The 61,173-nt window shown below is 38.8% G+C and overlaps 3 protein-coding genes across 5 annotated transcripts; 2 read left to right on the top strand and 1 right to left on the bottom strand.

Annotated features, from left to right (window-relative positions):
* Nucleotides 1-3,900: 3,900 nt before the first annotated feature.
* On the top strand, nucleotides 3,901-11,654 carry pigq (phosphatidylinositol glycan anchor biosynthesis, class Q). Of its 2 annotated transcripts, none has more exons than XM_052545077.1 (11): nucleotides 3,901-4,147; nucleotides 4,485-5,209; nucleotides 5,289-5,420; nucleotides 7,520-7,640; nucleotides 8,505-8,631; nucleotides 8,717-8,870; nucleotides 9,446-9,557; nucleotides 9,636-9,716; nucleotides 10,439-10,553; nucleotides 10,756-10,817; nucleotides 11,049-11,654. In XM_052545077.1, exons 2-11 carry the CDS (start codon nucleotides 4,527-4,529, stop codon nucleotides 11,199-11,201), a joined length of 1,740 nt encoding a protein of 579 aa, XP_052401037.1. In that variant the 5' UTR covers nucleotides 3,901-4,147; nucleotides 4,485-4,526; the 3' UTR covers nucleotides 11,202-11,654. The 2 variants fall into 2 exon arrangements, with proteins under 2 accessions (XP_052401037.1, XP_052401042.1); XM_052545082.1 differs by lacking the exon at nucleotides 3,901-4,147 and adding an exon at nucleotides 4,269-4,404.
* Nucleotides 11,655-13,479: 1,825 nt separating this feature from the next.
* Nucleotides 13,480-31,517, top strand: rab40c (RAB40c, member RAS oncogene family). Its single transcript, XM_052545153.1, has 6 exons — nucleotides 13,480-14,751; nucleotides 23,045-23,105; nucleotides 25,194-25,254; nucleotides 25,551-25,628; nucleotides 27,625-27,847; nucleotides 29,022-31,517. The coding sequence occupies exons 1-6, from the start codon at nucleotides 14,610-14,612 to the stop codon at nucleotides 29,294-29,296; spliced, it is 840 nt and encodes a 279-aa protein (XP_052401113.1). The 5' UTR covers nucleotides 13,480-14,609; the 3' UTR covers nucleotides 29,297-31,517.
* A 519-nt stretch (nucleotides 31,518-32,036) lies between these two features.
* Nucleotides 32,037-39,512, bottom strand: tmc5 (transmembrane channel like 5). Of its 2 annotated transcripts, XM_052545069.1 has the most exons (17): nucleotides 39,293-39,512; nucleotides 38,458-38,560; nucleotides 38,300-38,369; nucleotides 37,940-38,194; nucleotides 36,649-36,791; nucleotides 36,171-36,318; nucleotides 35,942-36,097; nucleotides 35,697-35,866; nucleotides 35,517-35,592; nucleotides 35,330-35,427; nucleotides 34,327-34,422; nucleotides 34,158-34,233; nucleotides 33,944-34,077; nucleotides 33,153-33,326; nucleotides 32,950-33,028; nucleotides 32,744-32,827; nucleotides 32,037-32,285 (listed from the first exon to the last, which is right to left on the bottom strand). In XM_052545069.1, the coding sequence occupies exons 1-17, from the start codon at nucleotides 39,381-39,383 to the stop codon at nucleotides 32,223-32,225; spliced, it is 2,016 nt and encodes a 671-aa protein (XP_052401029.1). In that variant the 5' UTR covers nucleotides 39,384-39,512; the 3' UTR covers nucleotides 32,037-32,222. The 2 variants fall into 2 exon arrangements, with proteins under 2 accessions (XP_052401029.1, XP_052401021.1); XM_052545061.1 differs by having other exon boundaries at nucleotides 35,697-36,097.
* Nucleotides 39,513-61,173: the final 21,661 nt, after the last annotated feature.

Raw genomic sequence — 61,173 nt, 5'->3', positions numbered from 1 at the left:
ATCACATGGGGAAATGTGTCAGGTGCATGCATCATTACAATCCGCTTACTTAATTACGTGCATGAAGATGATTCTTACCTTGTTTCGTTGACGATGAAAGGCAATGTATGCTATTCAAACATTTTATCTGATTTATCTTTGCTGCATATTCCAGTGCTTTACGGGAAAACGAAAGTGAAAGCTAATGACATTAAATGTCCTGTAGATGGTGCTGTTTCTCCTAAACTGCAACTGCTCGAGTCACCTGGTGCTGTTCATTGAGAACAGGGAACAGTGCACTTCTTAAAATGGTGAATATTTATTAATTTAATGAATTAATTAAACACGTAGAAACTAGACTAAATGTTAAGATGACCTGAGCCTCACTTTCACATCTTTACCACATCTTTAGCTTGAATTGTATCAGTCATCCCGTCTCGGAAAGTACATAATCATACAATCAATTCTGTCGTAATTCAGACATCAGATAAAGAAAATAGTCTAGGGTCACTTTCATTTTGAGCTTTTCTTAAGTCACATGATCCAGACGCCACACAACTGACTTTCCAAACCACATAAACAGAGCCTCATCTGGTTTCCTTGAATAGTAGCCAATGTTTAGAAACACTTCTTCCCTTGTGTTTTTGAATGAAACCATTTGTTGTCAGGGCCCCATTTCAGTGTTAAGCTCTGCAGCAACATATTTTTGCAGTAGGCTATTATATTTGATGTTTTGTCCCCTTTTACACCCGATTTAAATTGAGTGACTTACAAATTAAGAACATGTATAACTGTGTTAAACAAAAATCTCAGCCACTTCTAAATCGTCAATGCTAGTTTATGATCTAATTCATCAAAACTAATAAAACTGTATAAATAGTAATCATAATCACAATCGTTCCATGTATGTGAAGTTGTGGAGTATTCATGAAAACTAGCAAAGAAATAAAATCCCTCGCAAGTATTCCAGTCATGTCACTGGCGCCAGCTACACAACAGACCTTTACCTGAAACCAGCATGTTTTCTGTCAGTGCTGTTCATTAAAGAGGCGTGTATGTAGGCCACAGGTGTACTGTTACATAAGCAGGAGTCGTCGGATCACTCTTAACTGTAATAATAATGTATTTTTATTGAAGACTGTGAAAGCGCATTAATCAAATTTTAAACACAATTTCTATTAGGTTCCTGAATGGCACAATTGTACTAGTAATTCAATTAGTGTTTAATGACGTGATTATATAGGTTTCGACTTAAAGCTTTTGTGTGTCTGTATTGAATTTCCTTTTATTTCAGTTCAGTAAACTCTTCCTGTCCTTCCTGTTATTCCCATTTAAATTTCATTTCAACATCCTGAATACTGAAGTTGAATACAAACCCAATTCCAAAAAAGTTGGGACACTGTACAAATTGTGAATAAAAACAGAATGCAATGATGGGGAAGTTTCAAATTTAAATATTTTATTCAGAATACAACATAGATGACATATCAAATGTTTAAACTGAGAAAATGTATAATTTTAAGGGAAAAATAAGTTGATTTTAAATTTCATGGCATTAACACATCTCAAAAAAGTTGGGACAAGGCCATGTTTAGCACTGTCTGGAATCCCCTCTTCTTTTTATAACAGTCTGCAAACGTCCGGGGACTGAGGAGACAAGTTGCTCAAGTTTAGGAATAGGAATGTTGTCCCATTGTTGTCTAATACAGGCTTCTATAGTTGCTCAACTGTCTTAGGTCTTCTTTGCCGCATCGTCCTCTTTATAATGCGCCAATGTGCCTTGGCCCAGAGAAAACACCTGCGCTTCTGGATCATGTTTAGATATGGCTCCTTTTTTGACCTATAGAGCCGGCAACAGCGAATGACACGGTGGATTGTGTTCACCGACAATGTTTTCTGGAAGTATTCCTGAGCCCATGTTGTGATTTCCATTACAGTAGCATTCCTGTATGTGATGCAGTGCCGTCTAAGAGCCTGAAGATCATGGGCATCCAGTATGGTTTTCCGGCCTTGACCCTTACACACAGAGATTGTTCCAGATTTTCTGAATCTTTGGATGATAATATGCACTGTAGATGATGATAACTTTAAACTCTTTGCAATTTTTCTCTGAGAAACTCCTTTCTGATATTGCTCCACTATTTTTCTTTGCAGCATTGGGGGAATTGGTGATCCTCTGCCCATCTTGACTTCTGAGAGACACTGAGAGGCTCTTTTTATCCCCAATCATGTTGCCTGTTGACCTAATAAGTTGCAAATTGTTCCTCCAGCTGTTCCTTATATGTACATTTAACTTTTCTGGCCTCTTATTGCTACCTGTCCCAATTTTTTTGGAATGTGTAGCTCTCATGAAATCCAAAATGAGGCAATATTTGGCATGACATTTCAAAATGTCTCACTTTCAACATTTGATGTGTTATCTATATTCTATTGTGAATAAAATATAAGTTTATGAGATTTGTAAATTATTCCATTCCTTTTTTACTCACAATTTGTACAGTGTCCCAACTTTTTTGGAATCGGGTTTGCAAATGCATGTCTAGAACAACATCACGGTTAATACATATCGACAGAATTGTCTTTTTTTTCTAATGTGAATTGTATTGAAGTTAGTTTAAATGAAAATGTCTTAACGGTTGATCTATATTACAGCTATAGGAAATAAAGGAACCGTCTTCCTGTAACTCCTTTTCTCCTCCACGGAAGTTTGTGCCTCTGGAGCCAATTAGTTGTTGAATGATGTGTTTATATATGTGTCGTCTTAAAGCTTTTGTGTGTCTGTATTGAATTTCCTTTTATTGAAGTTCAGTAAACTCTTGCTGTCATTCCCGTTTAAATTTAATTTCAACTTCCTGAATATATATATATTTTTTAACTTCCTGAATATTGAAGTTGAATATTTCGGGCATATTTTCATCATTGTTAGATATCACTGCAACTCCAGCGCCATCTTGTGGAAACTGTCTATCAGTTACACGTCATTTCAAATAAACGAGAAAAGACAAAAATGTTGCTAATAGTATCTAGTGACCAGTATAGACACATGGATTCGAGCTGTTTGTGTGTTTGTTTCAGACATGCTTTTCTCATTTATCAAGGAAAATTATTAGTGCAGATTGTATTATATGAAGTTAAATACTTTTATATATGAGGAAAATGCACACCTATGTGAAATAAATGAAAATAGAAAAAAAAAGACAGTTTACATTTGCACAGTGACTAATTAAATGCACTTTTAATAAAAGGATAATTCATCCACAGTTCTTGTTCATATCTGCTTCAGTTCCTTCAGCTCTTGAAATTCAAGTCTTATGTGTGAAGCTGTTATCAGAGAAGAAGGGATAGTTATTTAGAGGACCCTTTTGTCTTGAATGTTATGATATCTAATGTTTCATTTAGGCGAAGTCATCTTCAGACACATTCACCGGTCAGCAGTTCAAGTGACTCTTCTGGCTTCAGGCAATTTTATTTAGCACATTTCATACACAAAGAAAGGCCTAATTCAAACTGCTTTAGCATACATAATTTAAGAAATCATAAATTGATTGAAAGCAAGAATAGCTACAGAAGATGATACAGTGCAGTCAGGACTCAGTAAATGCACAGCTACACAGATGAGTTTTTAATCTGGATTTATATGTGAAACCCTTGGTATTTAACTGAACTGATAAAACAAAGACGACAGCATTAAAAAATATATTATTGTGTTTGAGTAACGTTATGTGAAAACACAAAGAAGAAAGATCAACGACAAAAAAAGGTCACAAACTGTAATAATAGTAATAATAATAATAATATATTGTGTTTACTCTTTGGGTTATACCTGCCATTATAAAATTATTCAAATACGCTAGGCTACTGAAAAATGATATGCTCGGAACTGAAAACATCCGTTGAGTTCACCCGACGGGATTTCAGTGACGGACTATCAACAACACGAACGTTATGATGGTCTTTTTACTTCTGTGGAAAACCAGTTTTCAGTTAGTTCAGTTGGTTAGAAAGAGTCAGGACTGCACTGTTATATCGAGTGCTATTTTCATATGATTTCATTTAAACATTTTACTGAGGGAGCATGCCAGCGTTGGTTAACGCACACAGAAGAGTTAACTCGGTCGTTGTCTGTTATCAGATAAGAGCCAAATCTCAGAAGTCCTTGTCCTTCAAGGTAACTCTTTTGAGCACTTCACTACTAATTACAACATACAGTAGCATGTCCCTAAATTTGGTCACGGTCAAATTGCTAATTAGATCGATATGAGGTTTGCCCCGAGCGTGTGGTTTCCATAGAAACGACCCAAATTCGTGTTCAATTGATTTGAAGGGCACGAGTACAACAGAACTCGTCTCGCGAGATCTGTGGATGCTCCTAAACAACTAACGTTACATGTTTGTGTTTGACTCGACTACTCTACATTTTGCATTGTAGGTTAATAAGATGCATATTAAAAATGTTCGTATTTCCTTGTTTTCAGCCTTTTGATCATGTTTTTTTGCCCATACAGGAGTTCATCTTTCTCTGTTGCCGTACTTTATAGAACACCGTCATGGTGCTGAAGATCTTCTTTCCCAAGTGCTGCAACACAGCCGACAGCGGCCTGCTGGTGGGGCGCTGGATCCCAGGTCACACTTCTGCTGTGGTGCTGGCCGTCGTTCACTACCCCTTCATACCGGGACAGGTGAAGAAGTACCTGAGTGAGCTGCAGAGCCAGACTCAGGTGGAGCTGACCATCCTGGGCTCCTGGAGTATGCCCAAAGAAGGCCAAGAAGGAATGGACAGCTTCCTAAAAGACCTGAGTACCATCTTTCCTCAGAAATGTTGGCTGCAGTTGAGCCGTGAGATTGGTAAAAGAGGCTTTACTTGTCAGGTGGCCCAAAACAATGGGAGACTTCACCAGGACCGGGAGCAGAAGAACGGCGATGATAAGATCATCTTCATTCATTACGACCAGAGGAAGGTTATGCTGTCCCAGCTTCACCCGGTACAGGATGTCAGCCAGAAGTCTGATGTTGAGCCCTCAGAGCTGCGCTTGGTCTTCCAGACCGTTGCTCAAAGTCAGCCCCTCTTTTTCCTCGACAAATATGACGAGGGGCCGCTCAAGCTCACCCACTGGCAGTCTGAAGGCAGGGAGGCTAGTATTATTGCAGAGCTTCTGAAACAAGCGTCAGTCCCGCTCTGCATCTTCCTGACATGGCTGCTGTCTCTGTGGCACTGGTTGTGCAGCTTCAGGTGAGTTCATGTGCCTCAGCTTGGACCTGTTCAGTGTACTGAAGAGTGATGATCAAATTCATATTCAAATCTTTTACAGGATTTTACATTTGAGTCCAGTGCTGTTCATCTCAAGCAAGCTGTCCACCTGTGTTCAGTCGGGATACAGAGCAGGTCATTTCAAGACTGTTTTCTCTCCCAAAAAAGCTGCTACACACATGGAATTCATGAGGTCAGTGACATACACGAGCATCACTGATAACAAAAAGAAAATAAGTTTAAAATACATGTGACGGCTTCATAGAAATGTACTATTTGTATATGTGTTGGTTTCATCTGTTTTGTTTTTTTGAAAAATGTTATTCTGAATTTGAGAAAATATTTAATTTAATGACCCTTTTGGTGTTACAAGTAAAAACATCTTTTCCTTACCCTTCATATACTTTGGAGTGTACACAGTACACATCATCATCCCCAAAAGGTTTTACATATATTTTGGATGGCAATAAGTAAAAAAAATAAAAAAAGTAATGAGTTATTAATTAATAAATATAATTATGTTTTTGAGGAGTCACTAACCATGCTGTGTCATGAAAAAAAAATAAGTTTTAATTTAGGTGTTTTGTTTAATGTGCATTCAAATTAAATTTAAATGTGTTTCCTTATCGTAGGAGTTTACTTTTACATTTTTGTTTATGCTCCAAAAAAATACCAAAATTACTTTACTTTTAATTCAGCAATTAAAAACATGCTATATATATATATATATATGTTAGTGCTGTCAAAATTAGCGCGTTAACGCATTCGATTAATTTGAAATATTTAACGCGTTAAAAAAAAATAACGCAATTAACGCGGTTGCAGTTTTTTTTTTTATTTCCAGTTGTGGCCTATGTGTGTTCAACGTGCCGGATTACTCTCCAGTCTGCCACAAGAAACAGCAACATTAAAATCATGAACTCAAATGTCATTGTTTAAAAAAAAAAAAAAAAAAAACAATGACTGTAACAGTGCGTAAATCAGACCTTTCTGTAACGCTAACGTTAATAAGCTTAAATGAAAATAACGAAATAATTGTGTAGCGGAGTATTTTTTGTACACAGTGCCGCGAACTGTCAATCACTCCTGTACGCGTGCATCACTGTCCTCCTCTCAGCTGCAGCAACTTGCGCTCTCTCTCTTCATCAAGCTTTAAAACAAAAAGGGGACAAAAAGATCATATTGTCTTTGTGCATAGGCTATAGATTAATTAGATAAATGAATATCTAAATTTGTGCCTTGCCGTCTACGGTATTTTTTTAGAACTTAGAAAAAAGATGCTGCAGCCAATGAACAGCCAGCGGGGGCTGCAAGACGACTCAACCTCCGCAGACAGTTTTTAATGTTTATCAGACAATAAATACTCAAGATTTTGCTTTAGTATAACTCACAACGAGTTTCACACACCTTCTCCGGCCACGTTGAGTTGTTGACACTTAACAGTGGGAAAAGCGACACATGCACTATTCACTTGTATAACTTAAGGGTGAATGGGTAATGTAGTTTCTGCTCTGGGTGGGATGAATTAGGAAGCTTGCATTATGAAGGGCGCTCTGAAAATCGGCAGTGCAGGTAAAAGATTAAAACCTCTATTAAAACAGATGTCCAAATGAGCGTACCGGTACGCTACAAGCACGTTCTGGGCACACGGAGAGGTGGCGGTACGCTCAAGAGCTATATTTGGAAGTGGCGGTACTGAAAGCACTTAAAGCACTGGCAATGACTATACTTTGGAATTTTTTTGCAGTCCACTTAGAATTCAACATGGAAATCATTTTTGTTTTTTATTGGCATTGATTGTTTTGAAATTCAAATGGTACTTACATGCCTGTGTTTTTATTTCTGTAATAAATATGGCTTTCAAGCCAACAGTTAATTTGGAGGATATTGATGGTTTATTGCAGGTATGTTGTTTACATGAGAAAATCTGTGTTACAAGTTAAACAAAAATTCCAATAAACAATCATATTTTGAATTGAAATAGTTTCTTTGTCTTGAGTTTACATTAATTATTTACATTTTACATTTACATATCCAAAAAGTTTCAGTCTTTTAATTGTGATTAATCGCGATTAATTTTAAAAAATTGTGCGATTAATTAGTTAATTTTTTTTTATCGATTGACAGCACTAATATATATATATATATATATATATATATATATATATATATATATATATATATATATATATATATAATAAAGAGCATTGTGTTTTTGATCCATGTATCATGTTGCTCCTTTGTTATTTAATAAATCTCATTCTCACACCCTTCTTTTGTCACCCTCTGCAGAAAAGCAAACATTTTTGTGTCTTTTCTTGTGGACATAGCCCTTGGTTTGCTGCTTATCTCATGGCTTTACAGGGAGAATCGGATCAGCAAATTAGCAGATACTTTGGTACCTGTGGCTGATGTAAGTATGATCCCTATTATATCACATTTGTGAAAAAGTTTGGGATTTATAAGATTATATATATATATATATATATATATATATATATTTATGTAACGATAAAATCTCCATACTCATCGGGAAGAGGGAGGCGGGAACCGGCGCACAATCAAAACACTTTAATAATTCAAAAATAAATACAAAACGGCGCACCAGCCCCTCGCGGACGACTGGTGCGCGCAAATAAAAACCAAAACATAAAATATGTCCCAGGCCTGGTCCTCTCTCGTCCTTCACTATAGTCACTCCAGTTTTATATCCTTCCATCTCCTATGTGGGACTCGATACTGGCGGTGGGGCGCAGGTGCAGCTCATCTCCAATCACTACACCTGGCCTCACTCCTCGTTCCCACGCCTCTCGGCCCCGCCCCACTCGCCACAATATACATATATATATATATATATATATATATATATATATATATATATATATATATAATTTATTTTATTTTTTTGTATGCTCAACGAGGCTGCTTTATTTGATAAAAAAGTACAGTGAAATATTATTACAATTTAAAATAACTGTTTTCTATATTAATATAGTTTAATATCATTCTAAGCTGCTGATTTTGTGCTCAAGAAAATGTATTATTAATTATTATTATCAGTTTTAAAAACAGTTATTTGACGAAAAGAAAGTTCAAACCAGTGCATTTATTTAAAACTTGAATTTCTTTCAAAAATGAAATCTTACCAACCCCAAACATTTAACGGGTAGTGTGTGTGTGTGTGTGTGTGTGTGTATATATTTATATATATATATATATATATAATTAAATGTGTAGACAGATGTAGTTTTACTGAAAGTCTTGTGTTCTCTGGCAGCGTGTGGCTAAAGAGCTGCAGGAGCTGTTAGAATGGCTGATGGGAGCTCCTGCTGGACTCAAGATGAACCGAGCTCTCGACCAGGTGCTGGGGAGATTCTTTCTCTACCACATTCATCTGTGGATCAGTAAGTAGATCTTAAGTTCAAGCACTCTGATGGTGGTTCATGCTTATTAATGAATCGCATGTATGTCTTGTGATTGTGTCCGCAGGTTACATCCATCTGATGTCTCCTTTCATTGAGAGGATCCTGTGGTATGTTGGACTTTCAGCCTGCCTGGGATTGACCTTTGCTCTTTCTGTATTGTCGGACATTGTGGCCCTCCTCACTTTCCACATCTACTGTTTTTACGTGTATGGAGCAAGGTGAGGTTCGGTTTTGTTGTTACGTACTCTCATGTTTCAGCGCTTCCAGTAGAGGGTAGTGTCAACTTTTATATTTGCACTTCTTAAAGGGATAGTTCACCCAGAAAAGAAGGTTCTGTACTCATTCAGTTTTCTCTATGTCAGTGGTTCTCAATCCTGGCCAACACTGCAGGTTTTGGTGTCTCTCTTATCTGACACACACATTTGAGGTCTTGGAGTCTTCACTGATGAGCTGATGAATTGAATCAGTGGATCGGAATCATGAACCACCAAGGTCACCATTCCCTTTCATTGTGTGAAATAAAAGTGAATTTTATGTTCCATTCAAAAAATTAAAAAAAAGAAACCGGTTTGGAAAGACATGAGAGAACATAAACCCTGACAGAATTTTAGGTGTACTATCTCTTTAAGATTCTATCTCAGATCTGTCCGGGCAGTTACTTGCCATCTATATTTACAGTCTTGCGTCTTTTATTTTCGTATTACCCTTGACTCAACATTGCAGGGCTTCACTTCTGAGATTTGCAGCCCAGTTTCTTTGTTTGTGAAGTGTACTTTCTTATCTCTGTTGTCAGACTCTACTGTCTGAAGATCTATGGGCTCTCCTCGCTGTGGCGGCTCTTCAGGGGGAAGAAATGGAATGTGTTGAGGCAGAGGGTTGACTCGTGCTCATACGACCTGGACCAGGTACATCTCTTGCACAACCTCTAGCTAGTCAGCACATCCCTACAGAACACCGCTGACACCGTTCTGTTTCTCTTGCAGTTGTTCATTGGCACTCTGCTCTTTACGATTCTGCTGTTCCTGCTTCCCACCACTGCCCTGTATTACCTGGTCTTTACCCTGGTGAGGCACTCACCCTTATTCCAACAGCCCCACTGGACCCGTTTAATGCAGTTATTTTCACACTTTGTACAGCTCATATTTTTCAAATGTTGCATCAGTCCAGAAGTCAGCTGCACTGATTTGTCACTATATTACGATTGTTTTTATTTATTTATTTTTGGGGGGTGCAGTCAGAGTGTGGTTATTATGAATTTTATAAGTCATTAAATGGTAATTACATTTTAGCTCTTTAGCAATGGCCTATATACTACTGTTCAAAAGTTTGGTGTCTGTATGTTTTTTTTAAATGATTTCGAAAGTCTTTTATACTTACCAATGCTGCATTTATTGGATATAAAATGCAGTAAAAACAGGAATATTACCAAATTTATGAATTTAGCAGACGCTTTTATCCAAAGCAAAGAAAAAAAAATTGTTACTATTAAAAATACAATATTTTAAAGTTTACTATTACAATATACTTTAAAATGCAATTTATTCCTGTGATGGCGAAGCTGAATTTTCATCATCATTACTCCAGTCTTCAGTGTCACACGATCCTTCTGAAATCATACTAATATGCTGATTTGCTGCTCATGAAACATTTCTTATCAATGTTGAAACGAGCTGTGGTGCTTAACACTATTCTGGAAACCATAATGAAGTTTTTTTTTTATACTATGGAAAACCATAAATCTGGAATTGATATATTAATAACAAGTAATTGGCTTCTCTGTGTCTAGCTGCGGCTGGTGGTGGTGCTGTTTCAGGGAGTGATTCACCTTAGTGTCGACTTCATCAACTCTTTCCCCCTGTTTGCCATCGGCATACGTATCTGCAGACCATACAGACTGGCAGGTGAGCCTTTCTTTAACACATTGAAGACATCAATAAAAACGGTCTTAACATTTTGTAACTTTCTTTTCTTACGTAACACTTGATAGAGATGAACCTATGAATGTACCTCTAGGCCATGTACTGTAGTCATAACCTCTGTGAAAACATTAATTAAATGACTGTTTGGTTTATTAAACACTTTATCAATCTCTTTGTATTCCAGAGGGTGTTAAATTCAAGGTGCTTTGTGAGGAGCCAGGAACTCCTCTTCACCTGATGATGGAGGTTTGTTGATCGTTGCTAAAACAGCTTGTCATCCTGTAGTTTATTTATGCTTGGGTTTGACCTGTTGATTCTGTGGGATGGATATGAGGGTTTATTTAATAGCTTTGTTTGGCTCACTGTGTGCAGTGCAAACACTGGACATCCTTTCCTTGTCTCTAAATATTGATAATGAATCATCTATCAGATGAGCAAGCATGAAAGAAAAATGTCTTTTCTTTTCTCCACCTTCAGATCAACCCGTTAAAGGGCAGCTCTGTGCTGCAATGTTACCGGACGCCCACTTATAGCTGTTACCCTAAGGATTCCTGGGCCGCATTGTGCAAGAAGCTGTTTGTAGGAGAACTCATTTACCCCTGGAAGCAGAAGACTGACAAGACGGACTAATTTTGCGACCTGGTAGATCAACAGCAGCCAAACACGTGAACACTGGGAGAAGGTTCTCTATTGGTCAGGCTCCACTGAATTTCATGATCGTCTTAATTAGGTTTTTAACAGAAGTAGATATTTCTACATTGTAGATTTGAACCACGATCTTTCCTTTTACAAACATAAATCAGAATCTTTGATTAAAACTGTGATTTTTATTTTATTTTTTTTATTTTAAAACATCTATAACTTTTTATAACACTGAAAATGTACCTTTTAAAAATCTATTAATTGTATTGTATTCTATAGTCTAGCTGACTAATGTGTACTGGCTCTGAATGTTACATTTAGAGACGTGTAAATTATTTAACCGTGAACCACTTGTATGTCAGTGTTGCCAAATTGTTGTTTTGTACCAATTATTATTATTAACATAAATGATTTAATAAAATCAAGAGTTTTATAAATGCAGATGATCAATATATTCATTTGTGCTGGTGATTTTCAAAGTTTATTTAATACCATTTTATACATTACAGTATAAAAAAAAGTGCATCTTAATCACACTCGTATGATTTATGTTTCTAGACTATAAACAGTTGCTGTTTCAAGTTTATGCTAGTCTAACTAGTCTTGGATCTTTTGTTTGGGAGAACAGCCTGTGAAGAATGTGCTCGGACTGGACCGAGAGCACAACACAGCTATGACAGCAGTGTCTTCTGATTATGCAATTACACAAGAAAAACATCTGAGCTGGGCATTCACGATTTTCATTCACCTTCATGGTTTTGTTAAGAGACATTTTCCAAAAACATAAAAAAAAGTTTTAACTTACTGAACCGATGTAAATTAATATTAGTAGGTCTGTGTTTTACAGTGGATAGTCATTGTTTATAGTAATTTATTAGAAGCTGCCTATATATTACCATGGAAAATTCTATATAGGAGAACAAGCACTATTATGCATATCTTAGGGGTGAGCGTTTATGTTTTTCAATGGCTGGTATAGAACATGATGCAGGGTCCAGATGTCCCTTTGTCTCCCTCGAGACCCTCATGTAGCTGTAATCTGGATGAGTAGACACAAAGACTTCATACAGCAATTTGCATTTTAATCCATTCGGGGGGAGGGGGGTTATATTCTTTTGATCAGTGAAAGTGCAGAGACCTCTGGCTCATCCCCAGCACATTAACCCTCCTGCATCTGCCACAGGACCCCAGTTAACCTGTATTATTACTGCTGGAAACATTAGGTCAAAACAATACATTTAGATTTTTTAAAGCTAGATTTAAAGAGATAGTTTACCCAAAAAGCATTATTTACTCACCTTATATATGTATGAAGGATATTAGAAATTAAGATTCAGTGCATGACATTTTTCCCATACAGTGAAACCTAGCGTCTCCTTTTGTGTAACACAGAAGAAAGAAAGTCAAAATATTTAACAACAGACTGACAAAAATAAATAGAATTAGTAGTACCAACTGTCCCTCAGCTTAAACAGACACGTAATTATAAATAAAAGATGTTTGGCCATATACATCACCTGTCTTTATATACACACTGAGACCAAATGAATCTAGACAGCCGCTAGCATGTGGCAACATTACTTGGCACATTTTAAATATAAATAAGTATAAGTATAAATGTTAATGTATTAAACATTTATACAAAATGCACACAAAGATTCCCCCCCCCCCCCCCCCCGTAATGCTAATGAATGTCTTGCTTAATATATTTGAAACATTTTGTCTTAATTATATTTTTAAATAATATCCATCCATCCTCCTTAGTAGGGTTATTGGTATTTATTAATTAATAATCATTTAAATTCCTTTGTTAATTTTGTTAAAATATTTTAATTATACCAGATATTAAATCATTTATTTTCATCAATTTTCACTTTGTTTCAAAATATTTAAATTAAAGTAAGTATATAAATATAAACTTATAGTAAATATTTTCTTTCCTTAAACTTGTCATCCAATTATTAATTATAATTTTATTATAATTTATTTTACATTTATATAAATATTTGTATTATAGTATACTTATATTAACTACTTTATTAGCATCTGTTTGTGTTTCCCTGTTTGCGCTTTTACTGTGTGTATTGATCCTGATGCATGTAAAAATAAACAGTAGTTTGATGGCCAAATAGACTGTTGTCTAGGTAGGGAACTGTAGTCACAGCCTGTGTGTGTGTGTGTGTGTGTGTGTGTGTGTGTGTGTGTGTGTGTGTGTGTGCGTGTGTGTGTGTGCGTGTGTGTGCATGTGTGCGCGCGCGCGTGTGTGTTTGTAGGGGGAGCTACTAGTTCAGTCAGTCAGTGCGCAGTAGAGGTGAAAGCTCAGCGTGACAGTGTGTGTGTGTGATCTCTCTCTCCTGCGTGAGAGAACATGGGACATATTTGGATATCCGAGAGCAATAATTTCCAGCGGCTCGGATTATCGTTTAATCCCTTACCTTCCGCGCCTCGTCCCAGAACCGCCTGATAACGCCCAGAGATTACACCAAAAAATTACACCAATCTTTGCTGTTCAGAGGAAAACAGAAGAGGAGCCATGATTTGTGTCAGACGCGCTAGCATCGGCTGCTCAAGCTAACTGAAGCGCGACTGTGGGAATCTTCTTTTTGTCAGCCCAAAGTTTCTTTCTCACATTTCAACAGGAATATACTGTAACTGTGAGGAGTTTATACTGGATTAGAGAATTATGGTGTAAAGTCGACGTTATGCGCCTGTTGTTGACTCGCTTGGCTCATAGCTAACTGTTAGTAGCGCTAGCCGATTACTCCGTATGAACAACGGCGCGTCTTTAATGGGTTTTAATTAGTTTTACAATAACAAATATACGTTCTTATTAGTAATATTGACATAATCGCGCAGGTGGTTACTAGATAACATTGTAATGAGATTATTTCTTTGTGTTGACAGCTTTGCAGGCGCATGCTAACAATGCACTAGCTCGATAGCTGAATTGCTTTTCTATTATAGCAATAACTTGCCACGATGAAATATATGTTTTGGTAAAGAAAAATTCAGAACTTTACGTGTGTTCTTTTAATTTTGTATCATTAACGATCATTTGAGCTTGTGTGAAGACATGTAACGTAAACAACCTAACTGTTCAGTTTGTCAGTCACTGAAGGATTTGGACATTGATATTATGTTAAGACTGGAAGAATCAATACGGCTGGGCATTTTAAATATTAAACACTTATAGATCTGGACTTGAAGGGTGGGATATAGTTTGTTTTTGGTGTGTCCGCGGATTTGGCCTTACGCCCTTTCAAACATAGACCTGACACCAGAGCCTCAGTGACCCCCGTAGCTCTGGAGAAGTCAGGATCCATCTTTGGCATTAGAGACGGACACACACAGTTGTCTCCTGTTCTTTGCTCTGACTCTGGCTCTATGTGAGCAGTCATGGGCACCCAGGGCAGCCCTGTGAAGAGCTACGACTACCTGCTCAAGTTCCTTCTGGTGGGAGACAGTGATGTGGGAAAAGGAGAGATCCTGGACAGCCTTCAAGATGGATCTGCTGAGTCTCCATATGCCTACAGCAGCGGTGAGTTAGTCAGCACTTTCCAGACATCTTCACGCAGAACACGAATAACACATCCTTCAGTCAGAATGATCTCACATCAGGGCCGTTGGTCTGTAAGCTAGGGCTGCACGATTAATCGCATGCGATTGTAATGTGCATTTTGTTAGTAAAGCCGGTTCTGTGATCAGCAGTAAATCATCAGTAAATCACGTGCTTTCAGAAGGAGCAGCATGTACTAAACAGATCCGAAGTTCCCTGACAAGTTACGCAAAAAAAAAATCTAATTAAATCAGAGAAATCATTCGTGATAATGACAGCTGTTTGCATAGCTTCTCTGTGAACTACGGCTCTGTAGTAAATGCTGCTCCATCTGAAAGCATGTTAAAATATCACATTTAGTAAAATATAGTGCTGTCAAACGATTAATCGCATCCAAAATAAAAGTTTTTGTATACATATGTCTGTGTATGTTATGTATATAATAAATACAAACTTATTCCGTATTTATTTCTAAAATATCTGCATGTATTTACAAGTTTTTTATATTCATATAATTTATATTATATATAAATATTTAATGTATAAACATATACATAACATAGACATAATAAATATACACAGTACACATACACATATTATGTTAACAAAAACATTTATTTTGGATGTGATTAATCGCGATTAATCATTTGACAGCACTAAATATTTTGAGTATTAAAGGGATAGTTCACCCAAAAATGATAATTATGTCATTAATGACTCACCCTCATGTCGTTCCAAACCCCTAAGACCTCCTTTTATCTTCGGAACACAGTTTAAGATATTTTAGATTTAGTCCGAGAGCTCTCAGTCCCTCCATTGAAACTGTGTGTACAGTTTACTGTTCATGTCCAGAAAGGTAAGAAAAACATCATCAAAGTAGTCCATGTGACATCAGAGGGTCGGTTAGAATTTGTTGAAGCATCGAAAATACATTTTGGTCCAAAAATAACAAAAAGTGTCAGCCACATTAAAAAAGTTAACAGCTTAAGTCATTTGTGGATTAATGCTTATTGGAGACGAGAACCATTTTAAACGATTCAGTTCGTTTTGGTGAACTGGTTCAAAAAGATCCTGTAAAATAGAATGGTTCATTCGCAAACCAGATATCACTACACTTGAACGTGCTCACAACAACCGTACATACGTTTTCATTGGAGGGACAGAAAGCTTTCGGACTAAATCTAAAATATCTTAAACTGTGTTCCGAAGATGAACGGAGGTTCCACATGTTTGGAATGACATGAGGGTGAGTCGTTAATGACATAATTAAAAATTTTGGGTGAACTATCCTTTTAAGTGAGCATGGATGCTGTAAGTAGACGACCGCGTGCCTCCCATTTTCAGTCAGTAGGCTTCAAAAGCATTATTGCACATGCGCAGGCTGTGTGAAGAAGCCCGTTGCTACTTGAACCTGTACAATCCCTCAGTAAAACAATATAAAGACAGCTAGATGTGCAATAATTCTGGGCATTTGTTTGTTCACGTTTGTTGCGGAGCAGAGTATCAGCGTGCGCTTTCGGTAGTATAAATACAAGTAGGCCGCGTCCGCACTGTCCGTTTAAGTGTTTGGATTGCGCATTCGGAAAGTATAACACATGCTTTACACAGAATAAGGCACGCAACATATTTCATAGTATTCTACGAAGTGATAAAGCCATTGCATTATAAATATACTTTAATGAAATTTATAATAAGAACTCAACCATGTATTGTCGTAGTCCTGTGTTTATTAGTCATGTTGAATGAATGAAAGAAGTTAAATCTTCTGTTTATCCAGCTACTGCTGGGTTTCTTCTAGGGATGGGCGTTTTCTGCAAATATCACATTTAAATACTTGAGCTCACAAAAAACGAATATTCGAATATTTGTTTATTTAAAATAAGTTTAATGAGACCTTATTTTTCAGCAACATTTATTGTTTTGTCATTTTTGAACAAGCTTACACACAATAAGCTTAAAAATTACACATCGTGTTTTGTAGCTGAAAACTTTTAACAATGCGTGCAAACAAACAAAAGTGCAGATTAAAAGCAAAAAAAAAAAAAGTGAACAAAGAAAAAAACGTAAAGCAGCCTGCAGCAATTAGGCTTTTAGCTTACACTTAACTTTGAAACTGTTAGCAAATCTTTCTTGCTTTTTGCCGCGTAGAAAATGTGCTCTGACGGCACAGACGTTGGCGGGACTCACAAATAACGGTGTGCTAAGCGAATAAGTTTTGTGAAGCGCTTCGTGTTTTCGTTTCACCACTGAATGGGATCCTCATCTGGTGGAATACATTGCTCAAACAAGAACTGTTCCCACTCGTCTCGGCTGGACTCTCTGTAATCATCGCTGAAGAACTGGCTCAGCCTTTTCCGACGAGTGGCCATTACATCCTCTTCATCGTTGGTGGTGGTGGCTTCATCCGCACCACTCGCATCAAGGAAAATGTTCTGATGATGTTAAAAAAAGTTTTTTTTTTCTTACTTCTCTCATGTTTTCATCGAGAAACCTGAGATGTTTGTGCCGAGGGTCTAGGGCGGAAGCGAGAAGAGGAGTTTTCACTGCATTCTCCAAGTTAGCGGTGTTTATACATTGCTTGAGATGCCGCAACAATGTTCTTGAATTCCATCACTTTCTGTGATTCTCCACAGCATGTTTGAAGTACTGTAAAAGACTGCAGTTCTTATTCATTCATTAATAATTTTTTGCTTGCATTTTCAGATATGCCATGGAGAATCACAGAAAGTCACCAATTAGATTTTATTGTGGCCTTTTTTTTTATGGCAAGCAAAAATATAGCGAGTATAATTTTTATTTATCAAATAATTAGAGCAGAACGAATATTCGAATGTTCGACTATCCGTGCACACCCTTATTTTCTTCTGCGAGGCGTATTTGGCGTTTCAACACGAGAGCGCCCTCTTTACTGCTGATCACAGAATTGGCTTCACTGAAAAATACACATGACAGTCGCATATTTTATCGAATCGCGATTTTGTTTCCATTTCAATTAATCATGCAGCCCTACTGTGAGCCATTCATATAGTTTTGATGTTAACAGGTTTACCAAATAACACGGTCAATATTATTCTATTGTATATGGTGAGTTATTCTGCAGTGCCATATTGTTGCTGTGAGTGACTTACAGGAGGTGGAAACAGCTGATAATAGTTTATTATTTGGTTAGTCTTTTACAGGAGTGTGTGATGTTTCCTTTTGTCCATTTAGATCTTTATATAAAAGTTGCACTATTTCTGCGCAGTAGATGCATGAAATACACTTTGTGTGTGTTAGAAGAGATCCGATAATCGGTTTGAAAGATTTTTCACTCTTTTATTTATTAGTCAGGATTGTACAAGGTGTTTTGGGGGAGTGTTCCAGTGTAGCGCTCTCCCTCAGGATACAAAACTCACAAAGTAAATGTAACTAAGAAGTGTGCTTGTGTATATGTTTTCATTGAACAGGTCATTGCAGCACACCTTCAATACCGGTTTTAAGCACAAGCTTTTTTGATTTGATTTATTTCACAGCTTTCCTTTTACTGTAATGAGATCATCCATGCTCTGTCATGAGGCTGAAGCCAGTGAGGTGATAGACCAATTATAGACCAATATGCATTTCATATCCAAATGAGCCTTGTGTGTGCAAGCGTATAGGAGCTGGGTTGCTCTTATTCTGTCCCTTTTCATACATAAAGGCTGCTGTTCATCTCGTCGGTTAAAACTATTGGGAACAGCGTGTGTTTTATGGGTGTGAGAGATCTCACAGTGATGGCTCTTCTCTGAGATCTCCTAAGGGAGCTTGCTGGTCCAGCTTCAAACGAGTTGCCTTGAACAGTCACTCAAAATCAACACAGATGGCTCCACGAGCTGTCCGTAGATTCAGCGATGGTGAATTACACTGCAGGCATGTATATTTCCCAGGGGGAGATGCTGTCCTGACGTGCTCAGATGGTTTAAATGTGGAAAGGCGTTTTTGAAATGAATTATACATGGGGTGTGTAGAGAAACTGGCAGTGTGCATGGTGGAATATTAAAGCCTGCTTGATAGAAAAGTGTCATTTTTTTGGTTTAAAATTCATCTCATTATATAAAACTGCTTTTAGCACATGGACATGTGGTTGGTGTTAAGGGTCTAGACTGGCAAGCTAATAGGTCATGGGTTCAAATCCCATAAGGGATGATGCCCTTGAGCATGGCATTTAACCCCAGTTTGCCTCAAGGGGACTGTCCCTATAAGTGTACTGTAACTTGCTTTAGATAAACGCATCAAATAGATTACAAATTTCATTTTTGATTTCTTGAGCTCAGATAAGCTTTGATAAACTGCCTTATGCTGTTAAGTGGTTTTAGTTTTTGGAATCTGTATTCATCTAAATTGGATCTTTGGTGTTTACTCTGATTGATTTGTCTTTGTGCTGGCTGAGTGGACATCTGTTAATATTTAGTGTAAAGTTGCAGATGCAGACATCTTGGCTGCTAGTGATCCACAGATAGATTTGGCACAAACAAGTACAGCGGTAACAACATTACCAGAGAGTGTTTTCTCTTTAGACATACTTTTCCTTTCCTTACTTATCTGTTCTGTTGTGATTGGGTCATGGAGGTGTTTGACCTTTAAAAAGGAGGAGATGTATATACTTTACCATATCCTCTTTGCTTTGTTTGGTTAAATATAGCTGGCAGGATTTTGAAACATTTTAAAGTCATTAACAAGACCATTAGAAACCAGAATTTCCATTTGTCCTTTTCACCTTATGTCATGGTTATCACTTAGTATATATTATTGGACATTTGTGGTTCATAATCATAAGGATGGGTCATGGTGGTTGACCTCAAACAACCAGTTGATAAGTAGGTGTGGCACGATACCATTTTTCAGAACCGATCCCAATCTGATACCAGAAGTTCTGAGTACCAGCTCAGTTTTTTTTTATATCAGTGTAGAATTTCTATACCTCAGTTTGTGTTGTTGACACACAATCTACTGGGCAGAGTGAGAGAGAAATTGCAAAATTGTGGATAGGAGTGTGTTCAACCAAATTCCCTTTATGGGTTCGACTTGACCCATCGCTGTATGACATCAAAACACTGCATGCTTTCGAATCGCTCTCACCGTACTTTGATATCCGATTGGTCTGCACACTGCTGCTTCAAATCAAACACACCTCATCTCACAGCTGGTCTATTTTTACTAGGCAAGTTCGGAATACTACTGGCGATACCTCTTATTTTATTTTCAGTCAGATATTTTTGAGCCCAGTATTGTTTAGGTCGACACCGATAGCTCTAAACTAGACTAAACTAAATGTATCTTTTAAAGGGGTCATATTTTCTTAATGATATTAATTTTGTGTATTTGGTGTAATTAAATGCGTTTGTGCATTTTAAGGTTGAAAAAAAACAAAACATTTTTTTCCACATACTGTACATCATTGTTTCTCCTCAATGCATCGTTTTTTACAAAGCTCATCAGTCTGAAAAGCGAGGTGTGCTCTGATTGGCTAGCTATCCAGTGCGTTGTGATTGGCCGAATGCCTCAAGCATATGACAGAAATGGTATGTTAACAGCAGTATCAAAAGTATCTATATTTATGGATCAATCCGCCCATCCCTGTATTGACGGCACACTTACGCTCACATCCGCATGTAAACATCATCGGCGTGGAAGTTCTTCATTGTGAGTTAAACGGACACAAAGTTTGCAATTTGTAATGGAATATTGACTGGTTTTGCTCAAGTTCGCTGACGAATTTTCAATCAAAGTCACAGCAGAACTGTGTCTCTGAGCACAACAGCAGTGTTTTGATTCTGAATTAATCCGTTTTCTGAACTTATCAGGTGATCCATTTATTCAGTAACCCACTCATAAAGACAGTAGTCATTTGCCGTTTTAATAAGTGACTAATGTCACCTGTTTGACCCCTTGTGATTTTGCTGGTATGATAATATGAAAGGCTCTGATACGGAATGGGACAAAGCAGTTATTCACATCCCATGCACAGAATGATGCACTTGAATCTAGGGCTGTGTGATTTGTGGAAAATATCGAATTGCTTTTTTTTTTTTTTTTTTTTTTGACATTTCGATTTGCTTAGCAATTTTAATTTAGCAAAATCAAGCTTCTGCTTCATGGAGACGTGTGGTGTGGAGCCGCGCGAGTATAAACAAGCATTACAAGACAGTGCCAAAAGTGCCCCCCCGCCCCATTATAGTTATAGTCACAGTTTTCAATATTTCTTTAACTAAAATGAGGCCTAAAATCAGCCTTGCAGCTAAACCTCAGACAGAGTTACTCTGAATGTTTTATTTTTAGCAAAACCTTCAAGTCCTCAAAAAGACTTCATTATGACACTGCTCTCATTGTGTTGAATTTTTAGTGGAAAGCGGATTTCCACAGTTCTTCACCCTCTGATGAATGATGAAGTGGTGATCAGATGTGGAAGTCAGAGTCATGTTGTGTGCTGTTTAAACACTAACACAAGCTCCTGTTGAAAGCAGGGTCTCAGTGAAACCAGCTTTTCTACCTTTCTCAGCCTCAGGCATGTTTGTTTCATTGCTCTCATGTGCTCGCAGTCTTTGAATTTACTCTCAAACTCAGACGCACCCTGTTCAAGCTTCTCAGCGTAGCTGGGCATATTGCAATTCACACCATCTATACATGTTATGAATAAACCAAATGATGAGACACGAAGACATCATGCTCTGAAAGCAAAGGCCTCCTGCTATGAAAAACAATACAACATTGCTACATTCTCCTGTTGAAAATATTTTTTGTTTCCTCTGTCCACTGATAATAGGCTGTTGAAATCAAATTAAACATGCCCGCACATGTCACTGTCCACTTGATCCTTCTCCCGTGTCCTCAAGTCTTGCTGGAGCTTTCACTTCCAAGCTCTTCCTCAAAACTATCTGCTTCAGGATGTCTTTTCTCAGCATGGCTGGGAAGTCTCGGCCTGAGGCCTGTGCTGGAATCTGAGATGATAATTACACCATACTGCCCTTGTCAGGCTGCGTAGCCAAGCCATCTGCCCATAAAAATACCCAGAACGAAGGAGGAGGGATGCTAGAGGAACGAAATGCGATGCGCCTTCGGCTTGATGTGCTGCCCTGCTTAAGAGCACAGCTTTTGCAGGATCGAGAGCAGCAGAGAGTCAGACCCCGTGGTTCTTTTTAGGTGTGCGTTATTTTCCCTCGTTACATTCTCTTGTAGATGTTTAATAATGGAGGACTGAAGAAACCTATGGGATCAGAAGCAGCCGACATTCGCCTGTCAGGAGATCTTCCGCTGCCTGTCTAACTGAGCGTGAGAGCAGACTCTCCTTCAGACATGTTCCCTTTCAGAGTCATCAAAGCTTTACGAAGTATCTTAAAGATGAATGTCGCTTCTTTCCCCTTCCTTTACTCTCTTTAAAGCCTCTGCCGTAGAGATGCACGATTTATCAAAGTAGTGAAAAACTGATAACTGGATCTTTTTAATTTCTATTAATATTAGTTAATTTTCTGCTGTAATGCTGAGCAATGAATTGAAAAAAATAAATGAAATCGTGACTTGACCAGTTGCTGTCAACAAAAGAGGACTTTGTTTTTGCCTCTAATCACAGAGGAAGAAAGCTGATGTACCAGAGGAAGCAATGGCCAAAACCACTCTCATTATGATGAATAAACTCTCCCCGACTACTCCAGGCTGGCGACGAGTCCATGTCCATGTTGTCAGCATTATATATAATCAAATTTCTCAAGTGTGCAAAAAGATGATCTACTGAGACAAGGACTCATGGCATGGTGAATATTACAGACACAGGCCTGTATGAAAAGAGACGCAGTGAGCCTTTGTTAGAGACAGAGCTGGCTATTAAATTACAAAACCATTTTGAATGCTGCAGAAATGCAGATATTGCCATTCAGTTGATGGAGACCGTACTGTGTTTAGTTTTTCATTTTATGAATGATAAATGCAGATAAGCAGTCATAGTAATCGCCTTATTGGAAGCGTCCTGGTCACATTTCAGCTATGATAGCATTAAGTAACTGCAGATTGGTTGCAGCTGTCAAGCTTTCCACTGAATGTGCTCAGTCATTATCAAGATGGGCATTTCAGCTTTAGTGCCTTCTAATGAAAGGAAGAATTGGCTGAGAATTAAATTAGCCAGTACACCAAATGCAATCATGGTGACGGCCGAAGCTTTTGGAGTTCCTGATCTTGTCTAGAGTGTTTTCTTTTCAGTAGCTATCTGATGGCAGACAGACAGGTACGGGTCTTATCTAAGTGTTCTCTGTCTCTCATTCTGCAGGAATCGACTATAAGACCACCACGATCCTGTTGGATGGGCGGAGAGTGAAACTAGAGCTTTGGTAAGTGGATCTTGTTGTTTCCCTCAACACTGAACAATGCATCACACGTTAAGTTGTGTTATAATCAGGCTCCTTTTCCACAGACAGCTCACTGTCTTCTCATCGCAATGGAAATTAACAATGAAAATCTCATGGTGAAATAAAAATAATATATATTAATATATAATATTTATAATAGTATTATTAGTAGTAGTATTGTTATTAATCAAAATATTAAAAAATATATAAATAGCTAAAATATTTAACACATTATTTGTAAAGGCTCAAATAAATGTTAGATTTATGTTCTAAATCTCTCCTAAATGTAAATCTTATTATAAAATTAAGTTTCCACAATATAATACTTTAAAGATTGGCTGTTATAAACTTTCTTGAGAGTTTTATATAAACACACATTAAGACATCACTTACTGGTTAAGCAAAATATAATGAATGTACATGCTAATAGAGTGCATATATTTAGCAAAATGCTCTTCTCTAGACTTTTCTCTCGTGAACTAGCGAGCTGTGGACACTGAATGACTTTCCTGAGGTAAATGTGACTTGGCTGAAACACTGATTGAGCGATAATGGGATGCGATACATTCCAATTAGTTCTTTCGATGTTCAGTTATGTCTTTTTTTTGTGCTATAAGCAGTAGTACTCCGCTGCCAACTTAAAAAATAAATCCTGAAAAAATGGAAAGAATTTGAAAGTTTTGACACATTTCTTTTAAAATAATCAAAAAATGTTTAGTATGTACATTACACACACACATACGTATACATATTAATTTTTTTTTTGTATGATTACATAAAATACACAATTGCGGCTCATAAATCATCAAAGAAAACATTCCATTAACTGAAGGAGGCTAAGAAATCTGGAGCCCACTCTGTGTTATACAGCCATAAAAGCATTTAGCCACTTCCCCAGAGAGAAAGTAAAGTTTCCTTGTCAGGAAGGCATTGGAGTATAAGACAGCAGAATTACACATTATGAAGACAAACAACAAGCTCATTAGCATTAACACACAGTGTGGTAAATTCCTGAGGAGCAATTCTCCAAACACTTGAGGAAATTACCATTGTCTACTGTAATGTGCTGGGCTATATAATGTAATGGAGCTTCTTACTGCATATTCCTTGTAGAGTATCTCCAGAGGGCTTTAATCTCAACCTACATCTATCTTTGCTAATGCACGTTTCAGATCCAAGTTATATCTGATGAGCTCTCTGATGTGATTCTGGAAGTGCACCACTAAACATCTTTCTCTTAGAGTGGGTTCAGTCCCACATCTTTAGAAATGCATCTGCCACTTTGGACTTTTTTATGCAGATTTATTTAACACTTTCCACCTCATTACGACTAGCTTAACTGTGTGAGAAAGTTCTCACAGATAGAGAGTGTAGGCAGCTGGAAAGGTTATTTGGGCGCAGACGTGTCACAGTGGAAAACTCGTTTTTCTAGTCTGTGACACCAACACAAGTGCCTGAGTCATCTTGTATTTGGGTTAACGCTAAACTCTGTACTGCACTGTGTCCAAAACAGTGTCGATTTCAAGCTCCAAGTAGTGAGCCGCCTTTCTATTTACTGCCTACATAGGCAGCTGCCTTTTAAGGGATCATTGTAACTAAAATAGAACCTCTTAAGTGACCGATTTGGAACGCTTTTCATGGGCATTAACTCTCAGTGCTACACCTTTAGTGCTGAAGCATGGAGCATTAGTTTGATGTTAGCATGTTGTTAAGTTAATGCTATGCTCTTAAAAGCATAGGAAATGGATAGCACACAAATAACTATGTTTAAGATTTTCTCATAATCATCTGCCATGCTGGATGTATTTCTCACAGAGCTTGTCTCAGTGCATTCTGGTTTTGCCGCCTTTGCTAAGAAATTAATTGTGGCCAAAAGAAGGTCACTTGAAAGGCTGCAAAATTTTGATGCCCACCTTTTAGAACAGCTTTCACATTATAAATGCTCTAATGATGCCTTAAAATACCATCTATGTAGGAAGCTCACTGTTTTGGAACAGAGCTCATGTGTCGAGCTTAACTGACGTAGTGTTTACAGGCTGTTTGTCTTGACTTGTCTCTGTTTGCTTTTAGGGACACCTCGGGGCAAGGCAGGTTCTGCACCATTTTCAGGTCATACTCCAGGGGAGCGCAGGTAAAAAAAAAAAAGGCACTTTAAGTCTTCGAGCTTCACCGTTTGTTCTTGCTTGGAGGATTAATGTTGTACTAAGTGCTTTGCTTAAGGCAAAAATGAACATGCATGACATACAGTTTATATACAGTTGGGTTCAAACGTCTGAATCCAAAAAAAGACGACAAATTCACAAGTGGTCTTGGAGGGTGTTGAAATGGTTTTGCAGAGTACAGTTGATGTGCAAGTGTTGTTAACATCCCTCCTCACTGCATGAACAGGATACCGGCTAACAATGCATGTTTGTTTGTCCTTTACAGGGGATCCTGTTGGTGTATGACATCACCAACCGCTGGTCTTTTGACGGGATAGACCGCTGGATCAGGGAGATTGATGAGGTAAAATGAATCCCCTCCTTATGATAACAGGAAGTGAGATCACTAATATACCCCTAGTCATGTGTGCTTTAAGCTTGAGACGGATAGATAGAAGTCCTCGCTTACTGCACATGTGTGTATTTGTAAAAGAATATTGTTCAAAGTTACAACAATTTAAAGCCAGACTCGTAATGTACAGTGTCACAGTGACTCTCCTTTCCTTTCCTTTCCTCCTCCTCTTCCTGTTGCTGTGTTTGATATCCAGAAAGGATGTCCTCTCTTATTACAGCCACCTAGCTTTCAGGCTACTCTGTTACGCTCTCTTCCTTCCTTGTTTGAGAATATTATGTGCTTGCAGATATTTAATGTGTGGATATCTGTGCTTGGGGAGTGTGTATTTGTTGCATGGCTGAAGATTTCTTCACACAGAGAGCTGCAGAAAGCACAAACCACACATGATAGAAAGAGAGAGCGTGTTGTATTAGTTGGCACCAGAGACATAAACTTGGGGACTTTTGACCTGCTTCGGGAAATATCAGAATACTTGAGGCTCTGCTTTGACTTTGCAGAATTGACTTGAGTCAGACTTAAGCTAATGATTCACAGCGAGTCATTTCATTCCAGAATGAGCTTTGACCTTGCTGAGCTTCAGAAGGGTGCATGGTGCAGGAAGCTTCAAATCAGTAAAGGGAGGAAACTTTTAAGGTCTCTAGCAGTCAGCTGATAAACATTTTTTAATTTAAGAGTGAGGCATTTTAGTTTATAGATATGTTTGCAAATTATTTACACTACCATTTAAAAGTTTGAGGTTGGTAAGATATATTTTTTTTTTTTCAAAGTCTCTTATGTTCACCAAGACTGCATTTGTTTGATCAGAAATACAGTAATACCAATAATATTGTGAAATATTATTACATTTTAAAATAGCTGTTCCCTATTTTAATTTATTATAACATGTAATTTATCTTCATTGTGACATGATGCTTCAGAAATCATTCTAATTTGCTGCTCGAGTAACATTTCTTATCGATGTTGACAACACCTGTGCTGTTTAATGTTTTTTGTGGAAAGTGGTACATTTTCTGGAGAGATCAAAAGAACAGCATTTATATGAAATGGAAATCTTTTTTTTACATTATACATGTCTTTACTTTCACTTTTGATGCATCCTCGCTATCAAAATATATATTAATCTATAAAAAAAGGGTAATGTAGAAATATTTAGAAATGCTGCCAATAAAACTTTAATGGTAACTTTATTATTATACATCTGTGAGACTAAATAAAAAAAATTACTGAAACCTTGTTATTTGACTCATGTCTTTTCAAAAGTACAAAAGTTTTGACTTTTTAGCATAATTTCTGGTTCACTTTGCAGCTGATTCTGCCTGAGCACCTTCACTTAGACCAGATGAGACTGAACAGCATTTAATGGAGCCATTTTTATATGGCATTTAGTCTTGAGTAATGGTGAACTGATATTAAAATTCTAACTGATAGCAATAAGCTGATAACAGGCCAGTAACCATGTACTTCTAACACACACACAATACAATAATGCAGTTATTATTTTAAATGTAGTCCTAAAAATTAAATTCAGTAATTTTGTTTTAAATGCAAAAGTGAATTTAGGCAACATTATAATGCACAGTATGGAAAATTATTTGATATTCCTTTCTGAGATTTAAGTGTTAGATTAAATTATTAGTATTTTTAATGATTAAAGGAATGAGCATAATTATGAAATATCCAATATCAACTAATAACTGATATACGTCTTTCGGAGCATTTGAGATTCAAGATGCAAAGAATAAGATGCGTGCATGCATGCTGTTTTCTCTGTGGACTGGAGAAAGGCACAGATATGACCGGCCTCATTGAATAAATAAATGAGACCGGCCATCTGTGACACTCTTTGTGACAGTGACAGGACTGTGGATCTCCCTCGTTCTCATCTCTCTGGTCCTCCCATCCCCCCTTTTTTAACCCACTTTCTCGTCTCTCTGTCTTCCCTCAGCATGCACCTGGTGTACCCCGTATTCTTGTGGGTAACCGGCTGCACCTGGCGTTCAAGCGACAGGTCCCCACAGAACAGGCACGGGCATACGCAGAAAAGAACGGCATGACGTTTTTCGAAGTGAGTCCCCTCTGCAACTTCAACGTCATCGAGTCGTTTACAGAGCTGTCGCGCATCGTGCTGATGAGGCACGGCATGGAGAAGTTCTGGAGGCCCAACAGAGGTGAGGCTTCCTCCAGCATGTGTTCAATGACAGACAAATGCACCAACATCTCTTCACTTTGAAATCTATAAAAACTAAGTGACAAAAAGGTCGATTCTTTCTGCTATTTTAGAACGTAATCGCACAAATGCAGTGATCCAGGAAGACTGGCATGATCGGCATAGCTTTCCATTAGCATAGAAAACCACACTGTATGTCGTCCAGAGCCGTGTAATTAGAGGCAGAAGGCTTTCAGCAAAGCTCTTCTTTCTCTGTCTGTTTCCACTATTATGTGGAATTTTCCCATGAGACCTCACAGTGCCTCAGATGAGCGGTTTAGCAGAAGCAGCATCCTGCAGTTCTGAGAACGGGAAGCACTCTCAACATGCCTTTTAAAATGGCAGCGATTTACACTCTTTATTGCTCTCCTCGGCTGTTCATGCAGAAGCAGAATGAGTTCCTATTCCATTATCATTCAGAGGTCTGCGGTTTGGAAGAATTGTATACTTTTGTTCAGCAAAGGTGCTTTAAATTGATCAAAAGTTTTAGACATTTTATAATGTTACAAAAAAACTGTAGTTACAGAAGATTTATCCACAAAGATATTAAGCTGCGCAACTGTTTTTATAATCGATAATACTGTAAAATGTTGCTTGGGCACCAAATCAGCATATTATAATTTATTACATTTTAAAATTTCACTATTCAATATTCACTATTATTATTATTATTTTAATCATCAGATGAATGCAGCATTGGTGAGATATTTCTTTAAATGATATTGTCGGGACTCGTCTGTCCCCAGAAGCCATGCTGTTGTTTTTTTGATAAAGGGCTCAAACATCCTTCCCAGGGGTTTTCCATGTATATCACGTTCTAACACAATTAACTAATATTCCCCATGTCAGGCTTCCCATGTGATTCTCATTTGCATTCGACTCCATTTGAAAAGAAATGCAGGCAGCATGTTAACATCTGCTGAGGCAGTGCTGAATAATTCAAAACATTCTCATCACTTTTGGAAAGAGAATAAAAAAATAATCTCAGAATGTGGATGCATCACCGCTCCTGTTGAATCCCTGGAGTATCACATGCCTTTTCTTTATGGCTTCATTATATAACTGTCCAGGACCGTTCTGATCGAATTGGTGTTGTAACTCAAGTGTGTGTGTGTTTTATCTTTGTGTCATTGCAGTATTCAGTCTGCAGGACTTGTGCTGCCGTGCCATTGTGTCCTGCACCCCTGTGCACCTAATCGATAAGCTGCCGCTTCCTGTGGCCATCAAGAGCCATCTGAAGTCATTCTCCATGGCCAATGGCATGAACGCCGTTATGATGCACGGACGGTCCTACTCGCTAGCCAACGCCGCTGGAGGCAGCAAAGGCAACAGCCTCAAACGCTCGAAATCCATCCGGCCGCCTCAGAGTCCGCCACAGAACTGCACCAGGAACAACTGTAAGATCTCCTAGCCTCTGGGCCCAGGGGCGGGGCCACCCCCCTCCCTCGCTTATATAACACTCAGGTGCACACGGACAAACACACGAGGAAATCAACACGGGCTGGGCCGATGGCACAACAGAGGTGTGGCACCTCCCGGTGTGGGGAGAGCAGGATGTGAACAAACACTTCCTGTGGCTACAGACGGCCGTATCTCTCCCCTCACACTGCTGCAGTAACAGTTGGTTCTTCACTCACAGATCGTGAATAAAAACAAACCCTTCATCAGACTCTGATTTTGTTGCAGTGAGCACTGGCAGCATGTTTCCTACGGTGTTAGCGCCCTCTGCTGGAGAATCCATGCAGGTCAAACCCTGCATTGGCTGAAAGGCCCTGTTTGAAGTTGTCTTATGGGCTTATATTTCGCTTTGGTTCTGTTCTCATTTGCTCATACTCATTATCCTCAGTGCTCTGCATATGATGTTCCTCTTTTTTTGCTATTTGTAGGGGCCTGTTCTTCCTGCAAAAACTGAAGTACCTCGGTCACATGGTCTTGCATGCTTACCAACAATGAGAGGGGGCTGATGCAAAATGACTTGTAGTGCTTGCGTATAAACCGATGCATTAAAAATGTGATTTGCACTGCAAATTGGTGGTCTCTGAATTTGCCGGTCATTTGCACAATGACTTAATCAACAGAGTGACTATTATTGAATGTGGACTGTGGGACCGCTAGGCTGAGAGCGACGGCACAAACATTTCCAGACTCCGACAGATTTTGAATGGTGTTTGATGAAACATACGTCATTGGGTCAGACCTGTCTTCTCCTTAAACACGGATTACAGGAAATCTCTCCTCAGGGGACAGTATTGGCAAAGGTTTTTTTTTTGTCACCGTTTCTCCTAACTTCCTCTTTTTTTTTTTGTCCTGCATGTCAATAGTTTAACTTTATACTGTAATACTTACCTTTCTTCTCATGTCTAGAGTTCAATACCACAACTGGCTTACGGCCTGATTTTCTCCCTCAAACCCTGCATTTGCCACACCTTTCAGTACTTTCCCGTTACACTTTTCAGTCTAAAATGCTCAATGATTTCAAAGTCCACGTGTTCTACCAGTTTTCAGTGTTGTAGCATGAGTTCAAAAGTCAGGTCTTTGCTTGAAGCCCTTTTAATCTGCACATACAGCATGGTTTCTCTATAGATGTATATCAGAATGAAGGATAATGAATCCATTCAAGCTTGCTTCGACAGATCAAGCACAAATCAAATGGTGATGTCACAAGTGGAATCTTCCGCACCTCCTTCCGCTTCCAGGTCTGATGAGCCGTGGTTGTTGAATAATGGATGCTCTTTATATCGTCAAACTCTCCCCCGCAGTGTTTTTCCCCTCTCTCCTCCAGCCCTTCATCTCAGGGACGAGCCCCGGCCTCCAGCAGCAGACCTGCCCAATGAAGCCTGTTTAAAGTGTGCTGAGTGACCGGCTGTTAGCAGGAGGCCTTTAAACTTCTTCAGAGGGCTGTGAGCGCTTGTGTTTGACCTATACGCTATTTGCTACAGGCCTTTGCAGTCACTATAGCTGATAGAATGAACCTGGCACACATTGGTTGTGTGTTTTAGAGCAGTTGTGCGTATTGGTGTCCATCTGTTGGGTGACGTAAAAACGAAAGGGTCCAAAGAAGGTGTTATTGCCCCCCCACCCTCACCTTAATCTTTAAATCCTGAAAGGTTGTGGTTATAGAAATACTACAAAAAAAGTGTTATTTTGTTCCTTTTTGGGCATCTTCAGAATCCGTAGGTATTAGTTTAACCCTCTCACCTGAGAGCAAAGGTTGTTGTTCTCTGTAATATGCACATCATACACTCAAAAGGAATTCTCCCTCTCATCATTTTTTTTTTTTTTTTGTATTGTAAAGTGTTTTTCCTATTTGTAACGGAAGCCTCTGATTATATTTGAAAACAAACGCTCATGGTTTTTAAGTCGGGCAGTATGATGAGACCCTCCTGGAGTGGCCAAAGGGGCGGTTTCTTCTGTGTGAACGGGATCAAGGGAAATGTGATTTGGTGGAGCAGTGGGAACCCATTTGTAAACACTATTTTCCTTTGGTTGAAGCTAAAAGCTGCTAAATAACTTGCGTAATTATTATCAGAAGTTCTTGCAACAACTTTTTAAATTATTGATGTACAGTTCTTAGTGTATGAACAGCAACAACTTTTTCACAATAAAATTGATAATGTTGTCAGTAAAACAAAGCTTTGAGGTTCTTTGATTCCAACTTGCTCATCACAGCTGACACTTATTTCCATATTCAAATATTTATTTGTTGATATTTACACTGATAGCACTTTTATCGGAATACATTATAAAGGATGTATGCGTGTAAAACATCAGAATGTGTTGTGGGAAAAAAAACAATCAAATCACTATAGGTCAAATTTTTCACCTGGTAGTGTTTTTCTTACTTGTGAGGAAATTATGGAGCCTTGCATGTGACATGATGGGTGAAGAAAAAAAATCATTATTAATATCTGTTATTTTCTTTAAGTCTGCCATTTTTTAACAATTTAAAAATAAATGAAAATTAAACTACTACTAGGCCATGACTGACCTAAAACAAGGGAACAAATGAATACGGTGTGAGAGTGACTTAACTAAAACAATGGAATCAATTAATAAAACATGGCCACAAATAAATCTTGGGAACACATTCTTAATTTTATGGCCACACAATCTATTTTTATTTTCAAACACCATGTGCGAGGCACCACAGTAAACACACTGTCACTTACTAGACAAGCACAAAATGCCATTACTGCTGATGTTCTGAATCATTCCTCTTTGCATCCAGTAGAGAGATGATAGTTGGAATTTTACAAATAAGTTACAGATTAATGCAATATTTAAAAAAAAAAAAAAAAAAAGACATTTACAGATTGAAAATAACTGAAGAATGTATTTCACATATTCAAGGGCAGTGTATTCGTCCAGTTTGGGTTGAAATGTGGTGTCTGGTCAAAGTCCTACAGGACAGAAATTAAGATAAGACTGATTAAAAGTGCTTTCAAATGAGCAAAATGAATTCACAATAACTTGAGCAGAACTGATCCAATGCACAAGTTCAGTTTCAGCTTTATTCAAGATGTAATCTATTAATAAATGCTGTTGGTGCTTTTTTTTTTTTCCAGATTTTATAGGCCATCATAACACATGAGATGCATAAATCTAGCTCTTTCTATTAAGTGGTTGTGGTGTTTGAAGACTGTTTGTGCCTGGCAGTAGAGTATCATTGGTAGTTGTGCTATTCTGGGGTTTCTCTGAAGCCAGCTAAGGATTGTAGTGCCCTGAGTTGGACCGTATTTGGCTGAAATCTCCACAATCGTGATATGTTTATCTTTCTGGTGACTACATAATTTTACTAATGATAACTAGATGTAAAGAGGAAGAAGATGAGACCAGACAGAACATGAGAAGCACGCACCTGAGGTCTGTAAGATGCTATTTCCCTTCTCTCCTTCTGTAGATTTTGCAGTTTATTCAAGAGAAATGCTTTGTCCTTTCCTTCCTGACAGGCAGATGGAAGAATGGAGTCAGTGAGGTTAAAACTATTATCTATATATAGTAGTTTCTAATGACACTGAGGTGCGGTGGATGCTAAAGTGAGGTTGGTATGATCCTGGCACTCACATTCACGATCTGCTCTCTCAGAGTCTTGATGAGCTGTTTCCGTCCCTGAGTGATTTGCCAGAGAAAATAAGTGATGACTCTGAAAGAAGACCGAAAGGAATGAGAAAAGATCAGAAAGTCTCAGATCCGCACTGAAAAATATGGGTGTAAAAATGGACCTTTCCTATGTGAATAGTTCACAGAACATCAGCTTGTGGACTTACAGGACGATGAGACTAATCAGGTAGTAGAAGAGTTCACTTCTCAGGATGTTCTCAAATATCCACCAGACCCAGTTACTTTCAGGGAAGTTCTGGATAGAATCAGTCCAATGGAAAATGGTTTGGAATGGGGTGTCAAGACCCTGGAAGGGCCCACACTGATCTGAGGGCTTCAGACTGCGAGACATCATACAGGAGTCAGTTCACACAACACATTTGATGACCCATTACACTGCTATTGAATTGTTTTTCTATGTAAACTATGCACTAGTCCAGCGGTTCTCAACATTTTTGATGCCAAGGCCTTCTTGCATTTTTTCCATTCCTTTGCACTGTGCCTCATGTTTTAAAAATGTCCCTCGTGTCTTGTTTAAACAATACAACCTATGTTTTAACAGGCATGTTACTTTTTAACATTGCAAAATTACTTTTTCTTTTTTTTACAGTTTTTAATGTATTCTTTCCATGAAGATACCCTTTCAAAACAACAAAATGAATACATTTTACATGGTATTTTTAAAAATATGTCACTTGCCTAACAAAGCGTCCATCTAGTGCATGTTTACATAGACAAATGATTAAAAAAGCAGCACCGTGGAATGCAAAAACACTTTACATTTATTTTATTAACTGGTGACGCTTTCTAGACTGTCATCTGAAAAGCAGCTTATTAAGAGCTCAATTTGAAAGTGTTAACACAGTACACAAAACTAATTGAAGCACTGAAGATATGTAACTTGGTATAAAGACATCTGGTGAATCAGAATTGAAAATGTTAAATGAAAGGGTCGCACCTCCACACTGTGTATGCTACCATGGATAGCACGCCCACAAACGAAGGGAAGAAGAGTAGGGCGATGAAGACCGTTTGTATCTGAGCGGCTCTGCCAGTGTGTTTGGGAGGCTGACAGTTCATACTCAGACTGATCTGAAACAGGAACCGTGAGACTAACAACATGCAATATCATCTTGACTGCAAGGACAAAGTGATGCTATAATGGTGTTTACCTTCTTCAAGTAAAAGATGATAAACAATTTTAGGACTTGCATTACAGGAAGTAGGGGGGAGAAGTAAATTCCAATCCTGGGCAGACAGGAAGAGAGATAAAAGAGACAGTGCAATCAGCTGGAAGGAATATCAAAGCATGGAGCCGAAGAGATGCAGATATTGACTTACCAAGCCAGAGTCTGAGCATAGATCAGATCAAGTACATTCCTAGCAATGTCAAACTCTGGGACGCCGAGACTCTGGATGCACATGGTTCCGATTACACTGTAGCAATTTTGAAAAAGAGAAATGAAAGTGAATCTATTGATTCTGTGTCATATGTAATTATTCTTCATATGGAAGAATCCACAGTATGCGAATAGAACTGTAATGTAAACCATTTCCTTACATTTTTTATAAGTCTGTAAAAACACAATTTATAGTACAAACTATAAGGCAAATATATTATTTACAGTGTATGCCATCACTGAAAAGTTTGGGGTCAGTATTTAATATATATATTGATTTTACATTTTAAACTAATTCATTTTATTCAGTAAGGATGCATTAAACTCCATTAAGCTGACATAGATATTTATGTTTATTTATTTATTTTTTAAATCAGTGCAGTTCTTACAAAAGAGAATTCTGGGTGTAAAAACAGAACTACTAAGATGCACAGCTGTTTTAAACATAGATAATAACAATAACTACTTTAGGAGCACCAGGTCAGCATATTAAAATGATAACTGAAAGATTATGTGATGCTGAAGATTGCCATGATTGCTGCTAAAAATTAATCTTTGCCATTACAATAAAAATAAAATTACAAAATATATTAAACTCTATTCTAAAAATTCTATAAGTTATTTTAAACACTGTCTTAACACTGTACTGTCTTACTCTATTTTGGGTTCATAATAAATGCAGCCTAAGAGCATTAGAGAATTTAAATTTTACAATTTCACCAACCCCAAACTTTGGAACAATAGTGTATTTATTATTTGGAATCTGTAAAACAACACTAAAGCTGCTAAATATTTTCTAACTTTGGCAACAGATGGATTTATACTGTTGGTTCTAGGTGGGAATAGTTGCTTTTAGCAGCTGCCATTTTCCTTTTGGGATCAACTGGTTTTTGCAGACCTACTTCAACAGCCAAAATGTACCCGACTTCCTGTATTTGACTCACTTGCGTAGGAATTCCCCAAAGAAAATGCCAAGCAGACAGAATATGAAGTCAATCATCAGCAGTCGATACACGCTCTGCCCCACAAAGGTCTCCCAACACTTGAATAAAAAGATTACAATCGAGTAAAGAGACACATAATCAAGCTTTTCTAGTAACCCATGATAAAATGAACTCTTGGTGCACCTACTGAGATATTGTCAGGAACGAAATTCAGCCAATAAAAGCAAAGGATTCCAAGAACGGACATCTTTAAAACAACATTTCTTAAAAACAGATAAGAACAATAAAGGTTAGGTCACCCGACATTATTAGCAATGGAAATCTGATGCTTCTGGTAATTTAGTGTTTAACTAAACAATGATCCCACCTAATGATGCTGATGTAGATCTTTGCGCGTGGGTTGGAGTAGCTCTCTATTTTGCTGATGAGAGAGTAGAGAAGAGGCACTATCAGGTTGATGAGCGACACGACCACAGGCAGAAGCAGAGTAGATGCCTCGGCCCTTAAATCATTTGGATTGTGATTGAAACTGAAGGCCTGCAGCAAAACATAAGCACAAGAGTGTGAAATGCATGCAAAATGTGAATGATACCACACTGTGAATGAACTTACCAGATCTGGATCTGTCCCCAGGAAGTAGATGCCTGCGCAGGAACCTAGGGCAAGTCCTAAAGAGAGCAGCCAGGCCAGTAGGTGGAGAGACAGATGCTTTATTCTGTCAGACAGAGACATTTTGTTTTTCTCCTGTAACCTTTCTGATAAGGACTCCTAGAGGACATGTGCAAAATGAGCCAATGGACACAGAAAAGGGATGACGTCTACAAGATAAACAGGTATGAACCTTCAGCTGAATGGCGAGATTGTTCTTGTTGTACTGTATGGCTTTTTCATTGACAACGCTGAAATCCCAGCTGCACAGGAGACGCCATGCTCCTCCAGAGACAGGTCCTGTCTCTAACACGAAGTTCTTCTGAAAGGATCTGGACATGCTGAGGAGGAGCAAAAAGAAATCCAGATCTTTCTGCATTCCCTTCTGCCACTGAAATGGTAGCTTGTTGTATCATTCTTTATTTTTTTATGAGTCCCAATATGCAAATTTTCCAACATCCACACATTTTAAGGGAAACAATCAGCCATTGACTTGAACATTCCATATTTCAAAGCGGCTTTCAAAAGGCAAATATTCCATATGTAAATTCTGGGAAATTGTGCAAATGCTAAACAGTGAACAAAAAGTCATCTAGCTACAAAAAACAAGCTTTGTATTGCTTCTACACTGTAAAAGCCATAGTAACCTACCATACTGTCGAATGTGTTACCTGTAAATAAGAGATACCCAACACAGCACCAGATATGCGGCTATGGTGAAAAAATAGGCCAACTGCATGTTGTAAGCTGGTTTGGATACGATCACTTCACCATTATAGCCACCATAGAACAAGACCGTCTGGTTGAAATAACCCTGTCAACAGAGATATTGGCATACTCTCCATATTCTAAAGCTTTAAATAAGCAAAGTTTTGTATAATGAACACTTGACAATTAGGATGATTTAATTAAATGAATACTTCGCTCAAAAATTGCTCTCAAGCCATCCAAGATGAGAGGTATTTAGCATGACATCAGTTGTTCACCAGTGGGTCCTCTGCAGTGAATGGGTGCCGTCAGAATGAGAGTCCAAACAGCTGATAAAAGCATCACAATAATCCACAAGTAATCAACACGACTCCAGTCCATCAATTAACATCTTGAGAAGTGAAAGCTGGGTGTTTGTAAGAAACATATCGATCAAGACATTTTCAACTTCAAGTGTTGTTTCCAGCTAAAATACGAGTCCTCTGTTCATAACATTCCTTTCTCCAGTGAAAAAGTCATCTAGGAGATAAATATCCACAGATCAAGCACTGTTTACAAGCAAAATGGTCCTAACAAATATGTTGGAGGATGTTGATGTGAGAGGACAACAGGCGATGGACTTTTTCACTGGAGAAAGCATTATTATGGTTTATGGACTATGGTATTTTTGCCAGAAGTGACGGTTTAAAGGTAAAATGCCTTAATGATGTATTTGTTTTATACAATCACACAGCTTTTCTTATTACATTAATGGTGGACTGGAGTTGTGTGAATTTTTGTTTTTATCAGCTGTTTGGATGCTCATTCTGACGGCACCCATTCACTTCAAAGGATTCATTGGTGAGCTAGTTATGCAATGGTAAATTTCTCCAAATCTGTTCCCACGAAGTAACAAGTTTATCTATATCTTGGATGGCCTGAGGGTGAGTACATTTTCAGCATACATTCAGGTTTTTGGGTGAACCGTTGCTTTAAGATTAGCTAATGCATTAATTAACATGCTATTAACAATATTTTTGCAGCATTTAGTACAGATTAAATATATATTTGAACATTTAAAGCTGTATAAATTAAGATTAAACAATTATGAGCAAGCATGAAATAAAAACGAAAATGTATACAGTCATTTAGATTAATAAATGCTGTAAATGCTTATTGTTAGTGCATGCTACTTAATGCACGGAATAATGTAAAGGAATTAAAGCTTATTGTAAAGTGTTAATTAGTATATTTGGACTCAGTAGAAGAACTCACCACCCCAGTGAGGAGCTCGAGTCCTCTGAACCCTGTGGTGCTGCTGATATTAGGTGCATGCACAATTTGTGGGATTGTGATGAAGCAGAAGTTGATGATGAGGGAGAAGAGGTTGAACTGCAACAGCCATTTAAGGAACAAGAAGTAGGAGAGGACAGAAGTGCCAAACCTGCTGCCAATCTCCTTCAGTGTGTCCTGCCATATAATCAAATGCTGCCTAGCTGATGCCAAGCTGGCACAAAATCTGCGGAAAGACTGAATTGGGGGCCTTATTAGACTTGAAATATCATGCAGCGCTTTTAAGAACGTCCAACTTACTAATGACAAATCTGAATTTAAAAACTGCATTTAACTTTGTACCCGAGACACCTGCTGACGACAGTCTGCAGTGAGGATGGTCTTTGAGAGTTTGACAGAGTTCACTCTGTTCCTGTTGAGACAAGTGCAAGTTCAAGTTTAGATAAAAGTTAGCATTGTCGGAAATGTTGCATAAATGTATAATTACAAAAGACGTTAACCTGACTGTTTTCCTCTCATTAAATGGCATAGGTAATGATCGTATGGCTTGAAATCTGGCTCCGGCTGACAGGTTAACCAGGTCAGAAACCAGTACATTTTTACCTGGGATCACAAGTATGTCTTTAGTTAGTTCACTTACTGTAGACATTCAAAATACTTATTATACCTATTACTACCATTATTTATTATATTATTTTGTTTTTATACATGTATATATTTTTTTTCTGTAAAAAGTCATTTCTATTTGTATACAACATTCTTTTTAAAGACATGAATGCATTTATTCAGCAAAGACACGTTTAACTGATCAAAAGTGACAGTAAAGACATGAATTCATGAATCTGTTCAAAGATTTATATTTTAAATAAATACTGTTCTTTTAAATTTTCTATTCATCGAATAATCCTGAAAACAAAATGTATCGTGATTTCCACACACATACACACACACACACAAACAAAAATTAAGCAGCGCAACTGTTTTCAACAGCGATCATAATAAGAAACATTTTTATGTTTAATATATTTACATTTACATTCATTTTTTAAACTCCAAATCGGCATATTAGGATGAATTCTGAAGGATCATGTGACACTGAAGACTGGAGTAATGATGCTGAAAATACAGCTTTACCATCAAAGGAACGAATTATATTTTAAAGTATATTGTAATAATATTTTACAATTGATCCTTTTTTTACATTTTAATTTTAGAACAAATAAATGCAACCCTGGTGAGCAGTCATAGACTCAATGTTTTAACTTTCAAAAGCATAAAACCTCACCAACACCACCTTGCACTACAGCTACACATATTCTGTAAAACATGACTTACTGTTTTCAGCTTCCTGTCGGATTTCGTTCGCAGTTCGTCCCAGGTTTCCCAGAGCTGTGCCATGCTGTGGGAAGACACTCATCCTTCTCATCCTGCTGTTTTGATCATAGATTTGTCTTCCTTTTCTGGGAATTTAACTCCTTTTAAATCTTACATGTGTGTGGATATATTCCAGGAATTACAGACTGCCTGGTTTGCTGACCTCACTGGAGGAACAAGGAAGTCGTGGTTTAATTGTAGGATACAAGGTACAAGTGGGCTGTATCGCATTTTATCTTTGTGTCCTGTTGTCTGGGTGACAGGTTTCACCAACCAATACCAGGCAGGAGGAACTCTGTGGCCGGGTGTTGTATTACATTTTAAAAAGGTATTCATTAGTTATTTATTAACTGTCTTCCAAAGTGTCAGCAGCAATATAATGACGATACATCCTGAACAACTACTCTTGTTTATTTTTGATAGGATGAAAAATAAAAGAAATTCCATCATTCTTGGCAGAAAGTTGTAATTGTTGGTGTAACTGCGTAAGAAAACTTGTCTAAATCTGTCACATTGGGACTTACAGCTTTACCAATGATCTGTTCTTATTCCTGCTCCTCCATTGCAAGGTTGATTTGTCCTCCCCTTGTTTGCTTTTTGGGAATTTTACAATTTGATTGAGTTGATCTGTTGAAGTGCACAAAGTGTAATGTAAGACCCATATATAAGGCCCGTATATTTAACAGATGAGAGGCTAGGCCTTGTTTTGTCTCGTTTGTAATTTGTTCCTTAGGCAATACATTTTTAACTAATCTTTTTTAAAAGTCATGTGACGTCCAAAATGGAACACAAAAATATAATAAGCTATATTTACATTACATCTAGTCATTTAGCAGACACTTTTATCCAAAGCCACCTACAAATGAGGACAATGGAAGCAATCAAAAACAACAAGAGAGCAAAGATATTCAAGTGCTATGTGTCTCAGTTAACCTAGCTAGGAACACAGCAACGTTTATTATTATTATTATAATATATAATTATTATAACAGACAGAATAGAAAAAAATATATAGCAAGATAGTGTTAGAGGCCTTTTTTGTTGATTGTATAAAAACAAATGTTATGATATGGTAACGTCATCGACATCCTCATTGAAGAGAAAGGCCAGTTTACTTAAATGATGTGTTAATTTCATTAATTAACACATAATAAATTGTCGAACACTCATTACCATAATATTAATAATAATAAACGTACATTTCTCTCAACGGTTTTTTACCTCAGCTGCCACCGTCAGTCTGAATCCTGAAAGCCTCTTATGTTTGTTTGAATTATATGACGTATGGACATTTTATTTAATGTGGTAAAAATAAACGTAGTAGGCATATGATAAAAATCAGGAAAACGTCATGCGTAACCTATTTTATGATAGTAGGCTAATGATGTTTTGCTGTTGGTTACGTCTTCAAAAATAGGCTTTACAATCATCATCACAAATCTGCGACTACACACATCAGGCAGTAGATGGCAGTATTGAAATATTAATCTATGTTCTTTCTTTTTTTTCACCCAAAAGTTATTTGTCAGTCCTCTGCTGCTGCTAAAGAATTATAAAATCAGACATTTATAAAAGTGAAATACTTTTTTATTTATTATTGCTTTAAGAAGTTTAAATGTAGGCATGTAAGAGCTGAACGTGAAAAAGAGTATGAATGCTTTTAGTCGGGGTCACTCCTAATGCAGTTCCTGACACAGGCAGAGCAATTATACTGTTGAAAATTAAAATGGGATCAAAATTAAAATGTTCACTCTAGATTTCATGAAGATTTCAGCATGGCTGAACATGAAAGAAAACAAATGTCAGTACAAGTAATAATAAACGTGGTTAACAATATGCCTTCATATTGCATAATTCATGCAAATGTGTGAAGGCTTCATTGAAATTGTTTTAAAATATACTTGGGATTTTGTATGGTTAATGACATATTATTATCCCAGCCATATTCTGAATGGTCTTTAAAGTGCAATGTGCATTCATTGATTTTGATTCGCAGATTGGATAGTGTTCATTACTTTTAATGCTTTTTGTTTAAATTAAACATACAAAATCCTATAATGTAACATCAGATCTGGCCTATGATTCTGAGAATCATGTTATTGTAATTGTATCATACACACTAATCAACATGCCCTGAAAGATGTGCCACTTGATGTGCCACACAGCATCATGTGTGAGGTGTATCGTATTTCCAGACAGGTGGATCCATGCCAAAGCAACAAATATTGCCGACCCAGAGATTCCCCTCAGCTAAATGTAATCTGAGTTAGTTTTGTATCACTAGGACTGAATCACACTGACCCTGCCACACACAGATGTATTTGTATATATAGCTGCATGGGTTTGAGCCAACTCCACTGTGCTCCTTTAAGATGCTTTCAAGTCGATCATTGCGGCAAGGGGTCACGGCCATGACAAATGTCATTTGCTTCTTGGAGGCGGCTGAAATGTACCATTGCAATGACCATTCGGGGCAGGGGTGACGCTGGGGGCAGATGAGGCCACGGGCCATGTGCCACTTAGCAACCAGTCACATTTTGTTGATGAAGACGTAAGCAATGTTAGACAGCGGCAGGAACTGATAAGAATCGGAGTCGTTATGGTGACAGGATTGGAGGATGAAAACATGGGATTAATATGAGGCCTCAGTGACTCCTTTATTCTGTCAAAATGATTCATGAAATATTTATGGCAGTAATGGGGAGGATTATTCTAGTGCAGTGAAACCCGATCAGAATGGGTAATTGTATCCACTGCCTCTGTGCTGGCTAGCAGAGGGTGCGGCGAGAGAGGCAGGTCGTGCCTCTAAATCTGAACCAAATAGTACGCTGTGTCAGTCAGAATGAAGGCGAGGGAAAACACTCTGTCACTGGAATGAGATGCGAGTCAAGGAGGAAGATCTTGGCATAATTAAATGATGTGGTGGCCTCTTCCTTTGCCTTGGCAGTTGGCACTCCTCTGATTTGTTGTTTATTGTGTGTCAGTGCTATTATTTGACACAGCACAGAGAATCTTAAATGACCCCTGGTTAAAATGATGTGTGTCAATACATAGCAGTGTTGTTATTGTTAAATAAAACTAAAATTAAATTCACAAACTGAAGTAAAATATAAATATTACATGAAAAGTGAATGAAACTGAATGAAAATTGATGAAAATATTGGCTATTTAAGGAAACTGATAAAAATGACAAAATTACTGAAACTATATATATATATAATAATTTTTTTATAAATACTATAATAGTATAAAAATAATAGTAAATTAATAAAATTAAAGTGAAAAAAATGATTATATATTATATTATTAAATTATTTTTATTATAGTTTCATATTATTTTACATATATATTAGAAATAATGAATTGCACATTTTTCTGTAATTAATTGTAATTACTTTCATATTACTATATTTACGTTGTCATGTTTAAAATATGTGTTTAATGGCATCTTTTCACTATGTAGCCTATTATAAATGAAGTTCAGGATCATTGATACCAATACTGCTACTTATGTTTCTATTAAATGCATTTTTCCCCTCAATTTTAAATTAAATATAGATTTTTATATATAGATATATAGACTTTTTAACTCATTTGCCAAAAACTGACATTTTTACATAATTTTGTGCATAATACAGTGTGTAATGCAGTATACAGTTTAACATTTAGTTTTTTCCCCATACATTGGAATGTATTCTGTTTAATTTTATGTTTCTCTCAGCAAAAACACTCAGTTTTTCTTTTACTATGAATTACAGAAGATACCCACTAAAATATAATTCAGTGTAACAACATTTATATACCATTAAATCTTAAGCATATTTTTTAAAAAAATAATCATTTGACAACAAATTAAAAGACTATATTTAAGGATCACAGTGCAGCCCTCAAATACCAATTAAATGTATTTTCTTTTAAATCTTTGCTAAAGTCCTTCAGACCACTTAGTTTTACATAAGGAAGGATGTGCATGTCATTTAAAATGGAATAACATTTAGTATGATCACTTATTTATTTATGCATTCTAATAAGTACAGGGCAGAATATGCATATTGTTATTGTTTTTGCTGTGAACAATACCACAAAATAAACAATACAAAAATGCATTAAAATAATCACATTTATTAAGTTGAACACATATTTGTCAGTGCTAAATTTTCCTCATGTACATTGTTACTTATAAAGTCATTCAGTGTAATGGATGGCATTGTGGTGTAACAAATAATTTGCATTACACCAAACCAAAGTACAAAAACATTACCTTGAATGATGAAACTTCTACGTCAGCTTATATTGCAGGCAATCAACTGGTACCTTATTTCAAACGCTGAGCTTGACCAGTAAAGTTAATCACAATTATTCACAACATTTGTTAATAAAAAAAAGTGTTTTTTAGCATTTCACTGAATGACACGTGTTTTTGTAACTTAGGTTACCACACCATGAGAGGTGAAATGATCAAACATTTAAGAGCAATAAACTCTTTTTTTCCTTCAGCACCCTGCAGAGACTGCCTGACTCCACCCCTTACCTGGACTCCGCCCCTTACTTGGACTCCTCCTTACTGAACACTGCCACTTTATCATTTATTTTCTGTTAAAGAAAAGCATCTCCGAGGCCTCACGCAACACCCACTGTTTCTGTCGCTTGCTCCTCCCACCACACTGTGTGTGTGTGTGTGTGTGTGTGTGTGTTTAGAAATTGTAGGGTCTGTATTATTCTTCTGTTATTGTTTGATTAAATAGTAAGAATATAACAATAAGAATATTTATTTTTTCTTTCTTTACTGCTATATAATGTGTACCCTTTTTCTTTGTAAATGTATTGTCCTTGATTTTTTTTTAGGACTTTAGAGTAGTTGGGGTGAATGGGATCCGAACATGATGGAGGCCAATTTGAACCTGCATCCTTGTAAGTCAACAGCTTTTATGTCACAAACATGCGTACTACCCACCGCGCCATGGCTCTGACACAAAATTATTAGATCTGTGTGGTTAGAGTAATTGAGATGCAGAATCAGCAGTGTGTGGCAGACATCGTACAACTGGCTGAGGGCGTAAATATGCTAATATGGGACAGTGTGTCAGTGGTTGTGGGAGGGGCCTCAGAAAATCAAAGCAGCTGGATAACAGAGACTTTTTAGGCAATATGTTCATCACAGAAGCACAGCAGTGGTCATGAACTTTGGTGACCAACTTTTTCTTTTAAAAACTCCAGTTATGTGTGAAACTATCAGTTAAGGCGAGCTTTGTATTTCCCTTCAGCCTATCACCATGAAGGAAGAGTAGATAGCAAGCCTGCCAGAATGTCCAATAGCTTCTGCTGGCTACAAAACCACTGCTTGTGCTTTAAAGAAAAATCATTTCCGGTCTCTGCCTTTAAAAGTTGAATATTTTACATTTATCAGTGCAGACAATATTTCAGTGAGATAATTTATTTGCTTCTAAACCTGCTGTACGAACATGTGGTGAGGTGAGGTCCGTACATCTGTGTTCACACGAATTTGCATTTGTTCTGCATTGCAGAACAGTAAGTCCATGTCTCAGCATAGGGAGTTTCGGACTGCCTACCAGCTGCACGTTGTCACCATAAATATGTGTTTTCAGGGAAAGCTTATAAGCGTCAGATGCATCAGCGAGATGTGCCAGTTTTCTTAGCCATGAGTCTGTTTTTTTCTCAGAGTGGAGGAACCTCTTTGGCTCCCCTGGTCCTCCACATTGCATAATCGGAGAAGCCACGATTTTGCAATGTAATGACATGGTTCATGGGGTGGGGGGGTGGGGGGGGGGTCTTTCTCGCTCAGCCAACATCTGTCCTAGAAAAGGCATCGAAAATGTGTAATGTGAAATTCTTGGGTGACATAATTTGTCAGGCTGGGTGCTCTGTCATTACTCACTGTGTCAGGTCAGGCAAATATTTATTGGGTGCCTTCAATAATAAATGGAACATTGGAGCATCTGTCACTTTGGGTTTGGGAGATGAGTAATAAGTTCATGTTAAAGGGGCCGTACGGAAGATGTCCTCAGCGCTCGGTAAAGCTCCACTGATACGAGACCTCCAACAGTCCGGCAGTTAACTGCCGCCATGGGGCATTAGTCATGAATGAGCTCCAAAATAATATCAAAGCTCGTAATGAGGTGAATTAATAAGGTTACAGTATAAGGAATGTGCCTCTGTATTTAAAATGGATCAGTGTTCAATGTACCCTGAATTCCCTCATCCCATCTTTGCACATTTATATTTGCCTGGTTTTTCAAGGGGAACTAATGGCTGCAAACACGAAGCCCGGAAATTCGCACAATTTACGGCAGCCAAATCTTCCGGTTTCTAATCTCAGTAATATGGCAAGATGGGTCGTTATGATAATATTTTTGCCAGCAGTACAACAGTCGGTTTTGCTTTAAGACCCGTCTGTCACTCCAGCCCCACAAGTGTTTGTTTGCCTGCCCAGGCTGCTGAGAGAAATAATACAAAATATATCTGGCACCTCCTCCGCAGTTTTAAATTTCAGGCTTTTTCCCAGGACTGCCAAAACACCAAATGTTCAGATTCATGCACACTGTGTGAATAAGTGCATAAATGTCAAATAGATTGTAAACAGCCTCCTGTATTATTATATGGTGGGAGTTCAACCTAGATATGGTTCATTTAATTCTGACCAGGTGGTACCTGACTCTACAGGGCTTCAAAACAAACATTCATCATCTGAGCGAGAGCGTTCAACCATTCAACCGCTGACTTAATATCTGTCCCGCCATGCACACACGACCACAAGCAAAGCCTGGGGTTGCTCTCCTGAGTGAAGAGTCCCCAGGACAATCACATTTCAGCTTCATCATATTTATCTTTTTTCTTCATCCGTTGAAGCAGAGCACCTTTGAAAAACCATCCCCGCTGGTACAGTTGCGGTTTTATGCCACCAATGCCCAATTTGTCATACACATCAGGAAATATTTCCCTCCCACTAATACAAATACCAGCATTATGCATTTGCAAGATAATTCATGTTCATCCAATTCTCAACAAGCACTGTTGCCTGCAGAAAGTAAAGCCTTGCCCTGCAGTTTCATGCAGTTTCCGTTTTGGTGAGAATTGCTCAAATGCTGTGGAAGGATGCATGTTTTTTCAAGCAGTCACCTCATTATTATCTGCGCAGGGCATGTAATGTTCACAGCGAGTGGGTTGAGTACAAAGTAGCAGATGGAGGGATAGTTAGAACCGCTTGATTAGATCAGTGTCTAAGATCATTTCATGATCTTGAGTGTGGTTGGGTTGTTAAAGTCAAAGCCTGTTGAGGATAGAATTGGTGACATTGATCACACAACAGTAAAAAACAAAGCAAGTTGTTGTTCCTGCTTTGTGTTGACTATTGCTTTAATTGAATCCAGCTAATTTACACCATGCAGATGGTGCCTAGCGATGGCATAACCTTAATTGCACTGGCAATTTTATGCCTAATTTGTATTTATATTGTTCTCCAGAAACAACTAGATGTGGTGTTGATGTTCCATGGGATTGCAAGCTCATTTAGCAGGCAGAATTGATCTTCTCGGCAGCGGGGACACGGAAGGGGTGAAGAGGAGCCAGAGACGTTTCACTTAATTGAGGCTTAAACTTGGCTGCCTCTTTTGCCCTGCTCGTACAATAAAGGCCCCTCTGAGCATTGCTGGGAAAATGTAGGCTATTTGTTTGGGGGGATATTCAGATTCTTCCAGGCCATTAATCTAATTTCTTTTCCAATCCAGATCCCTATTAACGATAACCTTCTTGGCACATGGCTGAATCAAATTTGCACATCATTTGCAAAATTTGAAGATTAAATAAAGCAGGAGTCACCCTCTTGACACATAGATACACACTGCACTTTTGCGCGTTACAGCTCTTGGTCAGCAGTGTGTGATATTGGTTGAGCCATGCATTATTCATTCATCTAATTATAGAGGTATGCACATCTGATTCTGTCTGTTTTATGTCTCGTGGCACCAAGACAAACCTTGCTCATGTACAGTATGTATGCTATAATATATGAAGACCCTCTTGCCTTTTCTCCAGCTAATATCACCCCTTTTGACAGATAACATGCAGGTTGCTAAGGTTGTGATAGGAGGGGCTCCCGGCTTTTGCTGTAAAACATTGTCTGCTTTTATTTACATGAATATCGCATGTTAGAAGTGTGATATGTTTGGGATGTTGCTTAGATGGGTGGATACATAGGTGAATAGATAGACAGATAGATGAATGAATAGAAAGACACTTGGAAAAATGGATGGGACAACCGATAGATAGATGGATAGACAGACAGATATAGGAGACAGATGATTGATAGGTTGATGGCATCCCTAATAAACAGATATAAAGACTGATAGATGGATAGACTGACTGAAGGATAAATAGATAGATACATAAGCTGATTACTTGATTAATAGGTATACAGGTAGACAGATAGTTGATGTATTTATGTATAATGCTGTTTTCATTGCATGTCCTCTAATAAAAAAGCACATTCTGTGTTCTCAGCCAATCAGATAAAAAGTAACGATTAGCAGTGGAAGCCTGCACTGACCTGACCTTTAGCCTTATCTTTTCTTAAATTTCCTTTATAATAGTGTGTTTTGGTTTCCTCCGGGAACATTTGATATCTTTTTTTCTTTCCTCTTACAGAAAACAACTTCTGCTTTAAAAACTAAAGCTCCTGCTGTGCTCTTGTATTTGTGAGAGAGCATGCAGGCTTTAATGGATGATAAACTTTATACTAGCTGTTGCTAATGTGTGTGCAGCTCCCATTGTTCACCATTATGTGAATATCAGTGTAGGAGTTTGTTCAGAGCTTCGCAACACGCCACATCGTGCGTGCATTACACTAAGCAAACCTGATCTCCAGCAGCACTGAACTCAGTTAATATGAGCTGCTAAACTGGGGAAATTTGTCAATACTCACATGCTTGATCTGTCTCCATGTCCCATTTGTGAGAAACGTTTGCCTCAATGAGCATAATGGCTGCTGATTTATCCACATCAAACGGTAATGGGAGGTTTTCCTTTTAGCTAATGGGAACGTAAACATCATCCATTTGAGTTTATATAAATACACACAGTTAAATTGTAAGAAACTCAAATTGAATTTTCCGCTATTAATAGTTATTTATTTAAAGGTACACAAAAAAAAATCTAATTTCCTGTGAATATGTGTGTGTGTTGCAGATTTTGCATTCATTTTTGGGAACAAATGTCCCCATAAGGATGGTAAAACCTAGAATCATTTACATTGTAAGAGGAAAATGTCTCTCCAAAGCTGCCCACAGTGATTTGATAATATTAAAGTCAGTTGATTTGTCTGGCCAGGGCAGATGTTGAAGTTCATCTTGGTGCTTCAACTGTCCAGGTTTTATGATCATGGCACCGAATTATAATTTTTTTGCAGCTCTTTCATGGATGTTGGCTTTATGAAGTTCTCTCTGGTCAGATTTTGTGGAAGCAGAGTCTGCCAGGTGAATATTGAGGTTTGTTGTCACTTTGCTACAGTAGTTCTGTGTTTCTTGGACACAATCCATTTTAGTGTTCGACGGTCCCTATTATTCACCAATGTTGTTTTTCATTAATTAAGTTTTGCCATGCTCTGTGCATGCAATAATAATTGTGAAGACTGATGTTCTTAAAACACTGAAAAATAGGGCTGTCGAGATTGCAAAAGATCCTGCAAAATAGGCTTCCATGATTTGCCCTTTTTGAAAGTATGACAAGTGACAGACCACTTGCTGAACACAGCTTAAACTATGCAATATGTGTGTGTACAGTACATGCATGAATGCATGGGATAATCTATGTTTCCATTCGTCTGAATGTCATATGTCTATTTCTTTTCATTTTCATATATATTTACAGTATGCATGTGTTCACAGTGAGCAGGGGGCTGCACAGCTGGCACCGCAGGACTTCCTGTCAGGGCTTTCTGACAGCTGTTCAATAAGGCCTGATGTGATGGCCTGCCAGTGTCACATTTATCTTCTTCCCACATCTTATCTGCAGTGTCTCAGCACTGAGAAAGTGTCAGCCATTAATCAGTTTCATCAGTAGTTAATGCTGCCCTCTGCACCCCCTCCAAACACACACACACACACACACACACACACACACTCAACACTGCTCATCTGGCCTTGTGTTCTTCCTGTGTCTGGCAGTCTGCAAAGAGGTGGGAGTTTTCATTAGCTCCTTGTCAAGGTTTAGTCTAATCCAGGCAGTGGGTTTGAAGCTGTTTGAAGCTGTCACAATTTTGGGGGGGAATATAAATGTTTAAGTCTTGGAGTTGTAAATAAAGCATATCTTTTAACTGATCATGCAGTCTAGTGCTGCCCTAGAGAATTAATCAATACTTATACATTTCCATTAAACATCATTTTAATAATGCAATGATGTGTCCTTTCTGCTTTTACTCAGATCGTAAATAATTAATTAATTGAGAAGCGAATTGCAGATTTTCTCAGTATCAGGGCATTTGAAAGTTAGAAATGTTTAGAATGCTTATTTTAGTTCATCTGTCAAATGCCTCTTATAAAGTTCAGATGTAGCTCAAAGGGCTAAGTTTGCATACTAAGGCTGCAGACACTTCTAGCTATGTAAAATCAATTTCGTGTGTCACTGAATTCCGAAATATGTCAGATCGGAATTCATAATGCAGTGCAAGTGCAGGTTGCATTCTTAGTGCTCTTGATGGTGTCGAGCAACAGTTTAAAGAGAATTTTGCCATTGAAGTTAGCAAAAGCAAATATTTACGCAACTTACCTGAATAACAAATTTAATTTAATGACAGATTTTTAAACTCTCTCACGCTCTAGATTATGTGCAAATTTTGCTTACTGGCATCGTGAACAATTCTGCCTGCCTTGAATCAGGCCTCTGTTTAGTTAGACGTTTCTCATACTCACCAAAAGCTGCATTTATTTGATTTAAATAAGTAATATTGTTACAATTTACAAATAACTGTTTTCTATTTGAATATATGTTGTTAAGTAATTTATTCCTATGATGGCCAAGTTGAATTTTCAGCACAATTACTGCAGTCTTAGTAATATACTGATTTGAGGCTTAAAAGAAACCTTTCTTTTCATTATTAATGTTAAAAACATTGCTGCTTCATATTTTTGTGGAAATACATAAAACTACCATATTTTTTTCAATTTTCTTTGCTGAGTAGAAAGGTTAAAAACAACAGAATTGATTTGAAGTGTATTAGCTTAGCACATAGCCAATTAGCCTACACCCAAATGTACAGTAATATGTTTTATATGTTTTTGTTTGATCAGGCATTACAAACAGCTTCACCATGGGGTCCTAGGGAGACTCAGAATTGTTAGTAACACGGACTGATCGGTACCATTTTGATCTCCGCTGCATTATATTGTGACATGACATGAAAGCTTAAAATGTTTTAAACAGGGTGGAAGGCCTCCAGTGCAGCTCAGATTAATTTTGCCACCCGGCTATAAAAAATATTTGCCTGAATAATTCATCGCACTTCCTTCCTTCCTCCTCATCATTCATTTATTCCTTCATTTTATTCTGGAGCAATTACTGCAGCCCATGTCCTGTTCATCAGCCCAGAGCCTATTATTAAATCCTCTCCTCTTGTTTTTCCCCTTTTGTAGCACAGGTACAGAGACGGCCAGAGGTTGCACCCACCTGCTTGATTTACGAGTTCTCTGAACAATTAATGACCGTGTCACATTATCGCAAACAGGGAGAATAGAAGCTGGAGGATTTGTTGAGTGTTTTTTCAGCATTCGAAAATGGGCACCGCAGAATAAATGAGTTCAGTATTGACTTGGATCATGCTATTTCCTGCCAAATGCTAGAAAACATAAACCCCTCCCTGCAGTTAAACAGGCTCAGATCCAGGGAGAAAAAGCCGCCCTGGAGGGACTGGTTTCCCAATGCTTCATGCGCTTACAGCGTGCATGTTTAAAAAGACAGTCAGTGCCACAGGTAGCAAATATGAGCTTTTTGGCTATTTTTGGATGCACACCAAAGATGTGGTATGAGCTTTAAGACTTAAAGAATAGGTTTATGCCTTGTGACTAACCACAGTAGATGATTTAGGACAAATATAGAGTTGGGATTTACATTGGAAGGCTTGTACAGCATATGTGTCTTTGCTTTATAATTTTTGATTTGCCCCGGCTGGATATTTCTGCCTCTTTCATGTTTGTGAATTAATTTGAAGTGCTAGGTAACTGAAGCATTTCAGAGAAAGGAGAAACAGTGTTAATCCTCAGTGACTTTAAAGCAGCGTGCTGTTCCATCTTTATAAATTGAGCCGCTCACCTATGCTTTCTTTTAAAATGCTGTGTGCTACAATTTGTGCAGCCTTTCACACATGTTGATCATTTATCTTGAGCTCAGTACGACAGCAACAATGATTGGTCAGAAAGCATAGCTGTTATTACGTTTTTATTGAGATGATTTTCTTGTTATAGAGAAGGTATTTGTTATTTTTTGCTCCGATCACCTGTTTGTATCAAAGCAGTGTGCCTGAGGATAAAAATATTAAGGGAAACTGAGAAATGTATAAACTTTCTGTCAAATGAAGGGGGCTGCCAGAGTGTTGTTATATACGGGGTATTTGGAATGGATTTTAGTGCATTGGGCTTTAAAAGTGTCTAGCGAGATGTTAGGGTGTTCAGGGTCCAAAGAGACTGTCGTCAAGCTTTTATCATATAATTTTTCTCATGGCTTGGGTCCTTCCTTCAGTGTTAGTATGTTTTTCCTTCTATCTCAGCCAAACTCGTAAGTCTGATTGCTTACAGAAGTAATTGTTCACTCCGTGTTGTCAAACTGCACAGTCTAATTCATTCATGTCTGTAACGTAACTGGTGCATGAGTTGTGCTCTGAAGTGTCATTCCCAATAAGTTACTGGTCAATAAAATAGTGCTGTCACTTGCACTACATATAGAATGTCAATGTATTATTGTGAGATAAATGGAAATTTACCATCCGAATAATACTGTTATGAGCATAATGTTATGAGCATTATGTTATGTTATGAGCATAATGATTGCATGTGTTCCGTTTTTTTTGGAATGATGCACAAGTACTTGAAATACAGAAGTGACACGCTCAAATCACTAATGAAATGTAAGGATGGTGTTTTGAGTTTTGAGTCACATTCTGCTTGTTATAATGAAAAACTAAAAACATCAACCAAGGCTCATTGGAAAGTATTTTTATTTTTATTTTTATTTTATTTTTTGCAACACTTTCGAGGTGAAATGTCCAGCGATGAATCTGGCAACATTTTAATACACTGTATACACTTGAATACTGTATTTACTACTGTATATCAGAAAAGCCATGCATATGGAGCTGCTAATGTGATGCCATGTCAAAATGGGTTGTTTTACTTTTAAATTTTTTATTATTAGTTAATCTGCCCCTGTATCCATCACTGTGTTGCAATGAAAAGAAGATGTTGGTGCTTTGCAGCTACTAGTGTACATTTCAGCATGAAGACACATTTTTCCAGTGAGTCTAGCTTGGGCAAAATATTAGGTCAAAATATTGCTCCGAAATATAAGTAATCCTGTCATGAAAAGCACCTCCCATTATTTTTATTATTTTTTTTTTGTTATGAATATTTTTTTGCTGCATTAAGCACTAAAAAGATATTATTGTCAAGTTCCCTCACTCTAGTGAAGTTCAACCCTGCAATTTCCCCCACTTGAAAGGGTATGCTTGCTCTTGAAGGTTTGGACTGGATTTTACTCAATGACCAGGAATCAATTCTTTCTTTTCTTTCTTTTATTTGAAAGTTGCCATGGCCAAAAGCAGGTAAAAAACCTTAAACACAAATACAAGTAATCAAGAAAATATACAATAAACCCAAGTAACCATATTAAAGCATCAAAACCCAGGATCAAATACTTAAATTTAAACACAAATTAGTCTTGAAAATACATTGAAAGAAAAACCCCATATCTAGAGCACCCAAATAAATTGAAGACACTTTTAAAGCACTACTCAAATAATTCTACCCTTAAACTCTAACAGCTTTAATCTATAAAACCACAATTTCTCACTTCCAGCTTCCTTAAAAATCTTAACACATTTCTTTTAACTACCTTCATAAAATGTTAAATGTATAACACTTTAGCTTACAATCCAAACATGATTTCATAACATTTAAACACATTTTTCCTTAAGCATAATTACATGATTTACTTAAATGTTAAAATCCACCACACTTTACAAACAAATGCTCACCGACTCCTTCCTTGTTCAAACAAGCTTTAGTCCTGCAATATCACTTTTCAGGCCCAGTTTCTCCACACATCTTGCCAACCTGCTTTCTATCCTGTGAGTGACTCTGATTCCCTTAAAATCACTAGATCCTTCCCACCTGGTGACTAATTAACTATCTGCGGCTGGGTGCCACACCTAGCACCAAAACCACCCGGGCAGAAAGGGTGTGGTCTGTAGCTCAGCTCAACACCTCCCACTCGATCTTCCCACGGAAACCGCTGGAAAGATCGCACACAGTAAACTAGTAGTCAGAGATGTCCTCCTGGGCTCCCTGCCTGCTCCTCCACTGGCAGTAGGACCACCAACCGCCGGACATCCCGGTGAAGAATTGTGGACTGAAGGTCCCTCCGAATGCTGGAGACATGATGCTTGGATGTAGGATATTTGGATGCTGATGTTACAGGCCTCACCTCCGGAATACAGGAGCTTGCCACAACTCTAATATTCACATCCCGTACAATGTTTCTAGAATCAGGATTTACACTGATGACTCTTCCAAGCTTAAAGTGGCCCCTCAATGCATTCTGATCACAGAGCCAGACAATATCTCCAATTGCGACATTCCTCTGTGCAGTGTGCCACTTGCTCCTCACGAAAAGATTAGGACCAGCAAGTTGGCTCCAGAATCTCCAGAATTTGTTGACCTGATGCTGCATTTCCTGAAGTCTCTTATAGGGATAGCTTGCAAAGTCAAATGTTTTCCAGTCACCACTTGATGATGCTCGTCCCAGCAGAAGTGTATTTGGCGTGACGTACTGCACTGTATCTTCAAGGCTCTGCACCCTGGCATCAATGGGCCGCTCATTTGCCAGATTAGCGGCAAGCTGAAGAGTCGTCTGAAGCTCGCTGAAACAGAGCCCTGACTCTCTTCCCAGACTCTGGAACGCCTTCTTCACAATCCGAACAGCTGCTTCCGCAGAGCCATTCCGATGAGGTGAATCAGCTGGCAGAATTTTCCAATGCCAGTCAGTTCCATTTTGAGCTGAAGTATCCTCCACAGCAGACCTATCCAGGCTGTCCAGGAACTGATACAACTCCTTCAGAACAGACTTGGCACCAACAAAATTAGTCCCTGGATCAGACCATATCGTCTTAGGGTGGCCTCTAATTGCGGTGAACCTCTGATAAGCCATCAGGAAGCTTTCAGTTGACATTGTGTTGGTGAGCTCCGTATGTATTGCTCTGCTGACCATACAGCAAAATACAACTCCCCAGACTTTCATTTTTACTCTTTTCCTAACATCATCTTTGACCTGATAGGGTCCAAACAGGTCAACGGCTGTGAACTCAAATGGAGATGCTGGCCTGGTTCTCTCTTGAGGCAGATCACCCATAACTTGCTGACATCTTCTCACTCTGGCTTTCTTGCAGACCACACAATTTTCAATGACTTTTCGAGCAATTATTCGTCCCTTGATGACCCATGCTCTCTTTCTCACCTTCAATAGAGTGGCAGCCACACCCTCGTGACCCTTGCTATGAGCTTCCTGAACAAGCAATGTTGAGACCCAGGCGCTGCAAGGTAAAAGAGGGACACTAACTTGGTCTTCATTAAAGGCTTGGACTCGACCACCACAAACCAGTAACCCAGTTTCTTCCTCTTTGAAGACTACCAGCCGGTCTATTGTGGTTGCTGGAAAGGTCACCCCCTCTTGTGTGGCAAGAAACAGATCCCTTAAAGCATCTTGGCGCTCTATCGTAGTGATGACCCTGGCTGATGAGACTGCCTCCCACTTTGGAGCTCCCAGGATCTTACTTTTAGCTGCAAAGCATTTTGCTGCCCTCCAGACCCAGGCAATGGTCTTAACCAGACGAGTCAGGTTGCTGAACCGTCCTTCATCCACCAGGTTTCGGACAGCAGCCCCAGCAGGTGGCCTTCGATGCTCCAGGTTTAGTGCCTCTTTCACCTTAGCTCTTGTGAGAGCCGCAGCAAATGATTTCTGCATCCTTCCAACACTCTCTCTGGCAGTTACAGATACATCCTTTGCAGACTTAATCGGCCACTCCTCAACCGGTAGACTCAGGAACTTTGGTCCTTGCTGCCATGGTGAATTTTCAGCCAACTCCTTTGGGCCAGACCCACGAGTAATGATGTCAGCGATGTTCAGGGATCCAGGAATCCACCACCAATCCTGAAGTTGTGTGCTGGTTTGGATTTCTCCAATCCTGTTGCCAAAAAAGGTCTGAAAGCCATAGCTCTCACGTTGAATTGAACAAAGTACAGTTTGACTATCAACAAAGTGGTACCATTGCTTAACCTGAATTCGGCTATGTTGCTCAAAGTACCTCTTTAACCTGGCGGCGAATACTGCTCCACATAGCTCTGCCTTGACTGCTTCCCCCTTGTGGTCTAGGGGGGCCAGTTTAGCTTTAGACTCCACCAGCCTCACTGTTGGACCTTGATCACAGTCCCACCGCAGATACAGGACGGCACCATAGGCATGATCGCTCCCATCAGAAAAGGTAATTGCATCAGGCTCAGCTGTCACACTCACTGGTGTCAAGGCTCTAGGGAACTTGACTTTGCTCAGCTCAACGTATTCTTCAAAAAGGCTGATGGCATCTTCTCTGAGATTTTCTGATAGCGCAAGGTCCCAAGTGTCCCTGACAGTGCTGCATTTGTGTTTGGCCTCTTGAAATGCTCTCCGAACCAAAATGGCTCCTTTCTGCTTTACAGGCGTCGTCAGACCAACTGGGTCATACAGCCCAGAAACTTGGCTAAGCAACTCTCGTCGTGTCAGTGGGTCTGGCGTCTGAGATCTCACCTCTTCCTTTTGAAGGTCTTGGCCAACTCTCATCTTTCTCTTCCTCTTTGAAAAGTTTACACCAACCATAACATGAAGCTTGTCATCCTCCAGGGTGTAGCCGAGGCCAAGAGCTTTGTTGTCCTCCTCCTTGAGCTGATTTGGCAGGATTACAGTCTTTGGAGTAGCCTTCTGTTCCTGTTTTCCGAGAGAATCCCTCCTACTTTCACCAGAAAAGACCCACGGCTTCAACTTGAACCCTCCTGCTCCCAGGATCTGTTCCACATTTTCTGTGATCACTTTGAGCTGGTCCAAGTTGTTATGGGAGGTCAAGATATCGTCAACATAGCTGTCCTCCTCTAGCACCCGACGTTCTTCCTCAAGATGGCTAAACTGGGGGAAATTCGCGGTCTCTCTCATGGCGAGTTGAGCAATACAACCTGCTGGCTTGTCACCAATGTTTACTCTTGTGACTGCATATATGCCAAGCTCCTCCTCTTCAGAGTCACGCCACAGAAACCTATGCAAATGCACCTCCCGATCTTCAAGCCACACTGAATTGTACATTTTCCTTATGTCTCCCAAAGCTGCAAACTCTCCCCTCCGGAACCTGAGAAGCACAGCACGAATGGAATTTAAGACGTCGGGGCCCTTTAACAGGAGGTCATTTAGGCTCACACCTCTACACTTCTGACTACTGTTCCAGACCAGTCTCACCGGAGTTGTGACGGAGTGTGGGTTGGGTGCGATGAGGTGGCTAATGTACCACACTGGGCCAGTCCATGTCTGAAGGACATCTTTAGGCAACTTCATTGCCGCCCCACGCTCGACCATCTCGTGAACTTGAGCAGCATAGGCAGCCTTCCACTCCGGCTCCCTGGTCAGCTGCCTCTCCGTCCTGAGGAAAGTTGCCTCAACTGCACACCTATTACTTGGTAATGTGGCTGGATCTTCTACCCAGGGGTACCTGGCGTGCCAGTGAGGAGTCTCACTGTGCTCATCAGCAACTACATATGTTAGCCCATTCTTTACCACCTCCAGCTCCCTTTCTTCTGCGAGGGTCATTTCTTTGCCGCCTGGCTGGCAGTTTCCACAGCGACAACCCCCACATTTTGGGATGCAGCCAGCACCGATGCTATCCCATTTCCACCACTCGAGGAAGCTAGACGTAGTAGTCCCACAACTGAATCCCTGAAGTTGCTGGCTTTGTTGACGATTAATGGGAATCACGCAGGTGTGTTCTTCATATTTTACCGCAGCAGTTCTCATAGACCTTGCAAAATGCGTTCTCGATGTGTGGGCTGAAACAGTTACCGCCTCGAACAACTCAGGATGGGTTCCAGCAACGGTCTTTCCCATTGGTCCGTCCCACAACACAAGGTCCCCCACAGTGCGGACTTTCTGCGGAGCCAGCTGTCCTTCCTTGTGACTTACAAGGAGGTGGATCTCCCTTGGCCTTGCCAGGTCACTGAGTGGAATGTCTGGGAAGAACTCTTGTAGTTTTTTAGCAGACACATGTCTTTGAATGTCTGCAATGCTGTCTAGGCCATAGCAAACCAGCTGGTGGGATCTGAGAGTGCCTCTTAAGGTGTTGACCCGAATTTTCAGGAGGTACCGCTTTGTCTTGACAAAGGCTTTCATGCCTCCTACACCATGGACTACAAGCGTGATGTCTTCACTTCTGAGATTGAGCCGACCTGCTGCCTCATGGGTGATATAATTTGTATCGGAAGCTAGGTCGATAAGGGTTCCAATTTTCTGCCCAGCATTTGCTGTTACCTCCAACAGCATCATGATGACAGGCCACTCCGCTAGGCCCCTCTCTACCAGAAGACTTGAATGACTCTTTGCAAGATGGGAGGTGCTCGCTGCCGTGTTACAGAATGCATCCCGACATTGTTTGGCTAATTCAGGTGAGAGTTTTCTGAAGAATTCCTCCTGGGCCTCGGTGTAATTCCTCCAGCTCTCACCTCCCACTGTGGTTTTTCTCCTCCTCTGAGCTGTACTGTCTCTGGATACCTCAGCACTGGGACACAGATAATAGTGATGGTCTGCAACTCTCTGCTCTCTACAATCAGGACTTTTGCACAGAAACAAAGTTTTGCAGTGATTACCCTCGTCATGGACCTCCAGACATTTCCAGCAGGCTCCCAGCTTCCGCACCGCATCCTTCTTCTCTGTGAGCTTGAGCACACGAAACCTTTTGCAGAAGTACAGTTTCTTCTTATGCTTGATGTCCCCACAGATTACACATCCTGAGAGGTTGCTACTTGACTGGATTGATGCTCTGGTCCTAGCCTGCCTTTGTTCAGGCCGGTTTTCTTTCCTCAGTGGCTCTTCATCCCTCAATTGATCCAGCTGTTCGTAGATGCTCTCTTGACTCTTGAGAAATGCCAGAAGATAGTCGAAGCGCTTCTCTGGGTCAGTACTGCTTCTCTCAGCTGCATAAAGAAGCCACTCTTTCTTCAGTGCATCTGGAAGCTTACTTTCAATCGACTTTGTCACCAGAGGATTCTTTAAAGCACCAGTGTCACCCAGGTCACTCAGGTCTTCAAGGGCCTTCTCCACGGCTTGGATGAGCTCAACAATTTTCTTGGGCTGGTGACATTTTGCAGCTGGAAGTCTCTGGAGCTCCTCTACTATTTCAATAGCAATCGCAGTTTGGCTTCCAAACCGATTCTCTAGGACACGAAGAATGTCATCTGCTGTGTTATAGGTCATCAATCGAAGATCTCTCATTAATTTCTCATCCAAGCTGTCAAGAAGCTGAAACTTTTTGACTTCTTTTGACCCAGTGGGTTCTCCTTGCCTCTGGAGGGCCTCCCAGTCCCTTTTCCAGCGATGAAAGTCTCGCCTGATGCCAGTAAACTTGGGGAGGGAAGTAGGCTTCAGTCTAATGGCTGCTGTTGGATAGCTGATAGAAGCTGCACTCACAACTCTTTCGGCGTCTTCTTTAGCTTTTACTTGAATGAACTCAGCTTTTCTTGACATTAACTTGGGGATGATCTGCTCAAGACCTCTGACCCGCAGCTGGAAACCTTGTCGTTCAGCAGCAGGAGCCCAACACTTCCACTGTGCGTGCAGCTCTTTTGCCCTCTTAACCAGTTTTTCCATGTAATCAAACATGAAGTCATAAACCTCTTTATTTCCACCAGGTCCAAAGGATACCACCCTCTCTACTTCCTCCTCCGCAGCCTTCACTGCCATTGTCATTTCCTCTTCTCCAAAGTTGGTCCAGAGTGTCTTTTGGATAAGCTCTTTGAGCTCATTCAACCTCATCTCGCACTCACTTGCGGTTTTCCCAATGTCGGCCTTTTGCTGCTCATTCAACCTGGGAACTCCTTCGGAATCTGGATCCAGCTCGGCTTCTACAAGGTACTGGGCCCCTACATCATCATTGGCTTCCATGACCTTGTTGGCCTCAATTATGAGCTTTTTGAAACTGTCCCTGAGCTCCTCTTCAGGTGTGATGGCATACATTCGGACTACGTTGTTAGCCAGCCGTGAGAATTGTCGCTTTGCGGATGTCCTATTGCTCTTTAGCTGCTCCAGTGTCTTTGAGTCAGCCATCTTTTCAGCAGGATTGGGTGAGAGGATTTCCTGTTTTATCAGGCCTGGCTGGTTGCTGTTCAGGATTCTTTGTTCCAGTCTTCACAGCGGTTTTTTACTGTCAAGTTCCCTCACTCTAGTGAAGTTCAACCCTGCAATTTCCCCCACTTGAAAGGGTATGCTTGCTCTTGAAGGTTTGGACTGGATTTTACTCAATGACCAGGAATCAATTCTTTCTTTTCTTTCTTTTATTTGAAAGTTGCCATGGCCAAAAGCAGGTAAAAAACCTTAAACACAAATACAAGTAATCAAGAAAATATACAATAAACCCAAGTAACCATATTAAAGCATCAAAACCCAGGATCAAATACTTAAATTTAAACACAAATTAGTCTTGAAAATACATTGAAAGAAAAACCCCATATCTAGAGCACCCAAATAAATTGAAGACACTTTTAAAGCACTACTCAAATAATTCTACCCTTAAACTCTAACAGCTTTAATCTATAAAACCACAATTTCTCACTTCCAGCTTCCTTAAAAATCTTAACACATTTCTTTTAACTACCTTCATAAAATGTTAAATGTATAACACTTTAGCTTACAATCCAAACATGATTTCATAACATTTAAACACATTTTTCCTTAAGCATAATTACATGATTTACTTAAATGTTAAAATCCACCACACTTTACAAACAAATGCTCACCGACTCCTTCCTTGTTCAAACAAGCTTTAGTCCTGCAATATCACTTTTCAGGCCCAGTTTCTCCACACATCTTGCCAACCTGCTTTCTATCCTGTGAGTGACTCTGATTCCCTTAAAATCACTAGATCCTTCCCACCTGGTGACTAATTAACTATCTGCGGCTGGGTGCCACACCTAGCACCAAAACCACCCGGGCAGAAAGGGTGTGGTCTGTAGCTCAGCTCAACAATTATGGTGTCCATTATTGTTTCATCTGCTGAAAGCTGATATGGGTTTCAAAGGAGTGAGTTATACAATTACTGTTCAGAGAGAATAATTAGTCAAGTAACACCCGTTATAATTTAGAGAAAGTAATTGAAGCAACTTCTGACTCTTAAACGTATAATTTAAATACGATTCAAATACGGATTTTAATTGCTTAGTTGTGAAGTGATAGGAACTGAAACTTTCTAGGCAAAAACTTTTTTTGTCACCTCTTAGATTACCAACACGCACAAAAGACATAAACACTTGGCTTCTTACTGACGTCTGACACATCTTCTCACC

The sequence above is a fragment of the Carassius gibelio genome, chromosome A3 (genome assembly GCF_023724105.1).
Source record: "Carassius gibelio isolate Cgi1373 ecotype wild population from Czech Republic chromosome A3, carGib1.2-hapl.c, whole genome shotgun sequence".
NCBI classification, from domain to species: Eukaryota; Metazoa; Chordata; class Actinopteri; order Cypriniformes; family Cyprinidae; genus Carassius; species Carassius gibelio.
This window is presented reverse-complemented; position numbering and strand designations above follow the sequence as displayed.

Coding starts and splice junctions, on each gene's coding strand:
- tmc5 (XM_052545061.1), bottom strand. CDS start 39,383: ATGAGAAGGATGAGTGTCTTCCCACAGCATGGCACAGCTCTGGGAAAC. Junction 34,234..34,326: donor TATGCTCAGACTCTGGCTTG/GTAAGTCAATAT, acceptor CTGTCTGCCCAG/GATTGGAATTTACTTCTCCC. Junction 34,078..34,157: donor TCATCTTTTACTTGAAGAAG/GTAAACACCATT, acceptor TTCCTGTTTCAG/ATCAGTCTGAGTATGAACTG.
- pigq (XM_052545077.1), top strand. CDS start 4,527: ATGGTGCTGAAGATCTTCTTTCCCAAGTGCTGCAACACAGCCGACAGC. Junction 5,421..7,519: donor ACACACATGGAATTCATGAG/GTCAGTGACATA, acceptor CACCCTCTGCAG/AAAAGCAAACATTTTTGTGT. Junction 8,871..9,445: donor TTTTACGTGTATGGAGCAAG/GTGAGGTTCGGT, acceptor CTCTGTTGTCAG/ACTCTACTGTCTGAAGATCT.
- rab40c (XM_052545153.1), top strand. CDS start 14,610: ATGGGCACCCAGGGCAGCCCTGTGAAGAGCTACGACTACCTGCTCAAG. Junction 23,106..25,193: donor AGAGTGAAACTAGAGCTTTG/GTAAGTGGATCT, acceptor GTTTGCTTTTAG/GGACACCTCGGGGCAAGGCA. Junction 25,255..25,550: donor CATACTCCAGGGGAGCGCAG/GTAAAAAAAAAA, acceptor TGTCCTTTACAG/GGGATCCTGTTGGTGTATGA.